The 69,238-nt window shown below is 48.7% G+C and overlaps 2 protein-coding genes across 2 annotated transcripts; one reads left to right on the plus strand and one right to left on the minus strand.

The window, feature by feature from the left end:
• Positions 1 to 1,584: 1,584 nt before the first annotated feature.
• On the plus strand, positions 1,585 to 14,080 carry STRA8 (stimulated by retinoic acid 8; the record flags this gene model as incomplete). The annotated part of the gene is made up of 8 exons (XM_084230653.1): positions 1,585 to 1,776; positions 5,402 to 5,477; positions 6,010 to 6,094; positions 9,188 to 9,391; positions 10,279 to 10,564; positions 11,145 to 11,218; positions 13,350 to 13,461; positions 14,006 to 14,080. 8 exons carry the CDS (start codon positions 1,585 to 1,587, stop codon positions 14,078 to 14,080), a joined length of 1,104 nt encoding a protein of 367 aa, XP_084086779.1.
• Positions 14,081 to 17,430: 3,350 nt separating this feature from the next.
• LOC311168947 (solute carrier family 23 member 1-like) lies at positions 17,431 to 48,062 on the minus strand (the record flags this gene model as incomplete). Its single annotated transcript, XM_084230654.1, has 11 exons — positions 47,958 to 48,062; positions 41,823 to 41,980; positions 37,949 to 38,108; positions 28,903 to 29,084; positions 27,436 to 27,556; positions 26,245 to 26,401; positions 23,967 to 24,220; positions 20,162 to 20,326; positions 19,725 to 19,833; positions 19,537 to 19,632; positions 17,431 to 17,687 (listed from the first exon to the last, which is right to left on the minus strand). Exons 1-11 carry the CDS (start codon positions 48,051 to 48,053, stop codon positions 17,431 to 17,433), a joined length of 1,755 nt encoding a protein of 584 aa, XP_084086780.1. The 5' UTR covers positions 48,054 to 48,062.
• Positions 48,063 to 69,238: the final 21,176 nt, after the last annotated feature.

Genomic DNA, 69,238 nt, shown 5'->3' on the forward strand with positions numbered 1-69,238 from the left:
CCAGTGAGCCCAGATCCAGGGGTTTCAAGGCAGGTGCATCTTCCCAGCCTCCCCAGCAGATGCTGACCCAGGCCATGCCTTGTCCCTGTGCCCAGGACTGAATCAGAGGAAAGTGGGGTCGCAGAGACCCCCTCATTCCCAATCACTCAAAGCCCCAGCTGGGACACAGAGGTGATGGAGACAGTCCCTCTGTTGACAGAGGCAGTAGAGCAGAGACGGGAACGTTTTCTCTGGGTGGTGGGTGAGCATCCAACCTCCGTCCATGGTTCAAGCAAGAAGACACCCTGGACCCCGTTTTTGGTTAAAAGGGCTACTTCTAAGTCCCAGAATCTCTTCTAAGGAAGAGGCTTATGTCACTCCAGTGACATGTACCATCTTTAGAGCCCTCTAGAAGCAAGACCAGACATACCCAATTCCACGTCTCATGGACACGTGACTTTTCACTTTCACAGGGAGAAGAGTTCATTCTCCCATTTGCTGTTCCCGGTGCGATAAATAGATATACAGGGAAGTTAGCAAATGTAGAGTGTACACGCTGGATTTTTTATCCTATGTCTAGACTCCAGTCACCACTATGCAGCCCAAACAGCAGTGCATTCTTTCTTTTACTCTTTTTTTTTAAGATTTATTTATTTATGCACACAAGAACTGGGGTACAGGCCAGAGATGCATGGGGGTGAGAGGATTCACCAGAGACAGAGTAGGGAACAGAGCAGGCAGACCCAGGCCTCCCTGGTGGCGCAAGGGGTTAAGCACTGCACTATGAAGCAATATGCAGCCACTGTAGCATGAGTTTGATCCCTGGCCGGCCAGGGAGAAACCCACATGGTGCAGCAGACCTCTCTTGTCTCACCTGCTGCTCCTCTCAGCAGTGTATTTCATTCAGTCTACCTGTTCTGGTCCCCGCTCTGTCTCTGGTGAGTCCTCTTACATCCCGCATCTCTGGCCTGTACCCCAGCTCTTGTATGCATAAATAAATAAATCTTAAAAAAAAAAAAAAAAGAACAGGCAGACTGACTGAAATACACTGCTGAGGGGAGCCGTGGGCGAGACAGGAGAGGTCTGCTGAGCCATGTGGGTTGCTCCCTGGCTAGCCAGGATCGAACTCATGCTGCAGAGGCTGCGTATTGCTTCATAGCGCGGTGCTTAGCCCCTTGTGCCACCAGGGAGGCCCCCCAAAGAGCAGCGCATTCTTAAGACAGGAAAGAAGGCCAAGAACAACACACCCCTCATCAGTTTTTAATAGTAAGGAATGAGGTCCCGGGGTGTGGTTTACTCTCCTTGGTCACAGCAATCAGTGACCAAATGTCTGCGGAGTACCTGTAATGTTCTGGAAACTTCCTGGTATAAGACAGCAGCAGCCCTCCACTTAAGTCAAGAGTCAGTGGCTTGTGTTTTTAGGAGTGGAGCTGACATAATAGATGTTGTGTCATCAGTTACTGACTCTGAATCTCGTTGATGATATTCATCGATTTGAGACATTTTACTTGGGAGTCAATCCCCTTTTCTGCTTGTCTTCCTTAATACTACATCTTCATCATTTTGAGCCTCCTCCCCAAACCTAATCTTATGTTGCAGCTACCAATGGCGACGGCTGGAGAAGGCAGTAACCCCCGGGGCAGAGCAACAGCCCGGCCGCAGGTACAGCTGCAGGAGCTCGAGCCCCGAGTGGCCCGCAGACGCCTGTCCCAGGCCCGCCACCGGGCCACCCTGGCTGGGCTCTTCTCCAAGCTCAGGGAGACTGTCTACTCCCATTCTGAACTCACAGCCTCAAAGGTAGGATCCAGTGGGGACAGGCCTGGAGCTGTCACCCCCACCAATGCCACCCCCAAGGACTGCGGCCCAGGTGGGGTCAGCCCTCAGCTGTGGATGCTTCACGGTGCTTTCTGCTGCCACTCATGGGTGAAGCCTGAGAGCCGGGCCTGACCCACCTGCTGCCTGGTCAGAAGGGAAACATCGGGCCTGAGAGACCCGGTTAACCAGTGGCGTCTGTGCCTCACCTTGTCGTGGGCCTAGGTGAGCCTCCAGCTGCTCCCAGGCCCCTCATCCCCCCATACGGCATATACACACCCACACCCACAGCCGGGCACACTGTCAGCCTGGGGCGCAGCCAGGCCTTGCCCCTAAGCAAGTGGCCTTATCTTTCCCTGCTCTTAATCTCACCTCTTTGGTCTACACGGCTGTCTTTATTGCTGACCAGGGTCTCTGGCAGTGCCTCAGGGAAGGCTTGGGTGGTAGTACAAAGGGAGGAAGCATTGCAGGAAGTAGAAGATTGGTCCCAGAGTTGCTGGCAGGAACTAAATTGGAGGCAGCCCCAGTTTCCAGCTCCAGCTTCGCTCTCTTCCCACCATCCTTTCTACACCGGAGGCTCCGGCTCACGCAAGGCCCTTCCTGCATGGGGCCCTTCAGCAGGGTGGCTCATTGCAAGGATGATGTGCGTCCTGCTTACAGGCTGGTGCAGGATCCTGGTCGAGGGCGGGGGCAGGGGTGGGAGAGCTCCGTGGTGGGTCAGGGTCTTCGTGGCCCTTAGGGGAAGGTGCCCCCTGAACAGCCCATGCAGGTTCCAAGTAGGACCACATTTGTGTTTAACTGAAGAGTCTTAATGGAGACCCTCCTGCTCTTGCAGAGGGTGAGGTGAAAAGTGGGGGGTGAGAGGGGAGGGATGTGCTGCTCTTCCTTTCTCTGTTGAGCCAGGATGCTGAGCCAGCTCCAGGGGCTCAGAACTAAGGGCTCCGGTCTGCGGGGTGGGGAACATCCTATATCTTGACCTCACAGCAAAGAACCTGGACATAGCTCTACCATGTCCCCTGGAGGGGGCAGATGTCTCCTGTGGGTGTGATAAAACCCCAGAGGCCCTGTCAGTGGCCAAAGTAGTGTGCCCAGCAGCAAGTCCACCAGCAACGGCATTCAGGGCCGCCAGTGGGAAGTGGGAGTAAACGGAGGGGAAAATCATTTGCACCCCCTAAAATCTGTACCTCCATAGGTCATGGTGGAGAGCCCGGCTGTTATCTGGCCATGGTTCCTGTGAGGCCAGTTAGCTGCTAAGCTTCAGTTAACACCGCGACTACCCGGGGACAGATGGGTCCTCCGAGGCCTGATGGGGAGGTTAATATGATAATTGCATGAAAAGCTGTAGCTTTGTCATAAGGGGTTCAAATGTTAGTATCATTTCCCAAGGTGTGACCTCGCTTGCTCTTTTCATATCATCACATTTTACTGATGAGGAAAACCGAGGCTGCGAAAGTTAATTTGCCTGGAATGGCACAGCCCGGGGACAGTCAAGAAACCAGGTCAGCTCCATTTTCTCCTCTCTCTGCCTGAGGGACAACCCTGAATTCTGCATTTGTAGCACCCATGAAGAAAAGATTTTTTTTTCCCCAGCATGACGGTGTAGCAAGGTCACGTTGGTTTCCGAGGACTGAATGCCAGAAGCTGGTAACTTCAAACACCAGAAATGTATCATCTCACAGTTTTGGAGGCTGGAAGTCCCACGTCTAGGGGTCCACGGGGCCGTGACTCTTATTCCTCTTTGAGCTTCTAGCATTTTCCAGCAAAGCTTGGCATTCCATGGCTCACAGATGCTGTTCCTCCTGCCCCTGTGTCTTCACATCACCTTCCCAGTGTGGGTCGGCTCTACATCCAAATGTCCTCTGTTTACAAGGACACCAGTCACATTGGGTTAGGGCTTTGCTGGCCTCATTTTAACTTGACCACCACTCTAAAGTCCTGGTTTACAAATTAGTCCCCATTCACGGTTCTGGAATTAGGACTTCAACAGGTCTATTTGAGGGAACACAATTCTACCCAGAACAGAGGTGCTGAGGAAGTCAGCCTGTCAAAAACATTCTAGAAACAGAGTTTCAAAGAATGGTGCCTGGCTTCCTGGCCCTGCCTGCTAACTGATGTGAGTGCAGTGTGGGCCTGCTGAGCCGGCGCCGGTAAACAGCCCTGGACCACACCCTGACCAGAAACAAGTGGCCCTGGCAACAGAGGAGGCATCGGAGTCCTTGCTGGCCCAGCAGAGTGACCATGAGCCACAGGACTGGGGGCACTGGGGCAGCAGACTGCATGGGACGTCAAGAGAACCAGATGTGGAGTCTGCAATCACCTGTATTCTCACGTTGCTGTCTTCTGGGTCAGGAGAGTGCTTGCTTCTAGCTCCCTTCAAACCTCCATTTTGTTCACTAGGCAGAATCCGCATGAATCTGGAAGGATGACCCCCGGCCGCCTGCAGGCGTCAGCATCCCCTCCCGCCACCCAACCTGTGTGAGGCCTGTGTGCCCAGCCTCTGCCCTTGCTCCTGCAGCTGGAGAGTCTGTGCGCACTTTGGAGCTCAGCTCGACTTGCTCCTCTCAGTTGCCCTGTTCTAGTGTCTTCTCCAGCCCTCCATTTGGAATCACTCCCTCCTCCCAGGCGTTTCCATGGCCCTTTGCTTCTAGCCCTTTGTGGCACTTACTTGATTCCAGCTGGTGTTACAAGCAGTGGCTGCCATGCTTGTCATCCCTGCTAGCACATCCACGACCTGGAAGCAGGGCAGTCTTATTGACCCATGACCCCAGGGCTTAGCAGGCAGGCCTGATGTGTGGCTGGCACTCCTGATGGGGCTGGTGGGCAGCACACAAACAGAACAGAATAGGCTCTCAGAATAGGCTGAACACCTCTATCAGGGGCCAGTTCTAAACAGGTGGGGATGTGGTTTGTGTGCTGGGTTTTTGGTTTGTTCCTCTATTTAGGAGTGAGATAGCCATGTTGTTGAGCAAGATAGCCATGTTGTTGAGCAAGCCCCTCCAGACCTTGGTTTTTGAATAATCTTGCAGTTTCTCATTTTTGAATAATCTTGCAGTTACCATTTTGACTGCGGTGATATTTTATACAGGAGAGAAGGAAGGTGGGGCAGGGGGGTGGGAGGGTCACAGAGGGAGGAGAAGGGAGGATGAGAAGAAGAAAAGGAGAAAGAAAGGCAGGAGGTAGGAGGCGACCTGTGAGTCTTGCGGGACAGGATATTTAGAGTTCCAAGCTGAGGCCAAGATTTTAGCTCTTCTGGTGTGTATGCACCTAGCAAATAAAAAATATCCTGTTAGAATAGCACATTTACTGGGGTGATGGGCAAATATTCATTCCCAGAGCCTCTCTGTCACCATTAACCCTACCTTCAAGTGGTGTAAAGACTTATTTGCCTTCTTTCAGCTTAATTATCTCCCAAAGCTTTAGGATTTTGGCAAGCACAGTTTCCAGGATTCAGAGGAAAATGTCTTGCCTTCTTGGCATCAGAACGAGCTTCTTGTTCTTTTTACCAACAAGGTCAGAGACTTGCCTTGTGCAGGGAGGGTCCTCTGGGGTCCACAAAACAGCCCCTGCAGTGGAAGGCCAGCATGTCAGCATTGTCTGTCTCTGTTCTCAGTGGCAGGTTTTAAATAAGGCGAAGACTCATATTCAGGACCTGGAACACACTTTGGACAGTCTGCTGAAGCTGAAAGGTAATAGGTCCCTACCTGCCACCAGGGGGCGCTAGTTTACCTGTACTGTTGAACACCCATTGGGTTAAACCTAGCGAGGTGACATGTATTGAGGTCCTACTGTGTGCCAGGTGCTGTGCTTGATCCGGGGATGTGATGAGATTCACATCCAGCCCTCCAGGAGCTTGCAGCCTGGAAGGACAGGCAGTCATCTGTCTGTTGAGATGTTGGGGTTCTGGGGAAGCTTCCTGATCTCATCTTGCGAGCCAGAGAAGAACCGTACTGGCACCCGTTGGACTCAACAGCAAAGAGCAGAATCCGGCTCCCTCCTTGGTACCCAGAGAGATGGCTGGAATGGAATTTGGGTTTAATAAGTGATACTTCTGATGTCTTGATGGAGAAGAGCCGGTTCAAGAAGCCCTTCTCTCTGGCCTAGTGCTCTCCCCTGGCATCTAGAAGAAGAGGAGGCAGCTAGCTCTGAATGTGGGTGGGCTCGGGGGTCACCAGACCACTCTCTTACCCCTTGTGATCCTGACCTTCCAATCCCCAATAGAAGCCTTCTTCCTGGAGGATGGAAATGCAAACAGCCTAGAAGAGGTCAAGGAAGAATATGCCAGAATGTACTATCAAAATCACAGGTAAGGCCCGCAAGCACCAGGAGAATCGGAGCTGCTTGCTGTTCTTTTTCTGCTTGGCTGTGTCACAGTCGCTCAACTTCTCCCTCCAGGATTTGGAGCAGAGTGAGGGGTGCTGCTAAGTTATCTAGAACCGTGTTGTGCTGGGGAGCATCCTTTGCTGTTTTATGATTGTCACCTGCATTGGCTCTTTTCCTGGATATAAAAATAATCCATACTTATGACAGAAAATATCAAAAATATAGAAAAAGGCCCAAAAGAAAATAAAAATACGGGTCATCTCATTTCTCAAGTAAACTGATGTTAATTTGGAAGAATATCCTTTCAGTTTCTGTAATTTTGCATAGTATTTTATAGAGATACAAGGTCATAGGGTTCATAGTGTATTAATAGCTTTAGAAAAACTCAACCAATGGCTTCATTGAAGGAGACACATGAAAATAAGGAAAATCCAAATCTCTGCCTATTTTCCAAGTTTCAGAGGGATCTAGAAAGTCAAATGAAACTCAGAAAGGCAATGAATGCAGAGATGCTGAAAGGGAACCCCACTTATCATGCCCCACTTGAAACTTGGAAGCAGAGGTTGGTTGGAGAAAGGTCTTTCTCAAATCTTATGATCTCACTTTTTATATTTAGCTCTAGGATGAATTTTGGGTCCATAAACGCTGTGCTGGGCACGCCCCCCACCCCTTCCCCATGTCCCATCCCGCCAAGCTGCTTCCCGGGGGGATTCTGGGGCAGTGGCGGGGTCCTTCTTGTCTGGGGACCCCAGCACAGTATACCCAGCTTGGCCCTGGCTAGGCACAGGAGTAGAAACAAATTCACTCGCCCTGCAAATAGGATGGCAAACCGCCTAGAGCCTGTCTCGACCTGAGAGGTTACTGATGACTTTTATTTTTTTCTCTGTGCTTTTCTGTATTTTCCAAATCTTTTAAACAATGAATGTTTCCTAAGGGAAATGATGGTGGGAGAGGTGATAAATTATGAATGTTAGGTCAACAATTCACTTCCCTTACTAGTTAAAATATAAACTTTATCACCTACTAAAATCTTATCCATGTTTGTGTCACTTGCCCACGTGAGGATGGCTAAATTTCTTTAAAAAGTATAACAATCAGGGAAGCTTTTCACTAGGTATATTCCAAACCAGCATTAATCAAAACTGTTCACCAGCACAGGAATAGATTATGTTTTCTAATTATTATATGTTAGTGCATTCCATTAGGAGGGAGCTTAAGCATCTTTGTACTTACGTTTTCCTCCCTGGGGATTTTTTTAAAAAGATTTATTTATTTATACATACAAGAGCTGGGGTACAGGCCAGAGATGCAGGGGGTGAGAGGACTCACCAGAGACAGAGCGGGGAGCAGAACAGGCAGACTGACTGAAGTGCACTGCTGAGGGAAGCAGGGGGCAAGACAGGAGAGGTCTGCTGCACCATGTGGGTAGCTCCCTGGCCTGCCAGGGATTGAACTCATGCTGCAGAGGCTGTGGATTGCTTCATAGTGCGGTTGCTTAACCCCTTGTGCCACCAGGGAGACTCTGGGATTTTTTGTATCTCACTTTTGCCCATTTTCCTGTTGGACTGGGGGCCTTTTCTTTATTTAATGGTAGGTTTCTTAGCATGTCCTGAGAAATTAGCTCTTTGTAGTAGATGACTTGCACACAATTTTCCCTTCATTATTGGTTTTATTATTTTGCTTTTGATGTTTTGGGCAGAAAAAAAGTCTAGGCTACCCATCTGTTTTGACGCCTGTTTGGTGGAATAGTTAGGAAGGTTTCCTCTGTTCTGAGATTTAAAAAGTAATAGTAAAAAGAATCCACTGATGTTTCGTCTGATATGCTTGATTTTTAACTCAGAGGAAACCTTGGAGTCACTTCTCTCAGTATGAAGAGATTCTGGGTCCAAGTCCTGGTTTTTCAAATTGCTTTATTATCTTAAAAGGGTCTTTAAAACAACAACATTTTAAATTTTTGATGAAGTCCTACTAACCCAGTTTTTCTTTCACAGATTGGGCTTTTTAAGCTAAGTGTAAAACTAAGTCTCAAACTTAATCATTTCATGTTTTTTGGTGTGATCGCAGATGGGACTTCTTAAATTTCCACTTGGCAATTGTTCACTTCCTAATGATGAAAATTACTGATTTTTGTGTATTGAAGTTTGTGGTCTGCAACCTGGCTAAACTCCCCTCTCAGTAGAGTCACATATTTGTAGATTCTCGGGGATTTTCAACAAAACACCAGCACACTGTTTACAAATATAGACAATTTACTTCTTCCCTCCCAATTCAGTACCTCTTATTTCTCTTGTTCACCTATTGGGCTGGCTAGTAACCTTCAGCACAGTTTTGAACAGAAATAATGAGAGAGCGGGCCTCCCCGGTGGCGCAGCGGTTGAGCGCTGGGTTGCGAAGCTGCCCGCAGCCTCTGCGGCGCCGGTTCAATCCCCGGCTGCTTCCCGGCCACCAGAGGAGGGTCCCACATGGCGCGCAGACCTCTCCTGCTGCCCGCTGCTCCCCTCAGCAGTGTACTTCGGTCCTTCTGCCTGCTCTGCTCCCTGCTCTGACTCTGGTGAATTCTCTCACCCTCCCGCGCTTCTGACTATACCCAGTGCTTGTATAAACAAAACAAACAAACAAATAAATAAATAATACATGCCTCTTTAAAAAAAAAAAAAAATAATGAGAGTGGACATCCTGGTCTGGTTCTTGCTTTCAAAGGAGAAACTCAGTCTTTTACTGTTAAGTATGGCATGACTTGTAGGCTTGGGGATATGCTTTTATCAAGTGTAGGTTCTCTTCTCTTGCTAGTTTGCGCAGTTTTTGTCATGAATGGATGCAAATTTTGCCAAGTACTTTTCTGCATCTATTGAGATAATTTGGTTTTTCTTCTTCAGTCTGTTGAGACGGCGAGTTCCACTGACTGATGAGAGCCATCTTGCACTTGTAGGATAAACGCCACTTCGTCATGACATATTAGCATAAATGCTTATGTGAATGTATATGTCACTATCAATTATTTGTCTGTCTATACTTCAGTGTTGACGTTCATGAGCGACATCAGTCTCTAGTTACCAGTTTCTGTTTTCTCCCCCAGCCTGTTTGCTCCCCCAGTTCATCAGACTGACTCTGCCACCTGGTACCCCTTCGAGGTAGTCGGGAAGGAAGAGGAGACGGAAGAGGGGGAAGACCAGGAAGAGGAAGAGGAAGGGGAAGAGGAATTGCTGGAGGAGGAAGAGAAGAAAGTGGAGATGTTTCAGTCTCCCATCACCTTGACCCCAGACCTCATGGAATTTGAACGGTGTGAACAGCTGGGAAGGGTGTGGCTTCGCGCCCCACGGGGCAGGAGCTCCAGGGGAAGGGGCTCCAGCCAGGGCAGGGGCGGGGGCACCCTGCAGCCTCAGTGCACTGACACCAGGCCCTGAATCCTGGAAGCGTGTGTTTCCACGTAGGAGAAGCTGGGGCGGGGGGTTAGGGGGGATCTGCAGAGGGGCCAGTGCAATCACCTTAGTGCAATCACCTTGAAGCTGCATTCACCCACCACATACACAGGGTCACTCAGTCTGGGTGCTGAGCAGATTCCCCAGCTATCCTTGAGGGGCAGTTGATGGGGATGAAGAGAACTAAGTTCCTGCCCGAGTCTGCTTCCGACAGCATTACTGGTCTTAGAGTGAGAAAGATGGTGAATGGCCGGCATGGACTCCACGGCTACTCACTTCCCCTCCGCAGACTGGAGACCCTCAGCAGCCAGGTTGACTTCCAGAAGCGGTGACTCCACTCCAGAAGGAGACTCGCGCCACCGCCCAGCCTCACTTTCAGGCCTCAGATTAAAGCGGCATCTCATGGGTGCACACTCATGAGCTAGGAGATTTAGGGGGTTCCCGTGGCGAGAGAGCTGAGCCAGACACGCAGCCCATCTATCAGGCAGCCGGCTCCTGGAGTGGGGGGTGCGCACTGGGAGGACTTGCGGGGGAGGGCCGAGGCATAAATCTGTGTCATCCACACCCCCCAAGGTGGTTTCTGATCTGCAGAGACCAAGGGCTTGCAGAGACTAGTGACTCTAAGCCCGGGGTAAAGCTCGGAGCTGTGGCAAGGCCCCCAGACCGCCGTGGGCCTGCAGGAGATGACTTGGGGCGGGGCCTCCAACTGCAGCTTCAGGTCTGGGAGATGCTGTCCTTGCTGTTCCAGGTATCTCAACTTTTACAAGCAGACGATGGATCTTCTGACTGCAAGCGGGGTCGTCTCCTTGGGGGAGGTGACACTCCCCATAGTCTCTGCGGCCATCTCCCACCTGTGGCAGAACCTCTCTGAGGAGTGGAAGGCCAGTCTCCTGCAGGCCTGGCTGCAGAAGCACAGCGGCCTCCCGGGCCTCACAGCAGCCGGGCAGGAGCCAGCAGGGACCCAGGGCAGCATGAGGGACAGTGGTGTGGACAGCCAAGGGGCCAGCTGCTCGCTTGTCTCCACCCCGGAGGAGGTGAGCAGACCTCGGGTGGCGTAGGGGGTGCAAAGGAGTCCTGTCACCCCAGGCCCGGAAACACCAGGGATCTGCTTGGGGTCAAATCTGAGGCCCTGTCTGGATCAGGCTCTCACTTTAGGTTTCTGGTTTTCCCGACATAATCTCCATGACCATGAGCAGCAATTCTTTCTCTCCTGTTACTTTCCTGGACTTTCCATGGGAATTATGGAAGAGGCGCTTAGAAGGCTATAATGGTTGGGATTCTTGTGGCTGCCAAGTGACCTCCTCATTAAACCATGAGGAAATGTGCTTCTCGCACAGGGAGGCCCCGAGGCAGGACAGGCTCCCTGCCAGACTCTGGCCTGTCATCATGGACTCAGGGGCCTCTCTTCTCTGTAAGCTGCTTCACCTTAAGGCTGGTTTCTCCCGTTTTCTCCCTCCCCAGCACTCCCACTTCCTGGGGCTGTGGAGTAGCAGTTGTAGCATGCCCTTTGGGGATGAAGGGCAAAGAGAAAGCCTTTCAACTCGCCTCTCCCTCAGCAGCCGAGAGCTGTGTCCAGTAGCAGTGATTCCTGACACAAGTCTGTGCTTTCTTTAGATCCTTTTTGAAGATGCCTTTGATGTGGCAAGTTTCCTGGACAAAAACGAGCCTCCAAGTACCTCTAGCTCCAGGTGAGGAAGGGGTGTGAGACAACATGTGTGATTGATTGTGTGTGTATCAGTGTGTATGACTGTGTCTTAGTGTATGAGTGTATATGTGAGGGTGAGTATACATGAGTGTGTATATAAGGGAACGTGGACAAGTGAATGTATATGTGTACGAGTGGGTACAAGTGTGTGTGTTTGTGTATCTGTGAGTGTGTAAGAGCATATGTGTGTGTATTTACCCCTGCTGGGATGTTTAGGGGCCTCTCCCCTGCAGCCCTCAGTGGGATGCATAATTCAGGGGAAGTTCTTAGAAATCATTTTTTTCTGTGATTCTAAATGGGCTGGCCCCAGGATTGTGCCACTGCGTAGAGGTGACCTTGTCTGGGGCTTCTTTAGAGTGGATCTTCCATGCTGGTCCAGGGCAGAGGCAGAACAGGTTATCAACTCCAGGTGGCACTGTTTTCCAGGGTGAGGTGCTGAGCTTGGTGGGGAGAACAGCCTGTGTGGGGAGGGCAGGGGCTTTGGGGCACGGAGAACATGCCCTGAGCTTATTGTGGGGGATGCGGGCGCTCTGCTTGGGGAGCTGCTGTTCAGGATGTGATGGGCGTGGATGAGGGAGAAGCGATGGAGGGGAGGGTTGAGCCCACCAAGTGAGAAGACACGAAATAGAATCTGGGGAGATTCTAGAACCAGAAGCAACTTGACTAAATCTGTACCTCAGGGGTGTATTCTCAGAGGGAACTAGTTTAGGGCTGGAGTCTCCTGCTACTTGGTTTGAAAATCTATGGCCAGTATGGCTTGAGGACACAGGCCCTTCAGATACCAACACTGTGTCATGAATACAAAGGAGCGTAAACATCTCCTTTTTTCTGCCCTGGAGTCAGGGAGACATTCATGTCTTCATCCCAATGAAACCTCCATTCTCCTGGTCCCCAGGTGGGCTGTGCACTGGGCTGTCCCAGAGAGCTGGCTGCCTGCAGGCCCCTCAACACCAGCATTCTCCCTCCTCCCCACCTGCCCCTCTAGGCCTGTACAGAGAGGGAGACTCAAGGCTTCCAAAAGAGAGTCTGGTCCTCTCCAGAGTGACTTTTTTTTTTAAAGATTTCTTTTTTATTTATACAAGAGCTGGGGTACAGGCCACAGGCGCGGGAGGGTGAGAGGATTCACCAGAGACAGAGCGGGGAACAGAACAGGCAGACTGACGAAATACACTGCTGAGGGGAGCAGCAGGCGAGGCAGGAGAGGTCTGCCGCACCATGTGGGTATCTCCCGGGCCGGCCGGGAATCAAACCTGCGCTACAGAGGCTGAGAAAAGCTTCACAGCACTGTGCTCAACCCGCTGCACCACGGGGGAGGCCCTCTCTAAAGTGACTTTATGCAGGCACCCAAGCTCTTCTCAGCTGTGTGTGGGCTTGAGTTTTGCTGGAATTAGCTGGAGGCAGACATTCCTCCTCTGAGCTGGGCTCAGGCTGTGAAGACAACTGCTGAAGTGCGCTTGCCAGTACTTGGAACCCTCATCCTGCTCCCAGGCCACAAAAACAACCTATTAAAAAAACCTTTTTTCTACTTGCCCTAGAAAAGGAAGGGGTTGCTGCCAGACGGTTCCTAAGCTGACTAAGGACCGCTTTCCAGGAGGACCTGCGGTCTCAGGCCTCCATCCTGGCCCAACTTGCAGGTTCTTTGCCCTCTGACCGTACTCCTGGGGCTTCTCCCCTGGTCCCAGGGAGCTGGTCTGCACACAGTCCTTCTTCGGGGCCCTCGGTCTGAGTTGGACCTACTGGGTGGCAGCATCTCACGGGATGGCATGAAAATGGGCCAGTGGTGCCTGAGCAGCTCTGCATCCCTGGGTGGGCAGACCCAGGGCATCGCTGCAGAGGTCGACTCCCTTGCTCCCTTGTTGCAAGGCCACAGCTCAGACACTGAGTTAGGGCTCAGGAGCCCACCCCCAAAGGCTGGCTTTCCCAGAGGGTGCCAGACAGAATGCAGGAAGCCACACAAACCTGCCAGGAACGACACTGGGCTGCCTAACCCAGGGTTCAGCTGGGTGTTTCAAGTGCTTGGTTCACACTGTAATCCTAGTATTTTAGGAGGTACAGCTGAGGTAAAAGAGTAGGATGCTAAATGTCTGTTGTTTCTTCTTCCTTTCTGTTGTCAGTTCTCTGCTTACTAGCAGCAACCCAGAAAATCCAGAAGAGAAGTTTCAGCTCTATATGCAGATCATTGAATTTTTTAAGGGCCTTTGCTGTATTAACATGACCATCAAGGAGGTACGACAAGGCAGGGGGTGATGAGACCACATTCCCCTCCCTCAGGACGGCAGAGGCAACCCTTGAACGGTGTCCTAGCTGGACCTCACTCAGGTCACACCCCCAGGGCCATAGCCAGGGGACTTCCTTCCATGCTCTCTGGCCTGCTCCAGCGACAGGCAACTTGGGCTGTCCAGGGAAATGAAGGTTGTCCAGGGAAACCGAGGCTAGCGACAGAGGGGATGCTCTCCAGGGAAGACCCCAGGCTGGGGATCCCTTGACATTTCTCCATGTGGTGAGACTCCTTGACACCCTCCCAGGAGGCCACACTCCATCACCTGAGACTCTGAGGTAAATATGCTGTTAATGTTTGAAGCATATTAATTTCTGCTTCCAAAAATTGTGAGATGTATGGTGACATAGGAGTGACACATAACTGTACAACTGAAGATATGCGGGGCGAGATAGGACTGGGGCATGCCTGAGATGGTGGGGCCTTCTCATCTGCTTGGGGCCTGGAGTCCTTAAATAAAAATGTAAGCCTCCTCTACCCCATGTTTTGCAGGAACCAGACCTTCCCCTTGATGATGAGATGATAATGTTGAGATGCTTGGAGACCTTTGATGATGAAGATATGTGATGCAGATAGGCTGCGAGAGGAAGGGAATGAATAAAGGTGGATAGTTTTCTAGTTTGACTGCAGGTTGCCAAGTTTCAACTGACTTAACTTCTGGGAAATTCTGGGGTAGGCTGTCCCAGAGAATTGTGATAGTTTTCGTTTCTGACTATTATAAAGTATTTTAAGAATGGTGTTGCTCAGGGGGCTCCCTGGTGGTGCAGGCAGTTGAGTGCCGCACTGTGAAGCTGTCCGCAGCCTCTGCAGTGTTGTTTCGATCCTGGCTGGCCGGCGAGAATCCCACATGGCGAAGCAGACCTCTCCTGTCTCGCTCGCTGCTCCCCTCAGCAGTGTATTTCGCCAGTTTGCCTGTTCTGTTCCCCGCTCTGTCTCCGGTGAATCCTCTCACCCTCCTGTGCATCTGGCCTGTACCCTGGTTCTTGTTTAAAAATAAATAAATCTTAAAAAAAAAAAGAATACCGTGGTTCATGTCAGTCTTTCTCGGTTGTTTGGTGGAAGGGATGGCCTATTACAGGGCATGCACCTGTTCCCACCATGCCCCGATTGACTTGCAGCCCAGGTCACCAGCCTTTAAAGAAGAGAACAAGCAGAATCTATCCCTGGGGGTGCCAACACTGGGCACTTTCAGTATATTCTAGATTTGAGGCACTGTTCTGCTGGGTTCTCAAGAGTTCTGGCCCTCTCGCTCATCCCATGTGATCAGGGAGTCCAAGAACAATGCTGACCTCAACCCTGTGCTCCAGGACATAGGGTAGAACCAGCTAGACCTGCTCCTTCTGGTGATAAAGGCTCCTGCATGGAGTCAAAGTCAGACCCCACAATGTTCTGAGTGCTTTCTGGTGAGGCTCCTAGGCAGGGTATATAAGGTCCCTGGGGTGCACATCAGGTGTGGTGGTTAACTTTATGTGTGAACTAGGCCAGGCCACAGTGCCCATGTGTTTGGTCATGATTAATATGTAAGTCATAGCAAATATTTAATATTTGAGTAAAGCACATTGCCCGCCATAATGTGGGTGGGCCTCATCCAATCAGTTGAAGGATTAAAAAGACCAAAAAGACTGACCTCCCCCAGGAAGAGAGAAATCCTTCCGATTTGAACTCTAGCTCTTCCCAGCCTGCCCGTTTACACTGCAGATTTTGGACATGCCAGCCTTCACAGTCACACGAGTCCATTCCTTAAAATAAATCTTGATAGATGTATGTATGTACATATTTATATTTGGATGGATTGATGGTAGATAGAGAAATATGGATATCTGTGTGTGTGTATACATGTATGCAGAGAGAATGGGTTCACCTGGCTCCTCCCAGTTTACAAGTTCTAACAACTGTGACGACCTTCCACCAAAGTCCTCCCTAATACGTTGACTGTTTCAGGCCTCTGACACATGGGTTAAGCCTGAGGATCCAAACTCTCAGACCCTCAGATCCAAACTCTGTGTGAGTCCACAGCCCTGGCTCTTACCCTGAAGGACCAAGGACGCCCACAGGGGATATGCCAGTTCAGTGGCACTTTCCAGTTTACAAATGATCAAACTGAGGAGGTAGGCCAGGGCTTGCCAGGCAGGGCCTTTATGCTGAACTTGTTGCCTGAACTTGTGCTGGAAGAAAGGACAGTTTCATGACCAGAGGACTCAGACTAGTCACCCTAGAGACCCCACAAGCCAGGAACAAGCCAGCGTGTGGGAAAGAAATCAGTCTTTACAGAGGTGCCTGCACATAGTAGGCCCTCAAGGAATGTGTGCTAGTTCTAGCCAGCCCCTCCCTGATTGCACTAGCTTTTGCTGATCCTATTTAGTCCAAGTCTGTGATTTCATTTCTAGAACAATAATGTGCCAGGGAACCTCTGATCAGAGTGGACTTCAGCAGAATTGTGTGCTTTCTCCCCACAGCCAGGGACCAGAGCATCAACCCCATCTTCACTCCCTGGCCCCAACACCCCTCGGCTTCCCTATGCACTGGGGCCACTTACCAGTTCCACTCCGCTCCTTGTGGGGCTGCCGGGACTCCCTGGCCCATCTGGCTCCTCGTATGTGCTGTGATCATGGTTTTCCTTCAGGAGTTACTGGCTTGTTCTGCTATTACCTAGCTGTGAATATATGGAGGAGGTGAGCTTGCTGCTCTCCTGGATGAAGCTCTTGATGGGAGAAGAGGTTTAGGCAAGAACCTGAATATTTTTTTCTCAGCAGTGGGTCCCAGAGTCCATTTGAAAAAAAAAGCACTTCTGCTGTGGAGCTGACACTGCGTGGCGCTGCAGGTGCAACCTGAGTTCCCTAGGGAAATGATGGAAGTTTCTAGAAAAGCTCAAGGTGGCAGAATTGAGCTCAACTACATCTACTCTGTCGCACTCTGTCAACAGTCTGCGGTCTCAGCAGAGGCTGTTGTCCCTTGTTGCTATCCATGGACTCTGATTTCCTTGGCTGGACTCTTATCCAGTAATTAGCTCACTGCCTGATGTAGCCTATTACTATAGGCTTCCCCTGGTTTTGAGAACAGAAAGAATCTTTATTGCAAACTGATTGTCACGGAAGCAGAAGAAAAACTCGAATTGATGTCCCAAGTTATGAAAGCGAATGGGGTTATATAGGTTTGGGGGGCTGCGGCTGAGAACAAAGGAGTTAAATTTTACAAGCTAGAAATTAGGTTGGGGCAAAGGAAGGTGGTTGTAGCTGGAGCCCATTGGCTGATTATGGGGCAGTCCGTACACAGTCAAATATGAGAGGCTTTGTTCAGAGAACTGGATTTCTGATTTTCTCTGGCCGGGTTCCTTGCCTCCGGGGAGTCCCCTCCTTTATATCTGTGGTCTCCCTGCTCTGCTGGCCTGAGGCTCGGCTCGAGGTGGTCACGTCTGTGAATGCTCAGGCTGGGCCTCCTGCCTCTCTGTGGGGGAAGAGGACCATTCCTTTCACCTTCAGCGAACAGCCCACCCTGCCCCGCCTCAGTCCAGGCCTCAAGGAGGCCAAAATCCTGCCAAACACACGTGGGCCAGAGGGGGAGCCACTGGGTGCAGGACGAGGGCAGGTCTTTGTTCCACTCCCACAGGGGAGGCAGAGACCTCCAAAGCCTTCGTGGTCTTCCCGGGTCTTCTCGGATTTGATTCTGTGCCAGGAGGCCTCTCCCCTCCCTTCTTCCTAAGAGATGGCAGGTTACACCTGTTTGCACTGGAGCCGGGAGGGTAGGAGTGTCGCGAGGGAGGTGACTTGAGGCCAGGTTGCAGTGACGAGGAGGCCGGGTTGAGGTCTGACGTGCGGCTCATTTGCTACCGTGTGAGGGGTGCCCACCGTATGTGGATGGGAGATGAGCATGTTGGGGGGATGGCCTGGGAGGCTTTGGGACATGCCGGAGGAGAGTTCTCACATCGTGGTGTCTGCCGCCCCCTTCCAGTGCTCTCCCGAGGACTCCTGGGAGCAGAAGTCCAGCTGGCTCACTTCCACCTCGTTCTTCCTACGATTTTCCAGCCTGGGCCAGAAAGGAAGCCACCGGGTGCATGAGGAGGTGCAGAACTTCGTGCCAATCCCACAGGGGAGGCCATAGACCTCCGAGACCGTGGTCATCTCAGGCTCCTCCTGGATTTGATTCCATGTCAGGAGGCCTCTCTCCTTCCGGCTTCCTAAGAGAAGAGAGAGAACAGTCAAGTCTGGGCTCTGGAGAAGGGGGCAGAAGTGGGCAGGAGGGAAACTCCGACGCCCTCTGGAGGCGCCGGGAGAGTCAAGTGCCTTCCACCTGCCAACAGCAGCTCCTCCGCCAAGCCCAACGCTCAGGTTCAGCCCAGTAGAACCTCATCAGGCCTTCCCTGAGCTTCTGCTGGGGCTGACACTAGAGCTGCAGGTACAGTCACAGGTGAACTGCCCTCCCGTCCTCATCTTTGGGGGTGGACCTTTCCCCGTTTTAATGCTTCTGGACTGCAGCTGCATTTTACACTTGGTGGAGAAAGGGTGGAGAGTAGATCATAAAGCAGGGGTCCCTCCACAGGCTGGGGGTGGGGGGCAAGAGGGAGCATAGAAAGCCAACAGCGATGGCAGCTGAATCTTCCCCTTCCACATCCACGGCACTTAGAGACTCGCTTTACTCATGACCAAGCTAGAACCCTGCAAGGTGACTCTTCCTGTCTCTTCCCCTAGAAGCCTGTGGGTTTCTGGGGCATGTCACTAAGTTTAAGGGCCCCTCACAGCAGCGGCTCCCCTGTACTACCCCGTTATCACTATAAACATCGTTCACTTAAAGTTTCTCCTCCCGCCCTGCCTCAGGCCGAGGCTCCTATTGTGGTCATGGTAGTCAGTTTCCCCTCAGAGGTTTTTTTCATTTTGCTTTGTTTTGTTTTTTAGTTTTTTAATTAACTGTTTTATTTTTTATATATCATTGTTCATTTTTAAACAATATTTGGCTTTGTTTCACATCAGTCTTGTTATGCGTCTTTGGAGGAGGCATGTCCAGCATTTTTACTCTGCTGCCATCTTGCTGGACTCTTGCTCACTGGGGTTTTTTGAAAATAGGAAGGAAGAACAGGAGAGGGAGGTGGGGAGAGACAGAGCAGCAATCGCCCTGTTGTAGTTGTCACCAGCTACACTGCAAGCTCCAGAGGGGAGCTGTGCATTTTTGTTTTGTTTCTTTTTTTTTTAATTATTTTATATGTGAGAATATTTTTTTTGTTTTTGTTTTTGGTTTTTTTTTTTGAAGTTTTATTTATTTATTTATACAAGCACTGGGTACAGTCAGAAATGCAGGAGGAGGGTGAGAAGATTCACCAGAGACAGAGCAGGGAACAGAAAAGGCAGACAGACGAAATACACTGCTGAGGGGAGCAGCAGGTGAGACAGGAGAGGTCTGTCGCGCCATGTGGGACCCTCGCCAGTGGCCGGGGATCAAACGGGCGCTGCAGAGGCTGCAGGCAGCTTGCAGCCCAGCGTTCAACCACTGTGCCACCAGGGGAGGCCCTTGTTTTGTTTCTGATGAATTTTCTCACCTTAGGTCCTGTTTTGGGCTTAGTTGTGTCTCCCCAAAATTCATAGGTTGCTGCCCTGACTCCTCATATCTCAGAATATACCTTTGAAGGGGTGATTCACTTAAAGATAAAGTCTTTAGGTTGACCCTAATCCAACTTGTCTGGTGTCTTTTTTAAGAAGAGGCGATTCCCCCAAGAGAGAAGAGGAAGAGATACAAAGGGTACAAGAGGACACAGCTAGAAGGTCACCAGGGAAGAAGCCCCACAGGAAACCACTTTGATCTTTGACTTCTAGCCTCCAAATGATGGGACAATATATTTCAGTTATATTAGCCACTCTTTGTTGAATTTTGTGATGCCAGCTCTAGAAAATGCATGCACGTCAGACCATACCCAGACCCACCCAGGGCCCCCACAGTGTACACTGTGGCCAACCTGCCACAGTAACTGGGGCCACAAAAGCTCAAAGCTGGCCATCTCCCCAATCAGTAGCTTGTAGAGAGAAAGTGGGTCCTACCAGGAATGGTATTGTCCAGCAGGAAGCCCAGAAATCCACCCACGAACATGCCGGTGGTCAGCAGCACCTGGATGACCTGATCCAGCTGGAGAATCCCTGGGGTGGAGACAAACGTGACAAGAAATCCCAGGAACCAAAGATCCCACCGGCTCCACCCTGGAGTGATTACAGTCTAGATGTGTTATCACCTGTCTGGAGCTTCTCCTGGTTCTTGTTGACCCAGTTGGGAATGGCGAGGCCACAGTAGATGGAAAAGCCAAACACAAAGAGATTCCGGGATGAGTTCATGTCCACGTACTGCAGGAGAGAGGCCCCGGCGGGCACCAGGTCATCAGTGCATTTATGACACATCAGACACCCACCCCAGCACCCCCACCGCTGCCAGAGGGCAGCTAGGCTCAGCGTGCATGCTCTGTGGGGCAGCCAAGCGGCGACTCCCAGCTGACCTTGGGAACACAGCAGTTTGGACAATCCGGTTCAAACTGAAGCAATTTCTATTCTGCACAGGTTTGGAAACTTCTGGTTATTTCTTTCTCCCCTTTGGGGGCCAGTAGGCGTTCTGGGGCCTAGCCCTGGACCACTCATCCCAAGGCGTCACTGCTTTTCTAAGGATGCCTCGTCTCACCTGCAGATTGGAAATCCCCACGGCAGTGATGACCCCGAACATCACCAGGAACATGCCTCCGATCACGGGGGTTGGGATGGTGGCAAACGCAGCTCCGATCTTCCCAAACATCCCCATGAGGAGCAGCACACAGCCTGCGGCCACGATCACCATCCGGCTCCCCACCTGCGGGATGCGGGGAGAGTGTGCGGGAGAGACTCAACACCAGCCATTGATTAAGGAAATATTAGACTTTATCAAAAGCTATTATTATGAACTTGGTATAAACCCTGATTTCTCTTTCATCTATTTGGAGGTTTATTTAGAACATACCAAACTGAAGTGAAGCCTGTTTTATGGTCTCATACAGTATTAACCTGTGCTATCAAGAATCTGAAAGTGTGTTTGAAAATTGATGCCACAGACCATCAATTCTGCACTGACGTCACGAATTCCCATTTTCTGTTTCGCGTAGGTCTTTTTGAGTTGCTAAGTATTTTAGAAGCCAAAGGAAGTAGGCTTCATACCCCTTAAGATGCTTTTGGATCTTGGGGTCTCCCTGGTGGCACAAGGGGTTGAGCACTGCACTGCAAAGCAATCTGCAGCCTCTGCAGCACGAGTTCGATCCCCAGCCAGCCAGGGAGACACCCACATGGCGCAGCAGACCTCTCCTGACTCACCCGCTGCTCCCCTCAGCAGTGTGTTTCAGTCAATCTGCCTGTTCTGTTCCCCACTCTCTCTCTGGTGAATCCTCTAACCCCCTGCACCTCTGGCCTGTACCCCAGCTCTTGTATGCATAAATAAGTAAATCTTAAAAAAAAAAAAAAAGATGCTATTGGATCTTGAAGTAAAATCAAGGTCCTAAAAAGATTAAAAGAAAACCACCGTGCTATATGGACCATGACCTGTAGTTCATACACTGTCTCCCCACAGAGCCAGTTCAGTGCCAGGCTCCCCCAGCTGGCACACTGCTGGCCAGTACCAGTGTCATGTGAGTCAAGGGTTACAGTGTTTGGGTGACAACTACTGTCAGGAATACAAACAACCCCAGACTTTGAGGCCTTCGATATCATCCTTAAAAGTTTGGGTTGCTGGATCTCCCTGGTGGTGCTGGGATTAAAGTCTCAGCGCTATCAAGGCATCGCCAGCCACTGCGGCCTACGTTCGATCCCAGGGCCAGGGAGCTGACCCACATGGCGCAGCAGATCTCTCCTGTCTTGCCGGCTGCACCCCTCAGCAGGGCAGTTCAGTAGATCTGCCTGTTCTGCTCCCCACCTCACCCCCCGCACCTCTGGTCTGTACACCAGTTCTTACATGCATAAATAAAAGCAAATCCTAAAAAAAAAAAGTTAGGGCTTCACTGCGCATGTCCTGGCCTGAATATCTCCTTATGAGACTGTGGTCCCTGACTGTATTTTGATAGTTGTCGAACCAGTTTCTCACCATTGTGCCTGTCTACTCCCAGTCCCCGCAAGTTACTCTACCACCCTAGATGTAAAGCTGAACAGTCCTGATGGGCTGCAAGCACCAGGCCAGACTTCACGCTACATGGCTGGTCATTTCACAGAGATTAAAATGGAATTTTTATGTCACATGTCTTTGACCCCAATTAATAACATTTTTAACAACAATTCTATTGTTAACTAAAGTCCATTCATGCAGTGAGAGAGTAGCAGATTCTGCCTTTGCTTCTTTTTCTAGTCTGAGCTTATTTATTGAATAAATATGTCTTCATCTGAAGGCATGTGGTAAGCATTTACCGCCAAAGGAACATTTTGTTTTGTCCCCAACCCAAACCATTAAGTGTGGGAACAAAGGCATGAATCTAAGCACAACAGATCAATTTGTCAGCTGCTCACGGGAGACGCTGATGGTCTGGAGGTGCAGTCATCCCCAATTCCACGACCACAGCACTTAGCATGCAACCTTGGGCCTCTTCTGGTCTCAGATGCCTCTTCTGGCATCTGAGTTGGGAGCCTGGATCCTAAAGAAGTGACTGGAGGCCTGGGCCTTTAGCCTGATTTCCCCCAGATTGGAGCAAACCCATGGGTGAGAGCTCCTCATTGCAGTCACACCACCAAGAAGCGCCTGAAAAGTCCACGTGGGGGAGGTGACCCCAGATCAGGTTTATCTGTGCCCCACTGGCTTTGGAGACTGCTCTGTGTCTATGTAGCTCTTTCCTGCTCTTCCCCTTGCCTTTAAAGAACTGGAATTGTAGAACTGGAACATCAAAGAAATGCTCGTTCTATTCATTGATTATGACTTTCTGTTCTGCATGAGGTTTAATTCTTTTTAGCAGGAAGATTTGCTGCATCATTCTCTGAATGTTCTGTATGGGTCAGTGGCTTTCATATGGAAAAGCATCCCCTCACTTGCCCCAAAGTATGAAACCCTATGAAACCCTAAACAAGTATCAGGGTCCTTGGCATCACAGCACATAGGACTTGCTGTTGGGGTGAGTGCTGGCTTGGTTATTTGCTCACAGAGTTTAGCTCCCACTGAGGTCCAGAGGCCATGCTGGCTGGCCTCAATTACCCAGGAGGGACCAATCAGGGTAGAGGTGGATGGTCTGAGGCCAGAAAGACAGGATGCTCCCCAGCACACAGCAGGTACACTGAGGGAGCTACAGGAATAGGCGGGTGGGGGTGGGGGATTTGGAGGAGCAGGAACAGACTTGTGCTGGAAACCACTGCAAAGTGCACAAGAATGTGAAAAGCAACAGCATAATATTCTAAGGCATCTTAGAAAGCACCATCCTGCAGAATTGCTGACTTTATGCAGTTTTGCTGTGGAACATGGGAAGCCATAAAGAGACTGTAAGCCAGGGACTAATCTAATCAGAATTGGGTTCTAGAAAGTTCCTTGGGCAGCCAGGTGGCAGCTAGACTACAGAGAGCCTGGGGAGAGAGACTGTTAGGGATACTGTGGTGTCCAGGACAGAGATGATAAAGTTGTGGCATTGGGAATGGAGAGCAGGACAGAAAGATGAGCAGAAAAGTTGAGAAAATGAAATCTATCACAGGGGTCCAGGACAGCAGGACGTTAAGGATGATTTGGGTGAACTCACTAAGGCAAGGATTGTAGGAGGGAAGTAAAGAAGGGACATGTCCTGAGTCTGTAGCTTTGCCAGACTGAGTGTGAGGTGCTCTGGGGACTTGCCAGCGGAGGTGGCAGCTGACTGTTCGGGTAATGGACCCAGCTGAACTTCTCAAAGTAGGGAATTTCTTCAGTGCTCACAGAGCCACTGACGTCTGCTGGGGCCAGGACAGACTTTCTCCTTCTGGAATAGCCTCAACCAAAGAAGGTCCAGTCAGGTAAGCAGAGTAATAGCTACTCAAGGATGTCCACACCCAATCCCTAAACCTGTGGATATGTTACCCCATATGCAAAAAGGGCTTTGCAGATGTAAGTGAAGGACTTAGAGATGCGGCAAATCGCCTGAATTATCTAGATGGGACCAATCAGTTATCTAGATGGGACCAGTCTTTATAGCAGAGCTCTGCCCGGCTGTGGTCAGGAAACCTGACTGTGAAGAAAGTCAGCGAGAAGCAGCGTTGCTGCCTTTGAAGATGGACGGTGGACACTGTGGCGAATGAATGTGGGCAGCCTCAGGATGATGGCGAAAGCCCGGCCACAGACTCTCCCTGGAGCCCCCAGGAAGGAACACGGCCTTGCCAATACCGTCGTCTTAGCCTGGGGAGACGTGAGTCAAAATGACCTCCAGATCAGGAAAATAACAAAAGAGAGTTTGTGGGAAGTCATTTGTTCCGGCAGCAATAGAAAACTAACACAAGGTGACAGATTCAGGTGCCCGCGGGAGACTTACCCTGGTGATGCCCAGCGCCCCGACATTCTCGCTGTAGGAGGTGGTGCCATTGCCGGTCCCCCAGGCCCCGGCCAGCAGGCAGCCCAGGCCCTCGATGCCAATGCCACGGCTGATGGCGTGCTTTGGAGGGGGTGGGGCCCCCACCAGCCGGGCACAGGCATAATAATCGCCAACGGACTCCACCATGGAGGAAACCACCCCGGCGATGATCCCGAAGACCCCCGCCAGGCTGATGGTGGGGAGGCCCCACTGTCCTGAAAATGCAGTGCAGAGAGACTATTAATGCAGAGGTCGCAGGACGCGGGAACTCACTTTCTCCACCAAAGGCGCTCTGGAAAGCTGTGGCCACCGGGCAGCCAGGTGCATGTGCTGCTCTGGTCTCTCCCTTGCCACTCAAATGCGGTCCTGAGAGCTTGTTAGAAATGCAGAATCTGGGGCCTCCCCTGGTGGCGCAGGTGATTGAGCGCTGTGCTGTGAAGCAGTCCGCAGCCTCTGCAGCGCAGGTTCGATACCGGCCAACAGGCGAGGGTCCCACATGGCGCGGCAGACCTCTCCTGTCGCGCCCGCTGCTCCCCTCAGCAGTGTATTTCATCAGTCTGCCTGTTCTGTTCCCCACTCTGGCTCTGGTGAATCCTCTCACCCTCCTGCGCATCTGGTCTGTACCCCGGTTCTTGTGTAAATGAATAAATAAAAGAAAAAAAAAGAAATGCAGAATCTGGGCCTCCTTGGTGGCGCAAGGGGTTAAGCACAGCACTGTGAAGTTATCTGCAGACTCTGCAGCTTGAGTTCGATCCCCGGCCGGCCAGGGAGCTGCCCACATGGCATGACAGACCTCTCCTGTCTCGCCCCCTGCTCCCCTCAGTAGTGTGTTTCAGTAGATCTGCCTGTTCTTCTCCCCACTCTCTCTGGTGAGTCCTGTGATCTCCCACACCACTGGTCTGTACCCCAGTTCTTGTATTCATGAATGAATAAGACTTTAAAAAAAAAAAGGGCCTCCCCAGTGGTGCAGCGGGTTAAGCGCCCCACTGTGAAGCTGTCCGCAGCACAGCTTCTGCAGCACGGGTTCAATTCCCGGCCAGCCAGGGAGCTACCCACATGGCACAGCAGACCTCTCCTGCCTCACCTGCTGCTCCCCTCAGCAGTGCTTTCAGTCCAACTGCCTGTTCTGCTCCCCGCTCTGTCTCTGGCAAGTCCTCTCACCCTCCCATGCCTCTGGCCTGTACCCCAGCTAATGTATAAATAAAAAATAAATCTTAAAAAAAGAAAAAGAAATGCAGAATCTGTGACCCAGACCTCCTGAGAGAGAACCCACTTCTGGGGCAGTGTCTTCTTAGCCAACCTAAAGCTTTAAAAAAGTTTTCAGTTATGCCACAAAGCAAAGCAAGGAAAGGAACTGCTCTGACACAACAGTAATGTGTGGGTACCTTTCAGAAGGCAGATGATGCTCTAGGACTGGGGGGGCACCAGGGGGTGACCCTTAGCAAGTACAGTGTTTCCCTTGCGGGCCATAAAAATATTCTGGAATTAGATAATGCTGCAGTACAGGCAACTTTATGAATATAATGAAAACCACTGGATTGTATGACTTGAAAAGGTGAATGTTATGCTACATGAATTACTGTGTGTGTCAACAGAGTTGTTAGAAAAAAAAAGACTGGGCAGCATGTCCCCACCCCAGAGCGTCCACAGGCCATGGCTGGGATTCCCGCCCCACCTGTCCCCCCATCCTGGAGCAGAGCCTGCGCTGGAATCGCGGCATAGAAGGCCGGCCGCGGGGCCTCGCCCCAGGAGGGCCTGAGGTTTTATTCCGGGAGGCCCTGGCTCCACGAGGCCGGGCACTTCTCGCAGTTATTTATACCCAGTTATTTATACCCCAGCCAACAATGGTGGGGAAGGAGAGCGGAAGTGGCCCAAGGATGGCCTTGTCCTCCTCTCTCCAGAAATGTTCTTGGCCTCCTCGGTGCAGAAGCCCCTGAATGCCAGAGGACACCCAAGGGTGTGACTAGGAGGAGGAGCCCCCTCTGTCTTCTCCCCACTCCCAGGCTTATGGGTTCTGAGGGAGAAGGGAATAGGGAGGTGGGTCAGCTGGGAGGCAGGCTTGAGAGTCGGAGCCTTTGTCCTGTCACCCCCAGAGGATTCTTGGGACAGCCCAATGTCTGCTGCAGGACCTTGTCCCTCCTGCCTTGGAGGAGCACCCTGCCCCAGCAGCTCCCCATCCAGGGCCTGGACACGGCTGGCAAAGGGGCTTCTGGCAAGCAGGGGTCCCCTGCTCTCTTACCTGGGTAAGGGAAGCGGAACCAAGGGGCCTGGCTGAGGACGTCACCTTTGGCGTCGGTGCGTGCCAGGTGCCCGTATTCCGTGGGGGCCGAGGGCAGGGTGTCAGTGACCGTGAGCACGAAGCAGAGGAGCCAGGAGATGCAGAGCGCCAGCAGCACCTGCCAAGGGGAGCCACCTTTGCCACTGGGCCTCACCCCTGCAGGCCACAGAGGGGTTGGGCAAAGGAAGGAGTTCAGGAAAGTTCTCTGAAAAGAGGAAGTCTTGGGATACCACCCTCTCCAGTGACAGTAGGGATCAGCGTGTTGGGAGATAATTAGCACATTCAGGGAAGGTGGAACGTGAACCCTGGGGAGACCAGTGTCAAAGAGAGGCAAAGGCATCTAGCTAAGTGGGTACAGCCTGGGTCAGAAGGGTCACCATCTGGCGCCTTCCGCTGTTGGCAGGTCACGTGACCTGGCTTGAGCTCTGCTGCCTGTTTCTTCATCTACAGAAATGAGCCAGATTTCTTCCATGGGGTCCTCAGTCATATTGATTTCTCATCGCTATTGGCAGGACCCCAGAAACCTGTTTGTAGCAGTGTCCCCACAGTGGATTTCAGAATCCCTGGCCTACAGTGCAATCATTCTGTGGAAGCATCATTTTTAACAATATGAAATGTAGTTTGCAGTTAAATATAGCCTGAGAACAGATCTGTGTGGCTGACAGTGACACATGCTTGACTATGAAGTGCAGATTCAGCAGTGGCGGCTCTGAGTGGGGAGGTAGCACCATCACCACCAGGGACATGCATCACCCAGGAGCCACTGTGAGGAAGGATGGACACAACCCCCTCTTGGTTTACATAATTCGAGGTAAACCTGGCTGTCTCCCCAGTTCCTTGCTATGAGATCCTCCCCGGGAGCAGGAGAAGGTTGTCCCCAGTTTCTGCTCAGAGTTCTGTGACCCAGAACCAGGCTCTGCCCTGGAGACAGCATCGAGGAAGGGGCTGGGATGGGATTACACCCCTCCAACATTCAGGGAGTTTCCCCCCAACTTCTCGGTCTCCTCTGCTGAAATAAGGAAGGTCAAGGAGGAGAGGCCACTGCAGATGGGGGAGCAGGTGATTCAAGGGCCACCTGGGAGCGTGAGAGACTGTCCCCTCACTGTCCAGGTAAGTCAGCTAAACATGGAGGTGGGTGGAGATGCTTCTTACAGGGAAGACCTGAAACAGGTAGAACCTGGAGGTGTGACACTTCTTCTCTCGTCCATAAACGGGCACGGGCAGCGCGATGTTTTTCAGGTATTGAGAAAACAGCACAATGAGGAAGATGGTCCTGAAACAGAAACAAACCACACCCAACATGGCGCACTGGGGCTTGGCCCCAGTGAGGGTGTGGGAGGCTGAGCGTGTCTCTGGAACTGAGGGCAGTGGCAACTCAGGGAGGGTTCCAAGAGGGTCCTGCCCTCTTGGAAAGGGTGGGCTGTTCCTTTCAGAAGCAGTGGCTAAAAAGGTGCTGAAAAAGAAATTGCAGACAGGGAAGTTAATATTCCTTGGGGGCAGCTACTGGGTGCATCCAGCGGTCAGCTCCAAGGCCACAGAGCCAGAGATCATCTTCTCTCTGGGTCATTCTGTGGTCTTTGTGTCGTGATAGGGGCTAGGGAGGAGGAGATCGGTGAGACACTAAGCTGGTATAGTAGGAAATCTGCACACACGTTGTTCATGGCTGTCCACTCTGCATTAATTTTCCAGCCCAAGGACATGTCTGAAGGAGCACGGAGAGCCAGTGGTCTCCGATGACCAGCCTCAGCACACTGGCGCGCTTGAGGCCAGGGGTCTAGGTGAGTGAGAAGGAGCTCCAGGGGCTGGACATCATGGACTCCTGGCAGCAGTGAAGGTCTGTCTATTGCTGAACTGTCTTTGTTCAACTCTCTATAAAAAGTCAGCTGGAAATGAAACATCAAGGCAGTTTCTTTAGGGCGTTATCCACCCATCCAACAGATGGCTGGCTGGCTGATTAAAGTGCACCTTAAAGATTCCATTCCTGTCTCTACTGGCATTTGATGGTGACAGGTGGGCCAAACTCCAGTCTTCTGGCAAACTCCAGTCTTCTAGTTACAGTCAGAATAAATGTGTCCAGTGTGGTCATCCCCAAGTCCCTTCAAAGCACTGTTTAAATGCTTAGGGTCTTTATCCACAAAGCCTTCCGGGCTCTACCCACTGGCTGCCGTCACCCCCTCTCCTCAACATGTTCAGCATCTGTCATCACTGCATCCTGGTGTCATGGTCCTTGGAGCCAAGTCTTACCTCCCTCCTGCACTATATGGTGCTGAGGAGCCGGAGCCATGTCTGTGCATCCTTCCCAGGTGCTACAGGTGAGCCATCATTTGCTCAGTGAAACCTTAGTAAGCAGAGGACTGACAGCACCCACTTTTTGGGAACATTCTGTGAAGTTTTTCTAAACATTTCCTGTGAGGAACTCATTATCTGTAAGTACTAATAACATAATACATGGCAGTCATAACAAAGCATCCATAACAATTGCACTGCTTTTTAAGGTCCCATAATGTTCATGACAGTATTTGCAGAGTTTGCCAATACCCAGAACTCCCAGTATTCTTATTGGATACTCTCCCACTGAAGAGAATTTAGACTGGAGCTCCCCGCCCAGAGAATACTTACAGAGCAGCAATCCCCCAGTGAATCCCAGCGTCATTGCCCGCAGAATCGAAGAGCGGCAGGGCCACCAGGGAGATGGTTGGAGCAATGGTCAAGGGGCCAATGAAACGCAGGAGGAAGCCAATGAGGCCTGAGAAACCCACTAGCATCTGGACACAGGAAGCCACCATGACGGCGCCCTGCAACTGGAGAGGAGAGTTCTCAGCTCAGCCCTGGCCACTTCTAGATCTGGCCACTAGGATTCAGGACATTCAAAGGCAAGGGAGGGACAAACATGGACCCCAAAGGAACTGTGGGAAGGGACCACTGACTCCCCATTCTGGACTTCCAGCCACCCACTGGAAATCTTCCCTGAGCATGAAGCTTGTAAGGAAGCAGACGGCAGAATTATCATCGACCATAGCAATGATGAGTATGATGGTGATGGTGACTGGTAACACTGGCCTCACTCAGTAATACATTGGGCATCTTGTTGCTTTATTCTTCTGTTTTCTTACTTTCTACTGTAGGAATTGAAAAACTTTTTCTATGAAAGACCAGATAGTGACCATTTTAGGCTTTGTGAACCACATGGGCTCGGTTGAAATTTTCCAGACAAGATGTAAACAAATGAGCCTTGTCGTGTGTTGAATTACTTCACAGCCACTAAAACTTGAACTTCATTTAATTCTGACAAGTCTTGAAATATTATTCATTTGATTTTTTCCAACCATTAAAAGTGTAAAACTAGGGGCCTCCCTGGTGGTGCAAGGGTTAAGTCTCAGCACCATGAAGTTATCTGTGGCAGCCACTGTAGCATGAGTTCAATCCCCAGCCAGGAAGCTGACCCACATGGCTCAGCAGACCTCTCCTGTCTCACCCGCTGCTCCCCTCAGCAGTGAATTTCATCAGTCTGCCTGTTCTGCTCCCCACTCTGTCTCTAGTGAATCCTCTCACCTCCCTACGCCTCCCACCTCTGATCTACCCCCATCTCTTGGATGCATAAATAAAATAAATCTTTAAAAAAACCAAAATTTCTGATCTATTAACATATCTTCTTTGTCTCTGAAGAATTTCTTGAACATTTCCTGCAAGGTGGGCCCACTGGCAACAAATTCCTTCAGTTTTTTCCTGCCTCAGAAAATATTTTTCCTTCACTTATGAAGGATCATTTGGCAGGGTAGAGTTCTAGGTATGTGGTTTTCACTCCCAATGCTTTAAATGTTTCAGTCCACTCTCCTCTTGCTCTCATGGTTTCTGAGAATCAGATGCAGTTATTATCCTTGTTCCTCTGTAGGTTAGGTGTCTTACTCCTCGTCTTGTAGGATTTTTTCTTTAGCTTAGATTCTCTTTGGTGTGAACATGTTATGCCCAAATGTAGTTTTTGTTTTGGTCATTGATTGATATTTTTTTGGGGGTGGGGGTGGGGTTTGGTGATGCATTAATCCTGCTTGGTGTTATCTGAGCATCCTGGATCTGTGGTTTGGTGTCTGGCATTAATTTGGGGGGAAATCCTAGGTCATTGTTTCCAATATTCCTTGTGTTTCTTTCTCTATTTTATTTTCTGGTGTCCCCATTATACATATTACATCATTGATAGTCACCCCACAGCCCTTGGATATTCTGGGTTGTTTTTTTTTTTTTTCATTTCAGTCTTTGTTCTCTGTTTTTCACTTTTCAAGGATCTATTGATATGTCATCTAGTGCTGAGATCTGTCCTCTGCTGTGTCCAGTTTACTAATGAGCTCATCAAAGGCAGGCTTTGTTCCTCTTACAGTGTTTTTGATCTCTAGTATTTCTTTTTGCTTCTTTCTTAGGATTTCCCTCTCTCTGCTGACACTGCCCATCTGTTCTTGCCTGTTGTCTACTTTATGTGTTACAGCCCTTACATACTAACCATAGTTATTTTAAATTCTTGGTCTGAGCACTGCAACTTCCCTTCACGTCTTGTTCCTATGCTTGCTCTGTCTCTTCACATTGTGTTTTTTGCCTTTTGATATGCCTTATCATTTTTCTATTAGATAACCAGACACACTTTTACTGGATAAAAGGAACTACTGTAAATAAATCTTCTGGAGGCCATGACCTTCTCTTTCTTATGGATCCAATAAGGTTGTTGATATTTCAGTTTAGCTTTTCACTTGTTAGGATGCAATGGTGATTTCCAAACTCCTTACATGCAGAAACAGAAACCCCTACATTCTATTTTTATTTTTATGGAAGTTATTCTTAAATTTTTAATGTGTACTAAGAGTCCACAAAATATTTCTATCCTCCTCAAAAATAGTACAATGGCCTTAGAAAACTAATTTCTATTATCATTCTTCTGTTTTCCATGCTATTATTTTCAAATACATAGTTACAGTATCCTGGATCATTTCCTTAGATAAACTTTCAGTTCATTAATCTCTTTTTTGCTGTTTCTAAATTTGTTTAACCCACTTAACCGATTAAATGCTCTTTTACTATATATATATATATATATATATATTAAGATTGTATTTATTTATGCATACAAGAGCTGAGGCACAGGCCAGGATGAGAGTATTCACTAGAGACAGAGTGGGGAACAGAACAGGTAGACTTACTGAAATACACTGCTGAGAGGCGCAGTAGGTGAGACAGGAGAGGTCTGCTGCACCATGGGGGTAGCTCCCTCGCCGGCCAGGGATTGAACTCGTGCTGCAGGGGCTGCGAATTGCTTCATAGTGTGGTGCTTAACCCCTTGTGCCACCAAGGAGGCCCTTTTCTACATATTTTGATATCTAAAGTTCTATTTAGTTCTATCTTCAAATTTTCCACTTATTTCATTTTGTCTTTTTTCTGTATTATATCTATTTCTTCTGGATTTCTTTAATTATTTTAAACATATTGATTTAATTTCCTCTTTCAAGTTGTTTTACTCTCTCTTGTTTCTGCTGATTCTCCTTCATAATACATTACTTCCTTGTGTGAAATGATGACCTTTACATATGTGAGCTCACTTTCAGGGGATTTTTTTTCCCTGTGGGAGTCTTATGAGTCTTGGAATGTGAGTATTCCTAAAGAATATAATTACATCTTTGTACAGTAAATGAAGATGCTCAGGATTTTGTGCCGCTGGCCTCTGTGGCTATCCCCTCCGGCCTTGAATGCAGGAGGCGCTTGGGAGGTAGACTTGGGGTACGCATGCCTGATGGTGGACAACTGGAGTGTGGTGTGCATATTCATAAGGCAGAGAGTGGAGAAGAGTGGTAGAAAATGGCTATGAGAGGAAAAGCCTCGGCTGCAAGAAGAAGAGACTAGGAGATGATGCAAAAGGAAGCCCAGAGAGAGTAAAGATCCAGCAGGGGCCGGGAAGCCTGCCCTGCACCTAGATGCATTACTGTAAATGGTGCAGAAAGATCATTAAAAGTGTGAAAAAGCCATTGAGGGCTCCAGGACTTTCCTTTACCCATCTCCTGAATCAATAGAGAACCTGCCCCGTGCCTTGCTGGTGCAACCATCCACTGCTGAGCAATGCAAATATTTCATTAACAGGACTTTAATTTCTCAGCTTGAGAATCTTCTCACCACACCCATAAGTGTTGCAGTGGTGGAATTTTTAATTGTCATGAAAACCTATGTTCCAATACCTTCCACAGGTTCCTGGACAGAATATAAGGCTTCCTTGTTAATTTGCTAGGCTGTGGGTTAGCATATTATGGGCCCCAATTCACGAAAGGGAAAGTTTTTTTAAGATCCCAGTTGATCATTAAGACCTAAGTCCTTAGTCTTTGGTCCTGTATCTGGGTCTGACTCCTTATCCCATCATCCTAAGTACTGTCTTTGTGAGTACAGAGTCCATCTTGTTTCTAGAAAGTGGGGTTTCCCCTAGGTTTTGCGCTCAAGTCTGCATTTGAAGATATTATGTGTACCCAGCATTTTCACACATTAATAATGTGAACAGGGTCTGTGTCAGCTCATACTACCATGATTCTAGAAGGTGAAGTTCAAATTGGTCTAAGATGTTGAAGACACTGCTCTTCCTACTACTGTTTACTTTATTATTAAGACCAAATCACTCTTCACTTCTCCATTATTTCTTTTTAAGATTTATTTATTTATGCATAGAAGAACAGGGTGTAGGCCAGAGGTGGAAGGTGTGAGGATTCATCAGAGAAAGAGTAGGGAACAGAACAAATGGATCTACTGAAATACACTGCTGAGGGGAGCAGCGGGCGAGACAGGAGAGGTCTGCTGTGCCGTGTGGGTAGCTCCCTGGCCAGGGATCAAATTCAGGCCTTAGTGGTGATAGTTCTGAGACTTAACCTGTAGGCCACCAAGGAGGCCCCTCCATTATTTCTTATTTCCCAGAAAGTAATGACATTCCTCTTGGCCCTGTATTTGCGTCACTTTCATTTGTAACTAGTATTGCCCTTGTAGTTGGACTGCTGGTCACCAGTGATTTCGAGCCCTGAGTTGTGTGTGTAAAAAAACAAGATTCCATGAAACATGGAGAATCTACCTTAAGTTCCAGTATGGCAACTCAGTAAATTATACTACTTAATCAATCAATTAATAAATGAAGTTGAACTTGTAAGAACTTTTTCTTGTTCACGGCACTGGTGAAAATCATTGGGCCAGCAGAGGGAGCTAAAATACAAGCGATAAGACCTGGGTTTGGCCTCATTGTGTTGGACAGTGGGAGGCAAAGTGAGAAAAAGGGTGCAAACTAGCAAGAGTGACTCTTCCCTGGGCCCTCTGATAGAGAGCAAGAGTCGTGAAACTTTTCTGTAAAAAGCCGGATAGTAAATAATTTAGATTTTCTGGGCCACATGCAGCTTCTATCACACATTTTTTTTTTAAATAATAAATTTAATTTTTATATTCCCCATACAATTGCAACCCCCCCATTCTGACCCCAATCCCTCCCCTCCCGTCACACATTTTTTTTAATACAATTTTTTGACTCATGACTATAGGCTGGATTTGGTGCAGGCGCCATAGCTTAAAAAATAAAATGTTTTATTTTTAATTTTCTTTCCAAATATGGCCCTTGGTTCCCCTTCACACTTGTTTTTGTACTCTGGACAGGCTGCCACGGGGTTTGAATACCTCTTTCCGCTCAGGCATAACAAACTATGCAGATTCATGTTGTATTTTTCCTATTGCCGACCTAGAACCAGCTGTTCTCCAAGACAATGCTACCTTTCTGTGAGGACGGGTATTTTGAAAGCAAAATCTGGAATCTAGGGATGCTCACGGTTACTGGGGTATCATTGCACCAAAACTTTCCAGTAAAGTTTGCTAAGAAATACGTGTTTTAAAAATCACTTCAAACCTTTATACTTTTAATGTGAACTGTGGAATTTTTTTAAAAAGCCATTTTCAGTGCTACTGATTTTAGAATATAATTTACAGCACTGATTATATTTGGTCAAAATCCCTTCAGTGCTAATAATGAGAAAAAAGTGAATATTAAATAAAACAATGCATTGATAGGACATAGATTCTATATAACTATATAGTTGGAATAAAGTGTCTTCCTTTTTAAATTTTTCTCCTAATTTATATATTTTTTTCACTCTTCAATTGCCCTTCCTTGTCCCCTGGTTCCACAGTGAATAATTGTCTTGTCTCAGCTCTGTCTGTTAAAAAATGTTTTTGCTAGTATCTTTAAGTCATTGTTCCTTCCCCCATCTCAGAATGTTTGTTGACATCCACTAGTTTTTTTAAATTGCTTTACGGTATCCAATTGTCTCCTACGTAAATGCCCAGTTTAGTTAGCGTTCTGACTTACTTTACTGTATACAAGTCTCTAAAAATCCCTCCATTTTGTCAAGAATGACTGCATTCCATCCATTCTTGTGGCTGTAGAATACCCCAAGGTGTGATTAAACCATGTTTCCTTGGTCCAAGAGTTCTGACTCCTACTTCAGAGGACTCCACACATCACAAACACAAAAATAAATTGTAAATATATTGAAGAAAATATGGGTGTCTCCGTCACTGGGAATCCAGGACTCACTGCAGGCACAGCAGCCAGTATTCCCAAACACCCGTCTCACTACAACACTGGCCATTCTCCAGGGAAATGCTTTCCTATAACTTTTGCTCAGTACGTTCAAACAGAAGGCAAGACTTCAAAATGCAGTGCTGCACAGACACTTCATTGGCAGAACAATTTGAACAGCAGAAGTGCTTAAGGAGGAGGGACAGATTAACTTGTCAGATCTTTCTTCTTAGTATGAAGGTCATGGATTCTTGCACAAGGAATTACAGTTCTTAGTAGGTCTGAGTGAACACCCTGCCCCAGCACCCAGCAAGGTTTTTTGTTTTTTGCTTCAAAGCCAAGAACAGGCTCTCTTGGAGATAGCAAAAAATAAAAATTGAAGAACACAAACAACATGTGTTCAGTGATACCTTTTACTGGTATGTAGTGGAACTTGGCTTCACTAAAGAAGGACATCCCCACTGGGGATCCAGCGTGGCATCCTGAGATTAACCAACTAATCTGGCAAACATCCAGGGCTTGCCAGCTTGACAAGTGAAATGCTGAGCTATTCTTGGTCTGGAACTACAGGAGGCTGATCCAGAAAGAGAAATGATAGCTCTGATCCCTCTGGGCCTTCCATGAGATAAGAAGGAAGCACAAGGTCGTGATGAGATTATTGAGGGACACCCCATCTGGGGACACTGTGGGGATACAGTACATCAGAACACGTGCAAAGCCTGTCTTTGAAAGGAAAGACCAGCAGAAGTTTCCAGCTGAAAATCACAAGTTAAAACTCAGACCAATCTTTGCAAGCACCGTGCTCCTGAGACTTGAGCAGAGTTGGTGGCGGGCCATGCTGAATGACTGCGTTTGGGTGCCATGTGACCTGGGACAGCTACTCACCCACTGTCCCTTTGAAAGACCATTTCTAACCCGTCTGCTACTAGGCACTGTTTGGGACTGAACCACAACTGAATGGCACCAAGTGACTCTAAGATCGTTGATCTCAATCACATCTTGAGTGATGTCAGAAAGGGATTCAAATAAGGAAGGGGCTGGTCAATAAAATTTGCTGATGAAAGGAGGTGGTTACACTCAGGAGTTGAAAAGGCACAGAGGGTCTCATGGGATCCATCAGTGACTGACAGTCCCCTCTCCCCTGGGGTGGATACTACCTCACAAGAAAATCTAACTCTAGCTACATAGACTTGGGTCTCACTGTGTGAGTCTCTGGATTCCAGAAGTGCTGGCTGGAGTCTTGCTTAGGGGGTTGCTTCCCAAGCTGCGAAAGGTAAGATTGGAAGAGTTGGACCTCTCAATAGCAGGACCCCAATGAAAAAGTACGGCAAGGTGAACGTCAGCCAATAGGCTGAGTCACATGGGTGACTGTGCACACAGGAATACCCAGGATCATCCCATATGATTATATAGATTCTTGCGCTGTGACCAGTGGGCTAGCAGTTTGATCTGGCAATGGGTCACAGAAGGTGCTATTGAAATTTCACCTTTCAGGGCCTCCCTGGTGGCACAGTGGGTTGAGCGCAGCACTGTGATGCTGTCCACAGCCTCTGCAGCTCAGGTTTTATTCCCAGCTGTCCACGGAAAAACCCACACAGCACGGCAGACCTCTCCTGTCACACGCGCTGCTCCCCTCAGCAGTGTATTTCAGTCAGTCTGCCTGTTCTGTTCCCCACTCTGTCTCTGGTGAACCCTCTCACCCCCCTGGATCTCTGGCCTGTACCCCAGTTCTTGTATGCATAAATAAATAACTATTTTTTAAAAAAGAAATACAATATCAAGTAGTCTCATATTTCATATCACTTCTGAAAAGCAGTGAAATTATTTAAAAATTAGAATGTGTACTTGAAACAACAAAGGACTGGATTTGCAGAGCAGAAAATGCAAGATCTAGCTAAACAGGAGGGGGACAACAGTGAGTCATCCATGGAACAGTTTTTTGTTTTTTTTTTTTTTTAAGATTTATTTATTTATTTATACAAGCACTGGGTACAGTCAGAAGCATGAGAGGGTGAGAGAATTCACCAGAGCCAGAGAGAGGAGCAGTACAGGCAGAAGGACCGAGGTACACTGCTGAGGGGAGCAGCGGGCGGCAGGAGAGGTCTGCACGCCATGTGGGACCCTCCCCTGGCAGCCGGGTATCTAACTGGCACTGCAGAGACTGCGGGCAGTTTCGCAGGCCAGTGCTCAACTGCTGCACCACCATCGAGGCCCCCCATGGAGCAGTTTTAAAGGAATGGCTGAGATATTTGGGGATCAAGAAACCCTATTTTTCCCAGGTCTAGGGATTTAGTTGTGTTCCCTAACAGGAATGCTAGAAATCAAAATCAATGAATGAAAATCAAATCAATGAATTTGGCTTCATGGAATGCTGATGGCATTCGTGGGCTGGAATGGAAAATCTGGTATTTTCAGGATATATCCTACCCAGTGGAGAGGACTCAGCAACAATATATTTATTAAATCATTTGAACATACACTAAGAAAGGACACACAGGAAGCTTTAATGGTGTTACTTTTGCTGCCCAATCTCTAAAGGGTAGCAGAGAAGTCTTCAAAATTCCTCCTCCAGTAGAAGAAAGAGCATGGGATAAGAAGGGCTCCCAGTGGGGAAATACAAGATGGCAGCAGAAAGAACTGGAACCCCCAGGGCCTCACTGGTGGTGTAAGGAGTTAAGTCTCAGCACTATGAAGCTATCTGCAGCCACTGCAACAAGAGTTCAATCCCCAGCCAGGGAGCTCCCCACATGGCACAGCAGACTTCTCTTGTCACGCCCGCTGCTTCCCTCAGCAGTGTATTTCGTCAGTCTGCCTGTTCTGTTCCCCACTCTGTCTCTGGTGAATCCTCTCACTCTCCCACACCTCTGTTTCTACTCCCCATCACTTCCCCTCCAGCATCCCCAATCCCTCTCTTGCTCATCACCCTGTTTTATTTTCCCCATTGCACTTATAACTCCCTGAAGCTTTCCTTTTCCACCTACTTATTGCTGTCTCTGCTTCTTCCTCCCAGCCTGCCCAGCCATATACACACACTACGCACAAACACCGGGCATGTGAATCAACTCCACTCCGCCCCACACACCCTCGCCCTGTTACCTCTCGTATTCTCCTCTGCCATTCCTCAATGAATTCAGGAGCGCTGGTGTTCACCTGGCTGGCATTGAATGTCCACTCAGGGCACTTCCAGGAGGGAAGGTTGAGCATGGCCAGGGAGGGAGCCACAAAAGCAAATGTCCCTCCCTGCAGAATAGGCAGCCTGGAGGAAGGGAAAGGATGCAGTTACCCACGAGAGCCTTTAGCACTGGCCTATTGGTCCCCCAATAGGCGCCTCTTAATCCCCAGTCCTTACTGGGTTGAGAGGCAACACATTACCCCTGCTGTTCTTGGTATAAGAGGCTTCCTGGCAAGCTCCAACTCAGACCCACGAGCCCTGTCAAACTTTGGAGAGATGGGTGGGGGAAAGACAAACTGACCCAATCCCAGTCTTAGAGATGGGCACCCAGGAAGAGAATCAGGTGCTAGAAAACCCTCCGGAAATAGCACAGAACTCAGGAAGATGATTCGTGGTGCCATTGTCTATCCCAGTCTCAGAGAAACTTGCCCAGATCCCAGGATCAAAGCACAACTCCACATACGGAGCTGGCCCACCACACACAGCCCATATTGGGGTTATCAGACTCCTCTGTGTCTTCAGCAATGAGCAGCAATCTCACACCTCTCCCTTCAGGCTCTTTTTTTATCCCATGGACTGAACAGATCTGAGGTCAATCCTCAAGGAGTATCCCCAGCTGGCACTCCCCCCACCCCACGCTCACTCCTGATCAGCTTCTTGCTCTGGCTTCATGAGAACTTCCAACTGTGTCAGCCTGACCCGCCTTCCCTGTGAGGTAGACACAACCCATGAGTCAACCTCCAACAACGTTCTCTTCCTAGAGGTCAGAGCCATCGAGGTCACTTACTCTGCCCGCTTGGACATTAGAATTCTGGAGGGTGGACAAGACGGACTTCACTGCGTTTGTCACTGTGGTACACCCAGTTCTGGTACTTTTTCATCACTATACCAGAGGGCTGTTTTTGTTTCATTTTTTATTGAGTGAATGTTGGTTTATATCACAGTTTGTATTGTGAAAGTATAGGATCCCCTACCATAGCACCACCAAAGCACCCATCATCCACCACCACAGTCCACGGTGCTGCCCCCCACCCCAATTTTGTGCTTGTCCCTCCCCTTCTGAATGCCTCAGTTCTATAGTCAGCTTTCAAGGGCTAGTTTTTTAGTTTGGCTTTATCTAACTCTCTGTCTGGTTTCTCTATTCCACATGTAAGTGACACTGTCTGGTATCTGTCTTTCTCCTGACTTATTTCACTGTGCACAATCCTTCCAGCTCCATCCATGTTGTGGTACATGACGTGGGTTTATCTTTTTTGATTGCTGAGTAATATTCCATTTGTAAATATACCATGACTGTTTGATCCATTTGTCTATTTTGGGGCATTGGGTTGTTTCCATATATTGGCTATTGTAAATAGTGCTGCAATAGGCACAGGACTGCAGATTTCCTTTTGAATTAGTGTTCATGATATCCTGTGGTTCAATGGATTGTGAGGCATTCCCTTACAGCATTTCAGAAGCAAGGACTCCAAGACCCCTGAGTTGTAGCTGGGAGGCAGCCATCCTTGCTGCCTAGGGTATGAACCGCCAGCTCCAGCCAGGCAGGGGCTAGAGGCTGATATCAAAGCAACAGTTATTGCTCCTTATCACCCCCTTTTTATTATTTAATGTGGTTTTAATTACTAAGACCTTCCAATATCTTCTTGCAACATCAGCTAATTGAGGAAAGGCCATCATTAAATACCGGTTAAAGCAATAAGCAGCAAATAAATCTGCTTAACCTTTGATTCATAGCTCTGCTTTATCATTTTTTAGGCAGTTAACGTCTCCATGGGTGGAATCAAACTCCAGTTCATTTTGCCCCCACCCTGCTCTAGAGACATCAGCCTGCGTTCATTCCCTAATTTTATTTCCCTTTTGCTTTGCTTGTTCTATGAGCATCTACGTTCTTTGAACCTTAACTCCTGACAGGTCTGCATTTCTCACAGAGCTGAGAAGGGGCAGCCACAGCTCTTCCACTACCAGTTTTGCAGGTGAAACGCGTCACCTCGTCATCTTCTCTGCTGACATCACAGGTGCCCACTACAGTAGTGACGGGAGGCCTGGTTAGGTATTTTCTGGCTCAACTCTTGTTTTACAGATGGGAAAACTGGGCCTTAGAGAGGGCAAAGGACTTGTCCAATGTCCCAGAGCATAGAAGCCAGGACTAGAATTCAAGATCTATGGTTTGCAAGATCACAGCTTTTCCATGATGACACGAAATGTCATCTCAGGTTTAAAGAGGAAGGACAGTCTCTGCCCAGAAGAGACTGGGCCCACCTCAGGGCCGCACAACTGCCCACCTCAGGGCCGCACAACTGCCCCCTTTGAGTCCCAATATTCTCTTTCCCAGAGGCCCTGAGCCTCTTCCAGAGCCTGCTTGGTGTGCACACCCCTAGGCCTGAAGGCTGGCCCAGGGGCACTTTGAGGAGCAGCTATTTGGGGGGCAGCTGTTTGCAGAATCAATAGTATATGGTGCATGGGGTGTGAGTGGACAGAGGTGGGTGTGTAGGGTGGGGTGTCCACATTCATGCATGTGGGGCCATTTGTGATCTGGAGTCAAGCACGAGATAGGAAGAGAACACTGGCCAGGGGCTGCCCTCTGCCCCCCAACATGCTGTCAGTTCCCAAACAGCCAAACATCAAGGAGCCAGAGAGTCCTACCTTCAAACCTGGCCCTCCAGGGGGGATGATTTAAATATGAATTTTTTAAAGATTTTGTTAGTTTGCTTCTAACATTTCAATATTTGGTCGTGGAATGTGTGGGTCTCCCTTTGTACCCCTCGAAAATACGAAGGGCAGGCTGAGCAGAGGCAGGAGATGGCGAGAGGGTTCTGTAACAGTGTGCTCCCCACAGAACACGGACGTCCCATATTCCCTGGCCCAGCGAATGAAGAGTGGAGCTGAGCACCCGGGGTGAGGGGGGTCGGCTAGAAGGGAGGAGACCAGAGAGGACCTGAGGGAAGACCCGGAGAAGTGTGTGGAGCAGGGAGACAAGTACAGCAGTCGCACATGCCTCTTGGGCAGGGACTTGTACCAGGGCCTCGGGGACATGGAAGAGACAATTGAAAGAGACAGAGACATGGATGAGAGACCCGTGGGAGGCTGACAGTGGCAGCCTTTGTCTTGTCTTGGGTTTTGATGTTGCTCCTTTCCTTCCAGACTTGCTGGCCCCTTCTGTCCCTTTCCTCTGGGTCCCCAGCAGGAGGTGCCTTAAACTGCGGCAGGCTTTGGGGCCTCAGTGGTCCTGCTTTGAGCCAACCTGTTTGGCTGGGCATTTACTCACCAGAGGATGAATAACTTGGGGTGTTTATGGGGAAACTATTTTAACTATATTCCTTCTCTTCTCTCTACTGCACACTAACTGTATTAAAGTCATTTTCTGTTGAAGGTCTTATGCATTAAGTTTTGACTTTACACAGTGGATAGCGGAACCCATTTAGAGCAGGCAGGTTTGGGGGTAACAGGGTGCCCCTCATTCCGCCCGCTAACAGTTCCAGGAGTACTTGAGTCCCCAGCTCATTGTATCCCTGTGGCACAGACGTCCCTGCCTCTCTCTTGGTTTGATGTTATTAAAGAGCAGGTTTTGGCTGAAGCTTTTCCGGGTTTGTGTGCCTGGGGTGGAGAGGCCTAGCCGAGGCGCACAGCAGCGATGGAGCTGGGGTCTGAACCAGGCTTTCACTCCTGGTGCTCCTGCTCGCCTCACAGCAGCTTCCTAATCACTGCCCCCCTCCCCTGCAACCCACCCCTCAGGCCCAGCCAGCCTGCCTGACACCCAGGCAGCTGTGAGTGGGTTACCAGGGGAGGAGTCTTGCCTACCTGATTCCCAAAAACACTTGCAGGAGAGTGCAGATGCCAGAAACGAAGAAGATGGTGCCAATCAGGTAGCTCTGGGTCAGGGGGTCGTGCTGCAGACACAGGTCCTTGGCCAGGATGAGCGGCACAGCCACTAGCCCACCCAGGGCAGTGAGGAAGTGCTGCGGGCAGAGGACAGCATGAGGGGTGGGTGCCCTCTGCGGGGGGAGTGAGGGGGGTAGTGGGGGTATGTTTGCCTCTGTCCCCACAGGGGATTGGCAGTGGGATTGACCAGCCTGCCTGTTTTGCCAACATTCACCACTGCTGGATATTCTAACTCTTAAATAATCATCTATTGCTTGGATACTAAATGGAAAAAAGTGGAAATAGGGGGGCCTCCCTGGTGGCGCAGCGGTTGAGCGCTGGGTTGCGAAGCTGCCTGCGGCGCCGGTTCAATCCCCGGCTGCTCCCCGGCCACCGAGGAGGATCCCGCATGGTGCACAGACCTCTCCTGCCACCCGCTGCTCCCCTCAGCAGTGTACTTCGGTCCTTCTGCCTGCTCTGCTCCCCACTCTGGCTCTGGTGAATTCTCTCACCCTCCCGCGCTTCTGACTGTCCCCAGTGCATGTATAAACAAACAAGCAAACAAATAAATAAATAAGTAAACATGCCTCTATTAAAAAAAAAAAAAAAAGTGGAAATAGCCTTATTGCTTTCACGTCCATTCCCAAGCACACTTTTCTTGAATATATTAGTAATATTTTTTCTTTTGTGATGTGTTCATTGGTGCTCTGTGCCATTCTGGCAAACTTTTTTTCCCCTGTCATCTTATTGATTTGCCACTCGTTTACATAACTACCTAATTTGGGGAGACAACTTCACCCCTCCACTGACGCACTATGCTGCATTTTTTTTTCTCAATCTTTTATCTTGGCCTTTAATTTCTCTCAGTACAGTTATTATTTGCATATGGGTTTTTACATATATCTTTATTTATTTATTTTAATCTTACATCATTGTTCATTTTTACTTTTTTTTAAAAAGATTTATTTATACACACAAGAGCTGGGGTACAGGCAAGAGGTGTGGGGGTGAGAGGATTCACCAGAGACAGAGTGGGGAACCGAACAGGCAGACTGAAGTACACTGCTGAGGGCAGTAGCAAGTGAATCAGGAGAGGTCTGCTGTACCATGGGGGTAGCTCCCTGGCCAGCTAGGGATGGAACTCATGCTGCAGAGGCTGCAGATATCTTCATAGTTTGCATCTTAACCCCTTGCATGACCAGGGAGGCCCCATTGTTCATTTTTAAACAGTGTTTGTTTTCTTTTCTCAGGTGTAGTACCAATAGAGTTTCCACCACCATTCCCCCGGGCACCATCACCACAATCCTCTGTGCTCCTCCCTCCCTCCTTCTAATTCCTCTCCCTCCCCTGCAGGATGTCTCTGGTTTATAGTTGTCTGTTTTTGTTTTTTGTTTTGTATTGTTATTATTTTCCCCCCCTGATGCCTTATTTGTTTCCTCTATATTCCTCCTATAAGTGAAACCATCTGATATTTTCCTTTTTCCTTCTGACTTATTTCACTGAGCATAATTCCTTCTAACTCCATCCATGTTGCTGCGACTGGCATGAGTTTATCTTTTTTGATTGCTGATTAGTGGTATATCTGCTGCGTGGTTTTGAGTCCCTGAGAGTTGCCAGGACTGGCCCCAACTCCTCTGTGGTCATGAGCCTCCACTCCACGAGGGGCTCCTCTCAGGGATTTTTTGTGATGTTATCTTGTCAAATTTTATACGGATTTTAATGGGTGTGAGTTTTCGGATGGTGATCCTTGCATCTGGCAGAGTGATCAATACCAGAAAACTGGTATTGGCCTGGGTAGTAGGTGTAAAAGAGGAGCAGGGTCATGGGCACAAAGAAATCTCCTCCAGCAAACTCAGGAATTTGAACTTCCTGCCGTGCGATGGGTGCCCGAGTGTATGGTGGGGTCCACAGTGATTCCCCCAAAGGCTGGCTCCTCGGAATAGTGTCTCTTAATGTCTGGCGTCCGCCTCTACTCCAGGCTATTATTAAGCCCAAGATGCAGCACTGGACACTGGCTGGAGTTGATATGGGGCCCAGGCTGGGAGTTGTTCTATTTTTTTTTCTAGCACAGAGTCATCCTTGGTACTTTCTCCTTCAAATTTGTTCGAAGTTTCTTTGCTTTAGTTTTAGCCCTGGGGTGGGGGCATGGCGGGTTTTGAGTACCCCAGCCCTGGCTTCTAGTTGTAACCTCCTTTATAAGGAAAGGCAGGTCCTCTGATACAATTCAGGCTCCAGCCTGTATTTCTCACTCTGTGACCCACCCCTGCAGCTTCCAAAGAGGCAGCCTCTGTCCTGGGTGCCTGCCCGTGCACCCCCTTATCCAGTGCTGAGCTGGGTCTCAGCAGCCTGAACGTTGGCATGTGCCCGAGTCAGTAGGTGGCACAGCAGCCATTCCTCCTCTCGTGGGTTGTTCTGTCCTGTTATCACTCTAAACAACATTTTCTTGAAGTTTTCCTACCCCTTCTGCTGGACTCGTGCTCCCAGTGGGTGCTCCCTGGGGGTTATTCTCTTTGGGGCACAGCAGTTCATTGTAAGCATCAGGAGAACCACCATCTTCTCTCGGCCGCCATCTTCACTCGGCCGCCATCTTGTCAGACCTCCTTACACCATCATTTGTTACCACGCCTTCATTTTCCAGCGTGCCTATTCCAGGTCAGGATGAAAGGTGGCTGGAGCTTTTCCTGGCAGCTCAAGGCACAAGGTGGGACCCAACCCTGCACAAGATGGCATTCTATCACAGGGCACATCGCACGCGTGCAAGCGTGTGCACACACACACTCACTCCGACATGGACAGTCGAGATAGGCCGTGAACCCAATGTGCCTGACTTTGGGATGTGGAAAGAAACAGAGCACCCCAGTACCACATCCGTGGGAGAAGGAGCAAATGCCACACAGACAGTGGCCCTGCCAGGAATCCATTTTTATTTTCTCATCGAAAATAAAGCACAAAGGGAATGACAGAATTCCAGGAGCTACTGTAGATAGACAGAAGATGACAGCTTGATTAGATAGACAGAAAGGGAGAGAGAAATGGGGGCAAATGGCCCATAGAGGGAGGGGCTGCTATCCCATACACTCTAGTCCAAAACTGAGAGGTTGGGCGGGTCTAGATGGGCATTCATCAGAAACATCCAGTTTCATTCTGAGCCCATTGTCTGACGTGACTCCAGTCCCACTGAGCCAAATATTTAAGGACAGCGGCATACAAAGGCCATCTGCTTCTCCCCTCTGCCCCCATCAGGCAGCTCTCTGGTATCTAAGGTCTCTGCCAGCATGTCACTGGTGCCTTCCAGGTGCTTCTAGGATCGCCCCCATTTGCCATCAGCTGGAGCAACCATACATCCCTGCAGGTTCGCCCAGAGTCCAGTGACCAGCTTCTTGCTAAGCACTGTTGCCTAAGTCAGGCCAGAATGCCTTGGTTTACAAAAGTTAGCTGCTGGGTCAGCTAAGACAGTAAGAAAAGAATAAATGAATGAACAGAGCCCCTGCTGTTGTTAATGTTAGTGACATTAAGGTGTCCTTATGGTGGAATTAGGCCACAGGACCCTGCAATACCTGATTCCTTTGTCAGCCCAACCAGTCCTCTTCCTGCTAACGCTGAGCGCCATCTACAAACAAATGAGGCCAAATAAAGGGATCACTTGTTCTTACTTACTTGGGGTTTGATTCCAAACCTCTTTGTGAACTAAACTCTATACCTAAGGGAAGGATAGGTTTTTGTTTTCTTTTTTTGTCTTCAGACAATTAAACCCCCAAAATATCCATTTCCTGAAAAGATCTGCATTTTATACACACACACACACACACACACACACACACACACACACACACCAGGAGAAGTGAGTCTCAGGATTTACTGTTCCATAGGACGGAGGACCACACCCTCTCCTGTCATGCCACAAGGCGAGAGCTAGAAAGCACCCTTGGCCACCACTGAGGTCAGTCCTGGGCCCCCGGGGCCAGTACGCCTGGGGAGAGCGCGCCCACGTCTCTCAGCCACGCGGGTGGAATGAAGACGAGGGAGGGCAATGAAATGGCCAGGTTCTTCTTAAAGGGGGAAGCTCCAGCTCCTCTTCCTGGGTCAGGCTGTCCACAATCTCAGTTAACTCCTCAGCGAATAATTGGAATAATCCCAACACTCAGAACTGACTATCAGGACTGCTCTTTGGCAGTAAGGGTGGGGCGATGTGTGTTGGAGGCAGGGAGACTGAACTTTTTGTCCATTCTTTGGCTAACCCAACAAGTTTTATTGGCAAAGGATGGTCAACAGGCAATTGCTCCCTCTTTGAGAAGAGGGTATGAGAGGGTTTTCAGAGAAGAAAGGCCTGTGTTTTTATAGAGCACTTGGGCACTGGCCATTGGCCCTGGATCCTCTCAGAACAAATGACCTGGGAAGGTCAGCCCCTCAGAGCCTCCTAGAAAAGCTTTTTGGACCTGCCACCAGCTAGTTTGAAACCACCCACTAACTTCTCCAAGCCCAGGGGCCTCTGGTGCTTTATCTCCCATCTGATATCATCTCCAGCATGTCTAGCAATCCTACTAACTCGATACTTATCAGACAGGCTAGCCCCTCCTATGATCAAACAAAGCTCTAGAGAACAGTAAACCCTCTGGATTTAGGTGGAAGATGAATAAGAAAGTGAAACTGTAGCTGGCAGCACTTGCTCCAAGGAAGCAGAGTCGACCAGATATCTCTCTGGCCCCCCAGGGTTATTAGAAAAGAGATGTCACCCAAGTGAACTGGACCTTTGGCCAGCCCAGTGACTCCACCCAAGAAATCAATAGCCTGGAAGTGACATCAGCAAAGTGGGAATCTCTATTGCTTGTGTCCCCCAAGAAAGGTCAATTAAAACAACTCTCTGCGCAGGAAAATACCTTCACACAGGCCTGGCATCTGTCTGCATGCTCCCGGGACCAGCATCCCTGGTGCCAAGCTCCTATTGGGGGCCATTGAATCCAGACTCCTGCCTACTCCATCCGGCCTACTCCAGGGCATCAGGTGGCTCCCAGTCCATAGGCAGCTTCCCCAACAGAGCAACCTCCCTGTGGCTCCTGCAAACCCAGGCCCCTGCCTACCCTGACACTTGCTGGCTGCTGTGGTCCCAGCTGGCACCTTTGGCACCAGGTTCCCAGCAAACTTCCTTAAACCCACATCCCATGGATATCTTGTTCTGGGTTTTGCTGATGTGTTTGTTCATTGTATAGTTTGATTTTACTCTAGTTGACCTTTAAACAAGATGGGTCTGAACTGTACCAGTCCATTTCTACAAGAGTTTTTTTCTATCTTCATTTCTGCAATCACAGAGTCAACCAACAACCAACCAACCAACCAACTACCCACAGGTATGAGTTGGCTGAAGGTTTCCATGCTGAACCCGTGGATATGAAGAGCTGACTATAAGGTACTTGAGCACCATGGGTCTTACTATCATGGCTGGGGAAAGAGAGAAGGTAAAGGAGAATTGTTCTGAAACCAATCTCCAGTGGATACCAAGGAACCCAAGGGAAGACTTTAGTTTTAGGGAGTCAAGTGTTATACTAAGGTTTTCAAAGGCAGAGTTAGTCAGGAGTCAGCTGTGTTATCCATAATGTCACCAGGATATCTTTATATTGTCTCCACACATCTTCCCAGCATAACTATAGAGAAATTCTCAAGCACTGGGGATGGGATTAAAGGGCCTGCGTGTTTTATGTGTCGACAGTTATTACCATATCATCATCCAGAAAGGCTGTACCTGATTCATATTCTAACAAAGTGTTTGAGAGTGATTGTTTCCCCAAATTTACCAAGTTCATCAAACTTTTTAGTTGTTGCCAGTCAAATAATAATAGTGAGTTCTTAATAAAAAATGGCCCAGTCAGTGCCTTTGATGCGACCTATCAGCTCAGCATGAAGGAGAATCCTCTGTAACTCCCCATTCCAACTCCCACACTCCTGGAGAGAGAGACTGGAGGAGCCTGGAGCTCCCCTGGGCATCAATAACGTGGAAGACAAGACCAGCACTGAAGCTGTGGGTCTGGAGCACTTTAACCTGCATGTGTGTTGATGTCGTTTTAGACCCTATGGCATTACCTGGATGCCCAAGAAGATGCAGAGATACCAGGGTGGGTTATCTAGGATGCCGTAGGCCAGATGGTCGCTGCTGTGACTTTCATGCTGCCCATCCATCTTCCTGCCTTGGCCATTCTCCTGGGGGCCGAGAGCACCATCAAGATTCTGCTGGGAACAAGAGAAAGAAGGACACGTCTGGACATTTACAAATGAGTCAGATGGACTTCCAGATTACAGCCAGACAGATGGATGGCAGACATCTCAGCGGCAAAAGGCAATGGGACCAGGATAACTGCCGGTCAACTAGAGACTGTCCATAGTATACATCTGCAGCAGGGTTTCCGAATGAAGTTGAGCCATCCCAGGGGAGTGAGTACCTTGCCCAAACCCTGGCAGAGAAGCATCTTTGTGGGGGAGCAGAAGGGAATGAGGTCCAAGGTCAGCTGCCCTACTATGTGCTGCCATGGCCCCAGATGTGTTTACATCTGCAGGACACTCATCACAGCAGGTTTATTATAGCCAGTGGTTTTCTCTCCTCCTGGGTTGTTCCTTGCTGGAATGCATCTCATGTGTTTATTCTTCTTCCTAGTTCAGCTTCTAGAACAGTCCCCACACTCAGCATAGATAGAAAAAAATGGATGAGTGAGTGGCTGTAACTGAGGGAGGACATGAAGATGCTTGGTACAGGGAGAGCAAGGGGAAGACTGGGGTCTGGGTAGAGGGAAATGGATCCCTTGCCCCCCCCTGACACCACTGATACCCCACACAGCCTTCTCTTTCCCCAGCTGACCCTCAGGTTCATTTCTTAATGTTACAGGGCACCCCCAATGTAAAGTGGGTTGGTCTGAGTGTGGGTCCTCACCCACATGCTTAAGAGGGACTTACAATGAGACTCAACCGCAGGTAACACAAAAAGGTAATAAAGCATTTATTTACAAAAAGGAGAAATGAAGAGAGGAATAACCCAGGGAGAAAGAGAGAGATAAATTGGTGAATGTGTCCCTCCAGTTCCACTGAGCTGGACCCCAAGATCACACTGAAGACTGGTGAAAAACCAAGGCCCCCCCAAGCCCCACATGTCTGGTTATACACCAAGCCTGGCTGCTTAACCCCACCCTCAGTTCCCAGCATGCTCCCTTCAGGGTGATGACATTATGGGATTTGTAGTCCTTGGATCTCTTTGGTCTGGGGTTGGGGTGGGGTCCATGAAACCTGAGTTGTTCAGGCCTTCCCCGGCCCCCCACCACTAACACACCCACTCAGCTGGCCCTACCCAATGGGATTGTTCAGATCCCTCCAAAGGTGGTCCCCCTGTGCAGCCCTGGTGCCTTTGCTGGCTCTGTGCTCCCCCACCTTACCCCCCAGCTGGGAAGCCTTCAGGAGTCCATCATCCCCCATCTGTGTGTCTTCCTCTCTCCCAGCACATTTGGCCTCTGGGTAACTTACCATTTCCTGCCTTATATCAGGAATGGTTTCTGTTCACCTGTCGGTGCATAAGAGCCTGGGGCATACTCTTTGGTAAGTGTTAGCCTTCTCTCTTTTCTTCCTGCGCTTTTCATGCATAGAGCATAGCCTCAGTCAAAGAAATCATTATAATGCTAAGAAACCCAGAAAACAAACTTTCAGAGTCCACAGAGATCTGATAGCGGAAATAAAGCAAAGAGGATCCCTAGTTCCTCATTCCTTTGTAATTTACTCACAGTTTGGCCCTGGGAGCAACCTCTGCCCCTGGCAGTGAGATCCAGACCTTCAGGACACCTGACGCCCCCCCCCCCAGCCATTCCATGTCCTCTCCACACGCCCACCCCATCCTTAGCACTGATATCAGGACACCTGAGCAATCCTGGAAATGTGCTCTGTGCTCCCCACCACTCAGGCCTCCTCCTCCTGCCTGCCAGTGGTCCGTCCGCCCACCTCCTTTTCTCTCTCTTCTACCAGCACTTACCAAGGGGTCAGAGCACTCACAGCTGATGGTGGCAGGGTTCATGGCAGCTCGGGGCCCCCCTCAGGAGCGAAGAGAAGCAAAGGCACTCTTTGACGAACTTCTCAAGCAATAATGACAGAGAGGGAGAGGAGAGAGAGGGATTGGAGGGTGGGGCTTCCAAGCCCCACCTCACCTCCTATAAAAACTCCAGCTCTCAGGGCACAAGTACAGCTTCGATTTGTGCAACTTGGATTTGAAAAGATTGGGTAACTCAAAGACTGGGGGGTGGGGCAGGAGATGACAGGTGAAGGTGAGCCTCTGGGCTGAATGGAGAGATATTTCAGTTTGCTCCAGCTGATTCAAATGGCCCCTCGAGAGGGAATGGAAAGCAATGCAAAAGTAAGCCAACAAGCAGGGGCCTGAGCTGCGGTACTGAGGTAACTGACGAGGAAAAGTAACTGCTGTTGACCTGGGAGCAGCCACTGAGGCTCCCAGGTGGAGCAGAGGCTTCTGGTGAGACCCACAGAAAACCTGATTCTAATCATGCTGTAACAGGGTGGTCCCCAGGAAAGGGGGAGTTTCCAGGTTTCCTGCCCCACCCAAGGGAGGGTGGAGCTGAGCAGAGAGAGAAGCTGCAGAGGAGACTGAGGAAGGAAGGAAGCAGGATGGAGCCAGAAGGAGACCTGGAGGAGGCGCATGGAGCAGAGAGACACGTGAAGATACTGCGCTTGCCTTTTGGTCGTGGACGGGGTGACACAGATGTGGGTGAGAGACCCGTGGGAGGTGACAATGGTGGTTTTTGTCTTGATTTTGATTTTGCTCTTTTCCTTCCAGACTTGTCTGGTTGTTTCTGATCCTTTTCTGTGGGTCCCCACTGGAAGATGCTTTACACTTGTGGCAGGCTTTGGGGCCTTGCTCTGGGCCATCCTGCTTGGGTGGACTTTTACCCACAAGGGGACGGGGAACTTTGGGTGCTTGATTTAGAAACTAGATTCTTGGCCTTTCCTGTATTGTCTCCTAATTGCACTAAAGTTCCTTCCCATTAAAGTCTCATATGTTTTGTGTTGATGTGGCGGATGGCAGACCCTATTGAGAGCAGGCGGGTTTGCGGGGTCTGAGCTGCCCCTCTCCCTGCCCTGTAAAAATGCTTGTTCTCCCTAACAGCCCACCGTTGTTTTTTTTTTTTAATTTTATTTTTATATTCCCCATACAATTACAACCCCCTTATTTTGACCCCAACCCCTCCTTTCCCCGCCCCCCACACCCCATAGAGTGTCTCTGGTTCATAGTTGTTTGTTGATTTTGATATTTTCTTTCTTATAGTTATTCTTTTTCCTGGTCCCTTATTTAAGTTTTCTAGATTCCTGCTATGAGTGAGACCATCCAGTATTTTTCTTTTTCTTTCTGGCTTATTTTGCTGAGCATGATCCCTTCCAGCGCCATCCATGTTGCTGCAAATTGCATGTGTTAATCTTTTTTGAATGCTGAGTAATATTCCATGGTGTATATGTACCACATCTTCTTGATCCAGTCATCTATTTTTGGGCATTTAGGTTAACAGCCCACCTTCAGGGACATCCAGGAGGGCACGGTCTTGCTTTGCTTATTCTGCACAAGGTACTTGAAAGTCCTTCCTCAAAAACGCTGTGTAAGCTCCACTTCATGAAGTCTGAAGCAAGTCAGGTTCCAACTACCTATGGTGGTAGAATATTCTGGAATGGGTGAGATGGGCACCCAAGTTTCAGGAAATACGTGGCAGGATGCACATAGGTGTCATTGGGAGCTGGTTTGGGAGAGCCCTGAGAAACACAGCAGTGAGATGTTGGGCCAGAGAGGGAAAAACCTGATTTGGGCTGTGCCAGAAAAGCCAATGGCACTAAGTAACCAGACTTTACTGGATATGAACTTGTCGCTCTGCTGCAAGCGTTTTGTATTCTGAATGGGCACAACACTGGAGCATTTGCATCCTTGTTTTATATTAGGAAACTCTGGCATTGATGGGTTCAACACTTCACCCAAGGGTCATAGCACATACAGGAGCAGAGATTCAAAACATGGGGGGGTCTTGTTCCACAGCCCTCAGGAGACATGCACCCCTGCTGGGTTTGACAACAGCAAGGATGAGGCTCTGGGGGAGGTAACGCTCTGGGGGAGTGTGGCCATGAGGGGCATTCATTAGCAGAAATGTGGATCCTTTAAACTTGGACCCCAAGTCCTGGCCCTTATCAAAGTGTCTGTGCCTCTCCTATCCTTTAAGTGGAGGACAAGGAGTAAGAGGATATTGTTCTTGATTTACATACAAAGTCATATCAAGTTATATTAGCAACTTCAGAGAGAACTTTAGCTTTGGGGTGAGTTTTCAAGCATGGGTATTAATGAATATTCCTCCCTTCCTTCCAGTCACCCACCCTTCAGCACATTATAGAGCACTTAGCATTATCTGGTATGTTCTAGGCATCGTACTAGGTGATGAGAGAATCCTACACCCAGGTCCCTTGCCCTCATGGAACGCCCTCTCGTGTGGGAGACAGACATTAGTTCAAGACTCACACAGTTCAACATAAAGTCTCACCATGGTCAAGTGCTATGGGGGAGAGATGAATAGGAACATGAGATTTTAGTATAAGAAAATTTAACTAGTTAAGGCAGTCAGAGAAAATAACAACTGATTTGATATGTTTTGACTCATTTAGAGTGTTTCAGGCAGGAGAAATAATTTGTGCAAAGGCCCTGGGGCAGGAACACTTGGAGAACTAAAAGAAGATAGGAATGAGGAGAAACATGAGGCAGGAGAGGCAAGTGGAGTCAGGAGAAGTAGGCAGGAAGGGCCCAGACATGGAAGGCCTTGTGGGTCCTATTCCTTATCTACAGAGGAATGGGAAGCCATTGATATGTTTTAAATCGGGAAGCGACATGAGCAGCTTTATTGTCTGTGGAGAAGAGACTGGAAGGGGAAGAGTGGATGTGGAGAGAACCAGGGCTCTCACAGGGTCCCCGTGATAAAATACTCTGGCTCAGTGAAGGTGACAGAACTGACTGGAATGAAGAGATAGGAGGGGAAGTCAACAGAACTTAGTGATGGACTCAGCTCGGGTGTCTCGCAAGTAGGGACCCAAGAGACTAAAGATCATGTCCTCACTTCCTCCTCCCTCTAATTTCCTACAGGTGCTCCCCACAGGCTAAACCCCAGGGGAGCCAGAGAATACACAGGCACCTATGAGGTAGCCCACGTCAGCTGGCCTCCCCAGGCCACGCACAGGATGGAGATGGGTAAAAGGAGGGTCTTAAGAGGCAACAGAAATATCCAGCACAATATCCTGACTCAGATAGAAAGGGTCAGTAGGTCCTCCCTGGAGACCTAGGGGTTACGTCTCTGTACTATCACCACTATAGCATGAGTTCGATCCCCAGCCAAGGAACTACCCATATGGCAGCAGACCTCTCCTGTCTCCCTGCTGCTCCCCTCAGCAGTGTCTTTCAGTCAGTCTGCCTGTTCTGCGCCCCACTCTGTCTCTGGTGAATCCTCTCACCAACACCCCCCACACCTCTGGCCTGAACTCCAGTTCTTCTACACAAGAAAATAAAAAGGGTCAGTAACAGGAGGTGTAGGGTGGGTGTTTATGAACAGCCTGCTCTTGTCTTCAAGGGACACCCAAGTCCTGGAAGAACATCCATATTCGGTTCCAGGCCGTGTGGTGGCTGTGTGTCATGGGCACGGCCCGTGGATGTAAAGCCACAGAAGTGCTTCCCAGACCCCAGAGGTGGAGTCTGCGCAAAGACACAGGGTGAAGGGCAAGACTGGATGCGAGCCCAGGTCGTGCCACCCACAGCTCCCCACCCCCCACCCCCAGCTCCTCTCAGCACTGACAGAGGGAGCACAGTCAGGGGAGGGAGGGAGGGCGGGCGGGGGCAGAAACGGGAGCAGGCTTCAAGCTCCTTGGGTGTGAAAGGACAGTGGACATCTGAGCGGACACTCAGCAGCTGGACACCCGGGCGTGGAGCCCCTAGAGAAACACTGCTATGCGCTGCTGTCTTGGGGCGCCCGACCTGGATGTGGTGAGGGCAACACCACGTCCCAGCAGAATCCAGCTCTGGGGTCAGGTGTCCACATGGAGGCCAAGGGCCCATTCCAGGAAGGACCGTCCCACCATTTCCTTTGGCCTGTGTTCCTTTTCCTCCCCACTTGCTCAACTCCCTGCCGTCCGGCCCCCCACGCTGTGCCCGTTCCCACCGCTGCGTGCCCGGAAGGCTGTGCCTTCCCTCCCTTCAGCTGAAACCTCACAGCAAGCGGCGCACACCCACAGGGACACATCCAGAACGCGCCATCACAAAGCTCACACGGGCCAAAGGAAAATCAGAAGGACTGATGTGAGGCAGACGTGATCTTGGGCACAAAAGTATAAATCCCACACGGTTTTCCAAAGAAATGTCATCTGACCTGAGAGCACAGGCACCAGCGAGAATAAAGATTTATTCTATCCATGCAAGAACCAGGGTACAGGCCAGATGCGAGGGAAGATGAGAGGATCCACCAGAGACAGAGCGGGGAGCAGAACAGGCAGACTGACGAAATACACTGCTGAGGGAAGCAGCGGTCGAGACAGGAGAGGTCTGCAGCGCCATGTGGGACCCTCGCCGCTGGCCAGGATCGAACCCGCGCTGCAGAGGCTGCGGACAGCTTCACAGCGTGGCGCTCAACCGCCTGCGCCACCAGGGAGGCCCGAAAAGTGAGTTTTCCTGAATGTCTGACGTGATGTCTACTCCAGAGAGCTGCTCCCCGGCCGGGACTTAGCTCCGCGGCCACCAACCCCCGGGCTCATCTGAACAGAGCTGATGCGAATGGGAAACGTGCCAGCTTTTCATCAGCACCGCAGATTTCTTAATTAACTGGCTGGTACTGTTGCTGCTTTGGAAGGGAGCCCCACTACCACTATTTTTAGGGGTTGGTCCTAGGGACCCATCTGTCCCTCCGCCAGTCTGTCTTCATGCAAGACTTGAATGTGGGCGCCGAGGATCACACAGGAAAGGAACACTGTGGTGCACCCAGGAGGCGCTCACCCCACTGCTTTAGGGCTCCCTGGCCCCATGTTCTTTTCTACCACTTCTACCCCAGGGTTTCCAGGGCTGCTTCTGGCCGAAATGAGTCCATCAATCAGCACATGGCCCTGGAAGCCAGCTGGGGAGACGGGCTTTGTAGCCTGGACTAAGGAGGCCAGAGCAAGATAAGTCACAAGGCTTGGGAGCCCCCCACGAGGCCTGGGAGCTCCACAGGCAAGAGGGTGCAGGGACACCCAGTGACGGTGAGTCAGAGAACGAAGTCCTGGGGTGGCTGGTAACTTCGCCATCTACCCCGGTCACTCACAGCCCCCACCATCGTCCAGCCACGGCCACAGAGGTTATATAACTGAGTGGGAATGTATTAGAACAGCTGGAATTTCCAAAATCCCTTGAAAACCCCTGTTTTATAGATGAGGAAACTGTGGTCCAGAAAAGCAAAATGACTTATAACTTATTCAGCATCACACAGATCTAGCTTCCAGGTTCTCCAGCAGCCAGTTAGCATGAGTCAACTCTGAGGCCCCCACAGCTGACGTGTAGAGTTTCAGCTCTGATTGCGAGTCCAGACGATCCTCCTCATCTACAGAGAGGGGAGAACCTTTACGTGGCTGAAGGATTCTCTAAAGACACAAATGTCGCCCCGCGCCGCGAAGGGAGCCATTTTTACGTCATTGGTCGTTCCACATCATTGGTCATTCCACAAGAAGCGTCAATAACCACACAAGAGTATTTAGTTCAAGTGCCCCACATTTAGACTGGAAAAGACTGAGTGTGTAAGGGGCATGGGAGGCTTCAAGAAAGATAGTGACAACCGGTGGTAAAGTAAGACTGGGCTGGAATTGAAATTAAAAGAATGAAGAGGCTGACAATAAAAAACATGAAGTGACAGGATTAATATTTGAAAGGCTATTGTTATTTGCAAAGGAGGTGAGGAATCTCTTACTTTAAAAAAAATTAGTCTCCACTGACTACTTCCATTTCTTCATCTCCCACTTCCTAACCACTACAGTCACGCTTCTGCTTCCTCCTGGAAACTGTCAGCCATGACCCCCAAATTTCCATATCTATTCTTTGCTGTCCTCATCCTAACCTGGGCGCCACCGCATTTATCAGAGTTGACCAGGACGTTCTTTTTTCTCTTAACTTCCATGAAACCTTTTCTCCCCTGGTTTTTCTTTCTTCTAGGTCTCTCTAGTTGACATTCTCCAAGATGACACTTATGACCTTTTCCCTTAGTTCCATTCTACCTACAGCTGCTAAATGGTAACTTCTACCTCTCTCCTCTTTCTGAGCGATAATTGTGTGTCTTTTCTTATTTCATCACCCATCATTCTCTTCCTCCTGAACCCACAAGGATTTGGACAAGTTGTCCAAATCCAAGACCACAGTCATTGCTGCCCCCTTTTCTCACTTAACCTCTTCATTCAGACATGTGTCCTGCCAATTATCTCTTAGAAATGTCTCTGGAGGGCCTCCCCCTGGTGGTACAGGCGATCAAGTGCATGCTGTGAAGCTATCTGCATCCTCTGCAGTGCGGGTTTGATCCTGGCCAGGGGATGAGATACCCACATGGCGCGGTATACCTCTCCTGTCTTCCCCGCTGCTCCCCTCAGCAGTGTATTTTGTCAGTCTGTCTGTTCTGTTCCCTGCTCTGTCTCTGGTGAATCCTCTCACTCTCCCACACATCTTGGCCTGTACCCTGGTTCTTGTATGCATGAATAAATAAATCTTAAAAAAAAAAAAAAGAAATGTCTCTGGAATTTAAATGACACTTATTACTCTAAAGAAGATTATTCTTTTCCTCTCTATCCTCATTGGCTCAGGATGACCACGAGAGTTTTGTTTGTTTGTTTTCCACGGTGTTTCCATGACATGAAACTTATCATGGCTAATGGGTTTACATCAAGTTAAATTCTAAGTTGAATAATTAGAAAGGCATGGATGAAGGGGTGTGTTCCTGACTGCTAAGGAAATCACAGATTTAAAGGGGAGACTGACTTCAATATTTCTTAAAGTTTCTTCATTGAGAAATACAGACACTAAGTACACTCACAACATTGTTATCCACTCCAGGACTTTTCCACCATCCCAAACTGAAACTCTGCACCCATTCAGCAGAAACCCTCATTTTCCCTCTCCTTCCCCTGCCCCTAACTACTATTCTACTTTCTGTCTCTTCAAATTTGATTGTTTTGGTACCTCACATAAGGGGAATACAACATTTGTCCTTTTGTATCTGACTTATTCTCAATAGCTTTTTAACTGGATTCATTACACCAGTTTTGTATTGTACACACCAAATTGCCTTTCTACAGTATGAAAAGACCTGTTGTTCCACAGTGACTACAAGAGAAAATCCACGCTCCTAAGCAAGCTGGCCAAGGCCTTTCAAAACCTGGCTACCACCTATCACTTCAGGACACCTCTTGCTGCTCCTCCTATACCCCAACCACACTCCCCAACCCCCCACCCCATAAATACATTCATGCCTTTCTTGCTGCCTTGCACCTGCTACCTGCCCAGCTTGTAAGTCCCTAAGTATCCTCTCCAGCCTCTGTGCCCCCCCCACAGATCCCTGGTCTCTGCACCCCATCCCTGTGAAGTTGGCCCGACCCTCCAAGGCTGCACTAGACCCTTCCTCCACCACACCTAGGCTTTATGCACTTTCATGATGGCTTATGTTTCTCAGTGGAAAACTTTAAGAAGTATCCATGTCAGTCTCCCCTTTGAACCTGTGATTAGTTTAGTGATCAGGAACATACCTCTTCGCCTGTGCAGTTCTAGCTGGTGGGTAGTCAAATGTGTGTTCAATAAATAGATAAAATATTCAACTAAAGCAAACAACATATTCCTCCATCTATTCTAGGTGAGAGCTCAGTCTTCTTTGCTATATAAGAACACATTACAGGCGGTACCTGAGGCTTCTTGGCCATGGATTCCAAAAGACTCTCCCCCTACCCTGCCATACACCCTGTGAAAGCATCTTCTCCCCAAATGAAAAGCTGGGTAATAGTTGCTATTGCAACATCTGGTCATGATTAGTAGCTCTTCAAGTGTCAAATATAATAACGGCAATTACTCAAAGTTGTCATCCTGATAGTTGGAGGCAATCAGGCCCAAAGTCTTGGCTTTCCCCCAGGAGGGCTGGGGGAAGGATTCAAACCTGGAAGCCACTTAAAATGAAAGGTCTTCTTGAGGGAAATTGTGGGTGTCATTTGAGAGGTAGTGAGTGGTCCAGAGTGCAGCATGGCCTGTGGGGGCAGCCTCAGAGTTCCTTGATCCACCCTAAAGAAACCAACGTGGCCAAAAACTGATGCCATATTGCCAACCAACAGTGCAAAGCTTAGTAGTGCCATTTTGTGAGAAGAAAGCATCTCTCAGTCAAAAAAGTAAAATAAAAATAATAAATAAATAAGTGGCCAAATTTCTTACAAAACTAAGGTTTTACTCATTAATTCAAAAGGGCACTGGCACCCCTATGTTTAAAACAGCACTATTTACAATAGCTAAGATATGGAAACAACCCAAATGCCCAACAATAGATGACTGGATCAAGAAGATGTGGTCCATATACACAATGGAATATTACTGAGCAATACAAAAAGATAAATTCATGCCATTTGCAGCAACATGGATGGAGCTGGAAGGGATCATGCTCAGCGAAATAAGCCAGAAAGAAAAAGAAAAATACCGGATGGTCTCACTCATAGCAGGAATCTAGAAAACCTAAATAAGGGACCAGGAAAAAGACTAATTATAATAAAGTAAAAATCAAAACCAACAAGCAACTATAAACCAGAGGCACACTACGGGGGGTGGGGAGGAGGGAGTAGTGTTACAGGGCAGCCCTGATATTGAACGGGTTGCCTGGCTGTGGGTCCTCACCTGCACGCTTACAAGGGACTTATGAATACTCCACTGCAGGCACACACAAAAGGTTCATAAAAGGTTTATTTACAAGGGAAGCGGAAATGAGGAAATGTACAACTCAGGGAGAAAATAGGGAAATAAAGTCTTAAATGTGTCCTACCCGATCCGCCGACCTGGAAACCCAATGGCACTCTGAGAGCTGCCAGAGAGCCCCGAGCTGGCGGAGAGCCAAAAGGGGCCCCCCAAGACCCACGTGTCTGGTTTTATACCAACCTGGCTGCTTAACCCTACCCTCAGGTCCCAGCCACCCTCCCTTTGGTGGTGACGGGATTTGTCTTTCCCAATGTCCTGATGGCTTTGGTCTGGAGTGGGGGTGGGGTCCACAAAGCCTGTGTGGAATTAGCTCAGGACATCCTTTCCCCCTAACAGTAGGATCAAAACAAGGGGGGTGGGAATTGTACGGGGACTATAACCAAGATGAAAATGCATACATTGTGCAAAGATGAAAAATGATATAAAAATATATAAAATTAAAAAAATTTAAAATAGATATAAAAAACTAAGGTTTTACTAATTCTAACAATAAAAATTTGTTAAATAGTTAAAAAAAAAAAGACTGCACCAGTTTATAATCACAGCAAAGGTGGGGATGCATGTTCCTATACTTCCCCCAATCAAATTTTTCTTATACATAGGAGCAAAATGGATTTGTAGGCACGACGCAAATTTGGGACATTAACCTTCAGTCTATTACATAGGTTGCAAATATTTTCTTTGTTGTTGATACGTCTTAAATTTAGGTTTACTAAATTAATATTTTTCCTTCTGGGTCTTGCTTATAAGTATTTTTCTTACCTCAAGATCATGAACACATTCTTCTGTGGCTTTGATCTGTGTATTCTCTTCTGCGCTGTTTCTATAAGGGTCTTCTCTATCCCCCCATATGAGCTGGAAGAAAGTGCAGGCCTGACATATTCCCAACTGCACCCCCACGCCCAGGGCACCTCAGAGCCTAGGACCTCTGTGCTCCCTAACTGCGTAGAGTGGAGTGGGGGGGGGGCAGCGGGCAATGATGTGGCTATTATTGGTAAAAAAAGTACAGACATTCCTGGGAGAGAATCAATATATAGAATTTGGCTACAGTACCAGAGCGCTTCTGTGTACAGTCTGTTAAATTTTACACCTAGGTTTTGATTCTGGCTATGGCCGGGGTCAAGTGAGGGGCCACTTGTTAGCAGGTGTGGCGTTCCCTGGGGCCCTGACCCCGACAGCAGGCTGATCTGTGAGCACAGCAGCATGCCAGAGACTGTGGCGTGGACTGAGCGCCCCCTTCTGGTGGCCTTCGGTGGGGGCCAAACCTCACAGTGAGTACTTATCCTTCCCAGTTCAAATTCAGGAACCACAGGATTTTCAACCAGGGTAGTTACTAGAAGTTCCTGCTAATCTCCAGGTAATCTTTCTCTCTAAAACTTAAGCAAAAATATATTATTGAGCAAATGAATATAATAAAGATTCCAGCAGAACTTCCAGCGCAGGTGCAATGAACACTCCAACGCAGGCATAATCAACAAGTTTGCTTACTTACAGCTCCTTTCAAGATTCATGGCCAGGGGCTCAGCACTCTGATCTACAAAGTCAGGCAGCCGGCCAAGCTGGTCTGTCTCTCCAAGGCCATCCCTGAATGCCTGCATCTTCCCCGCCTTGCCTTGCCCCCCTTGTGTGGGGACTTTGCCACAAATGGTTGTGTCTGCTGAAAAATGATGCTATCCATGTAACAGATATGGAGACAGTTGTGTATAAAAGGAACCCTTGGTCTTTAAACAGGTGCTCAGACCTTACAGGGCTATCCAGGTTTGGGACCTCATGCATGAGTAATAAAGCTTTTCCTGACCTCACCATTCCTGCAATACTGCTTGTTCTTCCTCTGCCTGGGTAAGAGGCAGAGGAACAAGACTGATGGGCATTTCTGGGCAACATTGACACATCTGATTGGATCCATTTTGGGCAGATGCTAATCACCTCAACAAGGTCCTTGCTACTTGATGCTGACTACTCGAATCTGTTCCTTTACCTGCTTGCCACATCCCCACAGCCGTACTTACACCTCTGGTGTATTCTCAAGCTCCAAATTATCCATCCACCTCTGGACACCTCATTATACTGACCTCATGGGTTCCTGAGACATTTATCGCCTCTACCTCTAAACCCTCCCTCTTATTTGCAACATTCCCCAAGAGTTAGCCTCCACAGGAGGCTCTGGATTCCAATTAATTCAGCTTTCTTGTTCAAATTTACTTTTTTGAATAGTTTTGTCTTCTCTGACTTCTCACAGACATATGCCTTCTTTGGGGGAAGAAAAAGGCTTCTTTGCTCTGCTTTGCCTCTCAAATTGTGTCATTATCCCTTTACCAACTTCTTTCTAGCACATTAGCTCTAATTCTTTAATTCCTAGTCAGGCTTCAATCCTCTGCAACTGGCTTCCGGCATGTCCACTGGATCAAAACCCATCAAGTCAGTGCCTGAGGCGGGAGAACCTGCACCCCTAATATGCAAACAATGTAAACCATGTTACCTCAACCAAAACAAATAAAACCAATCCTGTGAAGATCGCTGCTGATCTCCTGCCACCAAAGCTCCGTCCTCGCCTCATTCATTCAAACTGAATGTCTAGTCGTAGGCCAAGCCCTGGTATATGCAGACAGAGAAACACCCTCTCTTCACCTCCTCACAGAAGCCACATACAAGGCACAAAGGGAGGACGGGCACAGGGAGGGTCCGAGGCTCGCACTGCCCGGTAAGGACGTGACATTCTGGCTGCAGAGAACAAACCTCAAGGAGCAGAGCACAGTGGTCCGGAGCTAAGAATGTCACTGCCGTGAGGGTGAGCACTGCACCTGCACAAGGCGCACGCCCTCATGTAGGCCCTGGAGAGGGGTTGGGGTAGGTGGAGTTTGACAGGGCTGTGACAAGACCCATTTTGGATGCTCCACACCAGGGTGCCAGCTTGCTGGTTGACAATTAGCCCACCCCCCACCCTCTGCTCTGCTTCAGCTCTCAGGTCCTTCCAACTGAACCCCAAGTTGGAGCCTGAGGATCAGAAGCATGGAGGAGAAATTTCAAGGTGTGAGAGAGGGCACACTTGTAGAGGCAGCAGCTGTGAGCAGGTAGATGCCCACTGGCAAACTTGGGGTTTTGACAACTGCTCCCCAGAACCCCTGCATGTCCCTCCAGATGGCCAACAGGGCCTCCTCACCTTTCCTCTCGTGGCTCTTCCAGTGCTTGTGAGTTCTTGTCCCCTACACTGTCCAGAAGGCCATTGTGAACAATTCTTGCCGAGAAATAGCTCTACGCAGACACCATAGTCCTAGTTCTTCTTCCTTTTAGGCCTCTTATATTTGTTTCACCCCAGATTTCTCTTACCTCTCTCCCTTAGAAAACTCCACTTCTCCTTCTGGTCTTTCTCCTCAGTTCCACACACAAATTTCCAGCTGTTTCCTGGAGCACTTCCCACTGGATGACTAAAGAGACCTCACACTCACTAAGAACAGCTTCCTTTTAAACTGGTTCCTTTTGATGAGCCCACGTTTCTTTTAAGCACAATATAATCATTTCCTCCCCTTCTCTGGCTCCAAACCACATACTGTACACAGTCATGGCATGTTTCATCCCCCTTCCTGCCCTTTGCCCGATGCTGGGAATATACTACTTAAAAGCAGATGCGTTTCCTGCTCTCCAAGAGCTTACAATCTAGTGGAAGGCCTAAGAGAAATCAAAGAAGGTCCTGAGATTGTTTTTCTTTATGCTTTTACCATATCCAATAACCTGTGAAACTTCAAGATTAGGGCGTCCTTCGTGGCACAAGGGGTTAAATCTCAGCACTATGAAGCTATCGGCAGCCTCTGCAGCATGAATTCGATCCCCAGCCAGGGAGCTACCCGCATGGCACAGCAGACCTCTCCTGTCTCACACACTGCTCCCCTCAGCAGTGTATTTCAGTAGATATGCCATTTTTGCTCCCCACTCTATATCTGGTGAATCCTCTCACCCCCCCCACACCCCTGACCTGCACCCCAGTTCTTGCATGCATAAATAAATCTTTAAAAAAAAAAAAAACGAAAAAAAAAAAAAACGAAAAAACTTCAAGATTATAAAATCTTTCATGAATTCATCCTCAGTCTTTCCATTTCCAACTCCTTTTATCAACTAACAGTCTTCACCTGGACTAATTCTCTAGCTTTCTCTAGTTAGACTTTTTACTGACTCGGGGGTATCTTTTGTTTTGGTAAAACCCGCAGGCAATGTCATGTTATGCAGACAATTTGCAGGGGCTCATCATAATCCCTTTGAGGTCAAACCCTGACTACTTTAGGCACCCAAAGAACCTCTGTGTCTTTCCCATCTTCACCATTCCAGCCCAAGGACAGAAACTTATCACATCTCTCTCCAGCTTAGAAATGATCACTTTTTCAACAAAAGCAGAGCCCAATCCTCCTGCAGGCCTTCTTCCTCACAAGTCCTCCACACACCCCCAGGGTCCTCCCACACTGAGAAGCAATCCCTAAACATGCCCGTGACCTCACCTCAGCGTGCTTCTTTGCTCACATTGTCACCCCACCCAAGGCTCAGCTTATACAAAGCTCATTCTCTCTTCTTTGAGAGACTAGGACACTGTACTTCTGACACTCACATCCAGAGTTTCGGAGTATGAGAGCAGTGACCATCTGATCGTTATTACCTCCTGAAGCACCCAGCATAATGCCCAGCCCAAAGTGATGCTCAAAAAGATGTCAGATTAATTAACCCCATCTCAGGGGCCTCCCTGGTGACGCAAGGGGTTAAAACACAGCACTATGAAGCTATCCCGCAGCCACTGCAACAAAGTTTGATCCCGGGCCCAGCCAGGGAGCCACCCACATAGCGCAGCAGACCTCTCCTGTCTCGCCCGCTGCTCCCCTCAGCAGTGTATTTCAGTAGATCTGCCTGTTCTGCTTCCCACTCTGCCTCTGGTGAAACCTCTCACGGCCCCCTCCAAACCTCTGGCCTGTGCCCCAGCTCTTGTATGCATATAATTAAATCTTTAAAAAAAAATTAACCCCAGGGGCCTCCCCAGTGGCGCAGCGCCGGTTCGATCCCCGGCTGCTCCCCGGCCACCGGAGGAGGGTCCCACATGGCGCGCAGACCTCTCCTGCCGCCCGCTGCTCCCCTCAGCAGTGCACTTCGGTCCTTCTGCCTGCTCTGCTCCCCGCTCTGGCTCTGGTGAATTCTCTCACCCTCCCGCGCTTCTGACTGTACCCAGTGCTTGTATAAATAAAAAAAATTAAAAAATAATATAAATAAATCTTAAAAAAAAAATTAACCCCATATCTCTGCCACTTCTTAGCCCTGGTTGCATCCTTCATTCCTCTTCCTCTCCTACACAACTGTCCTCCAAATACTTGAAGACAATTCCCTTATCCTTGGTTCCTTAACTGTACAAAATCCAGGAGATACTGGTTAACTTGGCAGTTTAACTCCAGATCACCAGAACTTGATGAAAACACAAAATATTGAACAAGCTGCTAAGAGTTCTATTGCCCAGCCAGCCTTGGACGCTCATCCCATGACTTGGTATAAACACAGGATCTCTTCAGACACCTTCCACCACCACTTAACTCAAATAAGGTGGTACCAGACAATACAGCCTTAGTCATTTTATAAATATAAATAAGAAAGCTCTTGGAACTTAGGGACAGAAAGGGAGTACAATCTAAGAGGGTAAATGCAGTTGAGGGTGGTAACAACGAATTCTAGCTCTGCTTTTAAATCTGTGACCCAAAACAAAAACCCAACTTCATTGGGTCTATTTCCTACTGTTTGCATGCTAGGGAGTCTGATAAAAGCAGAGGAGTCCATGTTATCAAAATAACATGGGAAAACACCCAGACACCAGGCATTATACTAACAGTGGTTTGGGGTTTTTTTTAGTATTAAAGCTGAAGATAAGAAAAGGCATTGCTTCTCTTTAAATAATTTTATGTATGAACCTCAAGAGTTTTGAAATCACCCAGCCCGACACACACAATTCTGACATTCATTTCTAGTGTCCTTGCACACCTACTTCCTTCAACTATGAAGGGAAGCTGTGGAAGGAGGTTCAACTATTCCCACAGACTCCCACCTAATAGACGCAGATTCCCTCAGAGATGACCAAAAGCAGAAGAGGTTCTTTAGAATGGCCACTTCTTACTATGTGTGCCTGGAACATCTGAGCCCTTGTCTATTCTTGACCACGTTATCTGAGACACCACCAATTGGAAATGAACTATTTTACGCTTAGTGGGATTTTTCTAATCATGTACTCATTTCTTTAAATCAATTTATTCAGAAACAATCTTAAAAACGTATTTTCAGGGCCTCCCCAGTGGCACAGAGGGTTGAGAGCAGCGCTGTGAAGCTGTACGCAGCCTCTGCAGTACGGGTTCAATTCTGCAGTGCAGGTTCGATTCCCGGCCAGCCAGGGAGGGAGATACCCACATGGGGCAGCAGACCTCTCGTGTCTCTCCTGCTGCTCCCCTCAGCAGTGCTTTTGGTCTGCCTGCCTGTTCTACTCTCCCACTCTGTCCCTGGTGAATCTTCTCACCCTCCCACGCCTCTGGCCTGTACCCAGGTTCTTGTATAAAAAAAATAAATCTTAAAAAAAAATCTTACTTAAAAAAAATGTATTTTCAAAGGGATCACTTCCAGTTAGGAAACTGAGTAAAGGCTGCATCTGGACTAAATTAACAATGTGTTAAACAAGCACAGAGAAGTGAGTACTGATCTTTGTGACAAAGTTCTGCTTGGTTGTTTTTTTTTTTTTTTTTTATAGAGGCATGCTTTATTTATTTAGTTTGTTTGTTTATACATGCACTGGGTACAGTCAGAAGCGCGGGAGGGTGAGAGAATTCACCAGAGCCAGAGCAGGGAGCAGAACAGGCAGAAGGACCGAAGTACACTGCTGAGGGGAGCAGCGGGGGGCAGGAGAGGTCTGCGCGCCATGTGGGACCCTCCTCCGGTGGCCGGGGAGCAGCCGGGGATCGAACCGGCGCCGCAGAGGCCGCGGGCAGCTTCGCAACCCAGCGCTCAACCACTGCGCCACCGGGGAGGCCCTGCTTGGTTTTTTTTTTTTAAGAGTTCATGCTAATTATCTCAGTCATCTTTCACCGGCATAGGCCACTAGAGCATGAATAGCTCCTCCTGACAAAGGCTATGCTCAGCATTGGGTGTCACGTATATAGCAGTCTGACACTTTCAAATTTACATGCTCTAAATACAATAAGAACCTTTAAATCTAATGGTGTTGGTAGAAAATTGGTAGAAAACTCATTTCACATGTGCTGTGTCTGCCATGACTTCAAGATCAGGTGGTGCTAGAGAGTGAGGCTACACCAGCTGTCACGGTGAGTCCTGCGCAAATACATTCTAGACACTTACTACCTACTTGCACATACAACTCACATACGGTTAAGGGTAGGCTATTTTCTCCTTCTCTGCAACTTACAGAATTCTTCTAATTCGATATAACCTAGAAAAGGACCCACTTCATCTCACTTGCAACCATTTCCAGTCCCCCCAAAACTGCTTTGAAACTTTAACATCCAGACTAAAATCTCACCATTAATATAACCCCCTGTATGATAACCTTTTGGAAAACAAAACTATTGACTGTAATTGAGAGCTTTGTTGTAAAAGAGGATCTTTAAAAGAGATAAACCACTGGGGCCTCCCTGGTGGGTTAAAGTCTCAGCGCTATCAAGCTATCCGCAGCCACTGCAGCACAAGTTCGATCCCTGGCCAGGGAGGTGACCCACATGGCACAGCAGACCTCTCCTGTCTCTCGGGCTGCTCCCCTCAGCAGTGTATTTCAGTAGATCCACCTATTCTGTCCCCACACTGTCTCTGGTGAATCCTCTCACCTCCCGCAACTCTGGCCTACACCCCAGTTCTTGTATGCATAAAATTTTTTTTAAAAAAGGGAGAAACCACTGCAAGGTGAACAAAACCCCTGGGTGAATGCCCACTCACATAGAGTGCACAGCATAAGGCAGTGGGCACGCAGTGGCAAGGGGCTCCCTCCACGTCCTGCCTGATCAGCTGCACTTAATTAGCTTATAAAATCAGAGACAAATGGAGACTAAGATCAGCGATTCAAACTACTTAATTTCATTTCTTCCTAAAAGTCTAGTAAAATTAAAAGGAAAAAAAGAACAGCAGGGGCACATGTTAACAGCAGAGCAAAATGTGATCTGGAAGTGTGACTTGGCTGATTTGATAAAGTCGAGCATCAAGCTAATATTGGGGAAAGCTGAGATGCATCCAATTTACACCACAGAACCGTCAGGGGAACAGAAATCGACAGTGCCAGGTACCCCAGGAACCAGGGATAAAGCATGTGTGGTGAAGCTAAAATAAAGATTATTGAGAAAGCTGTTTTAAGAAGTTCACTCCCTAGATTTACTCCCTACCTCCACACCACAGTGCAACCACACTTTAAATGGGCAGATGTTTGGAGACTTATTCTCTAGAAAGGAAATAGGACTGCCATCAGGGATTAAGTAAATAAATGCATAATGGGTACGAGACCACCAACACGGTTCCAGCAATCAGACTCTTACCCCTAATCCACTCACTGTACGACTCTTCTCAAAGAAATCTGACAGGCCCAAGAGAGTAGGCTTAAAGGCACTGGTACAGGGGTTTCCAATAATCCACCCAGATCTTCCAGCAGTGAAGTTCGAAGTTGGACTATTCAAGCTTCCAAACTTCCCACGAGCTCTTTAGTCTTAATCATGAGCAGATAACCAAGGATTACTAGGGATCTGGGGAGCCTCTAATATGGAAGATAGAGATCACAACAGATAAAATCAACTTGAAGAAACCAACAGAATACAAGAATAAAACTATAAATAATAAAGTTGAGCTAGAACTTGCCAGAAAGAACAAAATGCAGAAACGGAAAATTGGAGAAAAGCAGAAGCCAAGTCCAGAGATGTGATATTTGAACAATGGGAGTTTAAGAAGGAACAGAGAAAATAATTGCAAGACATCAATGAAATAAGTCAAGATTTTTCCAGGATATGAGTAGCCCAGATTTTAAAAATCTACTGCCCGTGTCCAACACAATGAATTAAGATAGATCCACACCAAGGAACAACACTGAAATTTCAGAACAGAGAAGACACAACTTCTACAAGCTTCTAGAGTATACAGGTCACATAAAAAGAATCAGCATCGCATTGGATCTTTTTGAACAGCATTAAAACATCCACCACTGAGAACATCAACCAAACTATCAACTGAGACAGAATTTCCAAAGATGCAAATTAGTAACACACTTATTTCCTAGAAATCTCTCTCAAGAAGCTACCGATATCACTCGAGCAAATTAGAGAACAATTTTTTTAAAGCAAGTTTGTGGCACGTGGGGGTCCGGGGGGAGGGACTCTAGGAATGACAGCTCTGCACCAGATCCGAGGACTGTGACCGACAGACATGTGAGGGCTGTCAGTGCCAAGAGGGCCACTGCTGTAACAACAGACTGTTAGTTTGGTTCAGGCGCTTTTCTGTCCTTATCTGATGTTGAGCAAACCTATGAAGCTCCTGTTCTCTGACCCTTACATTAAACCCTCCTGCCTCCCCACCTCTCAGGGCTGAGCTCCCCCAGAGGATGAGCGGGAAGCTAAAGTGAGTTTAGTCACAGGCTGCAGAGGACCTGTCTGCCAGGGGTCCAGGACCAGGCGTGGAGAACCCCAATTCCCAGGAGTCACTCAGGACCCTGCCCACCATCTTCCCCCCAAACTGGTGTTTTAAAGTTAGGGAGAAGCTAAAGCCAAACTATAGCCCAGAGACTGTTTAACTTCCTGACACCTAACAGCTTGCATGTAATACTGACAAGACTGCCCTTGGCTTAGTGAGGTGTTGTGAGCTGCTGGACTTCCTACAACTCCATGTCCCATTCAGGATAGTTGCAAAGATGCTAAAACTAAGAAAAGGTAACACAGAAATGAAGATAATGGCTATTGGTGGATGATGAGGAAAGAAAAGTGGAATTGGAGAGGGGCACCGAGGGGGCTTTTAAGATATTGTGGTTTCTCCTTTTAGCCTGGGTGGGGGAACAGAGAGGTTTTTATTATTTTTTTATTGATTATTCTTTAAATGATATTTATACTTTTTGTGGAGTCTCTGTAGGTTTGAGGCCTTAAACACGTACACGCAATCACAGCACAGCCTTAGAAAATTTCCCTCGTTTACAGAAAATGCAACATTTTTATTGATTACCCTTATCGTAGGATTAACCACCCCCATCCCCCTCCTCAAATAAAAAAAAAAACCCACCGGGGTTACAAATCACTCTACCTGAATACCATTTGTGTGCTGGCCCATCACTCGGCGCTGCCTGTGCAGACTCAGAAACCAAAGCAAAGTGTATAGG

Source organism: Talpa europaea (assembly GCF_964194135.1).
Source record: "Talpa europaea genome assembly, chromosome: 3".
Classification (NCBI taxonomy): domain Eukaryota; kingdom Metazoa; phylum Chordata; class Mammalia; order Eulipotyphla; family Talpidae; genus Talpa; species Talpa europaea.